At 33.8% G+C, this 64940-nt stretch overlaps 6 protein-coding genes across 9 annotated transcripts; 4 read left to right on the top strand and 2 right to left on the bottom strand.

Annotated features, from left to right (window-relative positions):
- Positions 1-17321: 17321 nt before the first annotated feature.
- Positions 17322-23330, top strand: LOC109809549 (DEAD-box ATP-dependent RNA helicase 20). The gene is made up of 10 exons (XM_020372887.3): positions 17322-17482; positions 19195-19463; positions 19901-20080; positions 20201-20362; positions 20493-20647; positions 21004-21096; positions 21286-21371; positions 21452-21678; positions 22136-22369; positions 23017-23330. Exons 1-10 carry the CDS (start codon positions 17427-17429, stop codon positions 23073-23075), a joined length of 1521 nt encoding a protein of 506 aa, XP_020228476.1. The 5' UTR covers positions 17322-17426; the 3' UTR covers positions 23076-23330.
- A 1624-nt stretch (positions 23331-24954) lies between these two features.
- On the top strand, positions 24955-27596 carry LOC109808709 (WAS/WASL-interacting family protein). Its single transcript, XM_020371823.3, has 3 exons — positions 24955-25122; positions 25208-25378; positions 27003-27596. The coding sequence occupies exons 1-3, from the start codon at positions 25074-25076 to the stop codon at positions 27302-27304; spliced, it is 522 nt and encodes a 173-aa protein (XP_020227412.1). The 5' UTR covers positions 24955-25073; the 3' UTR covers positions 27305-27596.
- A 933-nt stretch (positions 27597-28529) lies between these two features.
- Positions 28530-34554, top strand: CYP90D1 (cytochrome P450, family 90, subfamily D, polypeptide 1). 2 transcript variants are annotated; one of them, XR_014433825.1, is made up of 8 exons: positions 28530-29900; positions 30131-30455; positions 31114-31263; positions 31349-31594; positions 32042-32131; positions 32225-32410; positions 32561-32768; positions 33944-34554. XR_014433825.1 is itself a non-coding variant. In XM_020372285.3 (8 exons), exons 1-8 carry the CDS (start codon positions 29686-29688, stop codon positions 34032-34034), a joined length of 1425 nt encoding a protein of 474 aa, XP_020227874.1. In that variant the 5' UTR covers positions 29204-29685; the 3' UTR covers positions 34035-34554. The 2 variants fall into 2 exon arrangements, 1 of the variants encoding a protein (XP_020227874.1); XM_020372285.3 differs by having other exon boundaries at positions 29204-29900; positions 32647-32768.
- A 3168-nt stretch (positions 34555-37722) lies between these two features.
- LOC109809710 (calcineurin B-like protein 10) lies at positions 37723-41342 on the bottom strand. Of its 2 annotated transcripts, XM_020373094.2 has the most exons (9): positions 41230-41342; positions 40968-41139; positions 40797-40879; positions 40573-40632; positions 39240-39348; positions 39082-39134; positions 38688-38768; positions 38489-38601; positions 37723-38256 (listed from the first exon to the last, which is right to left on the bottom strand). In XM_020373094.2, exons 1-9 carry the CDS (start codon positions 41263-41265, stop codon positions 38169-38171), a joined length of 795 nt encoding a protein of 264 aa, XP_020228683.1. In that variant the 5' UTR covers positions 41266-41342; the 3' UTR covers positions 37723-38168. The 2 variants fall into 2 exon arrangements, with proteins under 2 accessions (XP_020228683.1, XP_082930891.1); XM_083074765.1 differs by lacking the exon at positions 39082-39134 and having other exon boundaries at positions 39229-39348.
- A 2580-nt stretch (positions 41343-43922) lies between these two features.
- On the top strand, positions 43923-48059 carry LOC145957786 (uncharacterized). The gene has a single exon (XM_083074189.1). The coding sequence runs from the start codon at positions 43923-43925 to the stop codon at positions 48057-48059; it is 4137 nt and encodes a 1378-aa protein (XP_082930315.1).
- Positions 48060-56327: 8268 nt separating this feature from the next.
- On the bottom strand, positions 56328-60342 carry LOC109808838 (phospholipase D alpha 4). 2 transcript variants are annotated; one of them, XM_083074764.1, is made up of 4 exons: positions 60026-60342; positions 59283-59867; positions 57576-58773; positions 56328-56962 (listed from the first exon to the last, which is right to left on the bottom strand). In XM_083074764.1, exons 1-4 carry the CDS (start codon positions 60134-60136, stop codon positions 56553-56555), a joined length of 2304 nt encoding a protein of 767 aa, XP_082930890.1. In that variant the 5' UTR covers positions 60137-60342; the 3' UTR covers positions 56328-56552. The 2 variants fall into 2 exon arrangements, with proteins under 2 accessions (XP_082930890.1, XP_020227578.1); XM_020371989.3 differs by having other exon boundaries at positions 56328-56986; positions 60026-60339.
- Between the last annotated feature and the right edge of the window lie 4598 nt (positions 60343-64940).

Below are 64940 nucleotides of genomic sequence, written 5' to 3'. Positions count from 1 at the left end.
AATAAGTTTATTGGTCAATGTTACAAGACAAAAGTAGCTTATATTATCTCTATAGTGTTAATGTTGTGATCATAAATTTAATAACATTATTAGGATCATCACATTTAAAATATCATTCACTTTGATACTTGTTGAATTGTCATGGATTTATTCTTAAAAAAGGCGTGCCACAATGAGTTAAAGGAATATGATATTTATAAATTAATTTTTATCTTGATTTTTAAGTAATGAGACTTTTAGACATACAAAAAATATTATTGGTTAAAATATTTTTTTTTGGCCCTATAGTTTCTCTTACTTTATATTATAGTCCTAGTTTAAAATAACTTTTTTTGTTTCTATATTTATTTTTTCAATCATTTTTAATACTTATAGTTTAAGATAGATCTTTTAAGTCTTTATACTTGTAGATTTTTATCCATTTAGTCTCTATTGTTAATTTTTTTATATAACATTATCTCTTTTATATGAACTTAACAAAGATATTAATTCAATTTTGTGTATTGTGTGTTTTATGGTCAGTGTATTTTGTTAAAGTTACTCTAAATTAAGTTTCTTGACGCTCTATATCTCTTTCATACTCCTGCTCTTGTTGAGATGTCCTTTTTTTATCCTTACAAAATTAAATACCTCTACCACACTAACACAAAACACACGATGTTACAAAAAGAAAAGTAATTAACAAGGACTAATTTTAAAAAAATATATAAGTAAAGAGACTAAATATTTATCTAAAACTACATGAATTAAAGAGATTGAAAAGGACAAATATATGAACTAAAAAATTTTATTTTAGATTATAGGGACTAAAAGATAAAGTAAATGAAACTATATAAATTAAAAATGTATTTTAACCAATATTATACTACCTCCGACCCTAATTATAAGATCATTTAAACTAAATTACATCTTTCAAGAAAATTAGTTTATTTAGTCCGGAAGATTAAATTTGTAAATAAAAAAAACTACTTTTTAAAAATAATCCTTAACATCTCTTTAATAAAGCCTTTCCTCTTTTCACTTAATCATTTTTCACATAATTAATTAATGTTTGGAAGATAAAGATATTCATGTATCTATTTATCTTGTCCAACCCTAATAAGATATAGAAAATTTTCAGCTAATTAATTTTAAATATTTATTATCTTTTATCTTAAAAAATTGTTTATCAAATAAAAATATTTTAAAAAATATATAATCAATATAGCTGACAATCAAAAAATATGTCTTATAAAAAAGGGAAAAAATGGAAAAAGTTTTATATACAAATACGAAAGTAATTTGTAACGACCCGTCGTGGTCCCTACACTTAGTGGAATCGCACTAACATACTAGTGAACTAAAATAAAATATTAGACTGGATGACAGAATATAAATATATAAGAAGGGATAAGAATAATAAATATTCATACAAAATATCATACTATGCATAGACAGTCATCCAAAATAATACTATCCTAATGTCGGTCAAGCACCAACAGATAGTTACCCAAGATGGTAACTCTGACACTAGGAACAAAATTCCACTTCCCACAGCGGTCACCACAGCCAGCTCCAACCTAACCCTGATCTGCTCTCATACACGGTATGATCATCGCAGTCCATTCACATGGAAATAGAAGGGTAAGGTAGAGTTCAATAAACAACCATACAAGTATAGAATGATAATCTATACTACTCAATCATCCAATCATTATCACAACACAACCACACAATTCATCATAAAAGCTCAACTATCAACTCATTCATACAACTTATAAGCAACTTGAATACAACAACACATACAACTTTCAACTAATGCGTCGTCATGCATATGCAACTAGGAGATCTCTAACAACTGAGGTTGAGCAGTCTAGGTGGCATAAACCCTACCAAATCCAACGTTTGACCTATCTCAACCAAGTCAGGTATATGGCATCGTTAGGAACTCTGAAGAGAACCATGTATAGACAGTAATAGGCGATTGCTCAAGTGTGCCACTTAAACTCAGAGGTTCAGTATTACTATCAAGACAGAAGGGTTTGGGTATGGGCCTACCACAGCCTTGGCTTGCATCACCAATCCACATATGGAATTAGCACACCCACTCCCTCCAAGTACCACGCACCCTCCAGTACTTAGTCAAAGACTACATCTCTAACTATATACCTTACTTAAATTGGTCATTCAACCATGACATGGATCAACTACTTCCATGTCGCTCACACAATACTAAGGGATTCAACTTTAAAAATAACTTTCAACTTATCACCTTAGTACCATGTATCTCAACATAAGACATATATCTTCACCATATGTCCCCAGCTTTACAACTTTACAACAATAGACATCTTAACAACTTTACAACAATAGTCATCTTTACAAAAATAAGCAACATAATAACATCTTGAGTAAACAATTTAAACAACTATAGTCATCAAAATCTAAACTTCAATAACTTTAGAGCAACTTACAACTTTACAACAATAAACTACTCTAACTTATACGTACTTCATCAGTAACAACATATAAACAACTTAGATCAACACCTACTCAACTCATCTTTATCAAACAACTTAGCAACTTAACCAAATCATTCAGCATACTCATGCCCGACGTAGCCATCTTTCACCTTTAATGATATCCAACCCAAGAGCTCTAAGGTTTCTCCACGCCCAGCGCATCAACCCTACACTCGGTGCCCCCAATTCGGAGACTCAAAAGAGTCTCCACGCCTAGCACACCAACCTTACACTCGACGCAATGTCAGACAGAGACCTCCAAGGGTCTCCACACTCGACGCATCAACCCTGCGCCTAGCGCCACATCAACCCTGCGCCTAGCGCCACATCAATAAAACACCCAACAAGGCCACTATCTGATATTGCGCCCGGCGTGGTTCTCACATGCACAACGCAATTCATCCAGAGAGCTCCCATTACAAATCGTGCTCGGCGCGACTAGCCTCGCGCCCAGCGTTATTTAACAATGGTCATCCGACGCCAAGAATTGCGCTCGGTCGCAAGTTCAAACAGCAACTCCCGAAACTTTGAAAATTTCATCAAAACCTGAAAATCAAAAGATTTTCATCACATGCAATACAAGAAATGCAACATATAAACTCCATACAACTAAAAAATGAGCTCAAATTCAACATGCAACCAATCAATGCATTAAAATCGTCAAAATTCCATTTTTCCCAAAACCTCGAAAATGAGGAATCACCCAATTCAACCACTTCTTCATAAAATTCATGCATCAATGGAGTTTCTGAACTCACATACAATCAAACAACCTACATTATAGCTTCCCTCACCTGAAGATTTTCTCTGAACAACCAAGAATTTGAGAAGAAGAAGAATTTTCCTCCGAGCTCGACTCCCGAACTTCAATCCCTCAAAATCAAGCTTCCTAGCCTGAATTCCAAGAAATGAAAGGAGTTAGTGATCTAGAAAAGAAGAAGAATCAACCAGATAAATTTGGGAGAGAAAGAAGCTCACAGACCTAGAGTCATTCTCTCTAAAATCTCTCTCTAGCTTTCTTTGAAAATGAGATTGTGAGGCTCTATTATCAGAGAAAACCTTATATACTCTTCTCACTAGCACTCACTAAATCCTGTACCAACATACTACATTACATAATTCATAAAAATAATGTATTTGGAATGAGAGAATTTATTAAAGTGTTTAGTTAAGTTGTTTAATAGAAAAAATGAATTATTAATAAAATTAATAAATATCTTACATCAATAGCGTGGGAAAAAATCCTGCAGGAAAAATAAAAATTAAAAAATGGTTGGAGAATGGGCAAAACACTGTGGTAGCTAATATTTAAAATAATAAGTTGGTTTGGTTGGTTTTAGCATGAAAGCAAAGAATGAATGTGTGGCAAAGAAATTGTGAAATTTCTCACGAGTGGAGTAATTTAGAAACTACGTTTTTAGTAGGTTGTTGTCTCCATACCAGTACACTTCCAATAAACTTTCCATCAGGGGCCTCAGCGGGTCGGGTCGATTAAATAGATTATATACGATTGATTTTTTTTTTTTAATTCAACTTAATTTAATCAAATTACAATCAAGTAATATATTTAAATTTATGCATTTTCTTATAAAAAAATTGAATATTTCATAATTGATATAAATTATTTAATATTTTTTTTTTCCAAATATAATGTTATCAATTGATAAAATAATTAATGATACAAATTAAATTTTAAAATAAATTTGTTAATTTGTTATATTATTATTGATTAAAATAATTCATATTAATATAAAAATAAATTTAAAATAATATGTTATATTATTATAATGTTATTAAAAAAATAATATTTATTATTGAAAAAAAATAATATTTCCATAAGCTAAAGATTAAACTAACTTATTTTATATATATATATATAATTGTGTCGAATTGGGACACACACAGATTAAAAAAAAAAAACTCATTAACTGACTTAAACAATATCAGATTTTGATCATATTAAAGTAAATCTTATTCAAACACTAAAGAATGTGGTTCAAGCTTATTGAGTATGTTTAAATTCACATATTACTCATACTTACATACCTACTTTAAATTAAGAGTTATCGGAGAATGTGACCGTCCACATCACAAGGAGTTTCGTATACGGTTCAGTATTTTACACACGTAGGGGCACCAAACTATACCGAGTGTGTTCAGTGTGGTTTGAAAAAAAAAAATAATAATAATTTATAAAGAGTTAACCACCTAGTGTAAAGTTTTTTTATACCGACAATCAATTATATCTTTTAACTGTATCATGTTACTGTAAACACATTTATTTTTAACAATGATATAATATAATTAAAAAATATAATTAGTTGTCAGTATAATTTTTTTTTTACACTAGCGGTGTATAAGTAATTAACTCAATTATAAATAGTTTGAATTTGAAATCCTTGGGAGGGTCAAAATTGGGCATGAAGCCCTTACCTTAGCATTAAAAAAAAGTAGGAAACTTAGGAAGGGGCAGATTATAGAGCATTAATGATTGTCACGAATGAAGTCGCTTTCGTTTAGTTTATGTAGCTTACCATCCACGGAAAAGTTTAATATATGGTAGTTTGGCCTCATAAGTACTATTGTACTAAGCACTTGTATTATACGGCATTTATCCCTTTCACATGCCTCTTTTCAAAACACCACTTCTTCACCTATTATTACCTCATCCTTCTATTTTAACACAACTTTCTCATTGGGCATTACACATCACATACATACTATCCATCAAAACATTGATTAACTTATATCATATTATTTTGGTTTAATTAGTGGTATTAAATTTATATTTTAGATATGTGATTATGTTAAATATCTTTAAAATTAAAGTTCATTGTAGTTTTATTTGACTTAAATAAATTTGTTCCTCATAAACAATACTAATAATGTATAAAAAGAAATATACACAAAAGTGATATAGTGATATAATTAACACAAGTTTAGATATACTCGAACAAACTTCTCTAAAAATACTTATATAAAAATAAAATAGAAAAAAAATTATTAATTTTTTCTATATGTTAAAATTAACTTATATACAAGTAAATTTAGAGAACCTCTCTCATATTAGTTTTTTCTAAAATTTTATTTTTAATTTAAACATAAAATAATTTTAATTTATGAAGATTATCTTATTTTTTCTTAAACATTTTAAAGTAAAATTATCTAAAATATATAAGTAAATATCCTTGTAATGCTATCAACAAATTTATTGGTATGAATGGTATCGAACTTAAAAAAACATGATTAGTAAAGGAAATCCCACAAAAAATGATCTATTAAATTATTTAAGTATAGATTAATCATCAACAATGGCTTATATTATTAAGTATGGACGTATAAATATTAATAAGTGTGTGGGTTTGGTCTCCCATTGTGAGTGTGGTTTTTCTATAGGGTCCACCCTAATAGCGAGACGCTCCATTCAAATTCAAATAAGAAAAAGTCATAAAATTAGATCTTGGAAACTACTATATAATCAGGCACGTACACTAATTAATTGATTATCTATAAATTTAAAATATGTTCTAGTTGCATGGGATCGGTCATAACTACAATATTCATCACAATATGATCGCAGTCAAACTTTTGCTTCAAATTAAACCATTCAATTATGTACAAATATTCAGTTTTATACACGAAACAGGAAGGCAAAATTTATAGTTTTATAACTGTACAAAATTATTATACATTAGCAAACCATATAAAACATCTATGATGACCAATGAGAGGTGCATAAGTAGGATAATTTTTTTAAAGATTTTTTATAATTTATTAGAGAAACATTAAAATACAATGGGATAAGTAGTATCTAAAATGAATGAGATCCTTAAAATGTGGCAAATAAGTTAACTATAAATAAAGTAATTTTCCCTCACGGATTTGATCTTGAGTCCGCCAGTTATGCAACAAGAAAAAGTTGATACTGTCAGTCATACATCAGAATTCGCATGAAATGTATTAATTAATGCTAAACTCTCTCAAATTATGTCTTTGCTTCAATTTATATATTTCTAATTATGAAAACAAATGAGTATAGTTTTTTTCTTCTTCTTGTGATAAGCCTCTGTTTCTCACATGGGATCATGCACATGCATCAAAAGTCAAAGCAAGTTGGGAAAAAAAGTTTTATATTAGATGCTGTCTTCCACTAATCCTTATTCATCATCTTTTGTTGCTCCATCACTTTCATGCCATTGGTAGCTCTACAACCGTTAAATGATTCTCTCTTCATCTTTCAATTCTAACAACTTAACTTCATCTTCAACTTTTACCAAAATCTTTAAGTAAATTATACTAAAACACTTCTTACATATTATATTAATTCTTTTAATCATTTAAAAAAAATTGTATTGTATCTCCTTGTAAAATATGTTGTTATAAATATTACAAAAATCTAATTGAAAGCAAGAGAAAGTTGATATTAGGTTTGTGCATTTCATGGTAGTAAGCCAAAGAAATTATAAGTGCTAAGAGTAGTGTAGAGGTACCCTAGTCAATCCCCATCCACATAGTTGGAAATTAGCTGTGAATCAGTCATGTTCTAAACAAATGTGGACCCTAACTTAACCTTTTGCTTCCATATTTTTGTAACCAGCTAGCACTACCATTTTTTTATCTTGACCAAAATGACCATAATATACAAAGCCATCTACCTCATTTATCTTTCATCCCAATTATATAATTCATCACAAAAAAAGAGAAGAAAATCCATTTGTAAGCTTAATTAAATTAACATTAACATGTTAGTGCCAAGTCCATTGCTGGTAACCTAATTATTTGATGGCACATCCTATGCACGTTGCACATTAACTGATGGTGATCCAATTTTGTTAGTGACAATTCCTACAAAGCAGGTAAATGGGGTGTTTGCAATGTGGACATTTTTTTTTAATTTTTTTTAAGACTTACGTGTATATTCTATATTCAGTTTTTGCATTGTTGACTTTTGAAAATGATGAAGGAATATAAACATTATAATAGTTGTTACAATTAATTTAACCCCAAGCGTGTGGAGTTGATCCACGCTTAAGCAAGGTCAGGGGTTCGAATCCTGTCTTGTTTATGCAACCGCGTAAAATTGTTACAATTAATTTGTAAACAGCTGAGGTCCAAATTGTTTTCAAACTTTCAAATGGAGACGGTATTAGCTAGTGCGTAGGCTAGAATAGAAAAACATCAAGGGACAGAGAAAACACATGAAAAGGGATCCAACTTAAATGCGATCGAAATATTGAATATAAGAGGATTCAGAATCATTAATTCATTATTAATTTGAAGACTTCAAGAAAAATAGTTCTGCCTTGAAATAAATAACTCACATATTTGGATTAATAAAAAGAAATGGAACGTAAAAAAATAATAAAGTGGATTATTATTTGTTAAGATTGTAATTGTTTAAAATATAATGAAACCTGATAAAATGTATTGTATTCTATTTCATTAAGTATATTTTCTCTCTCTCCTAATTTAATTTAGAGACATTAAAATAGAAATAACTTATTATTTATTTTCTAACCATTTTGTTAATTAAAATAATAAAATCCTAAAATTATTATTTATTTTCTAACCATGAATGTGAAGTATTTATTTTAGGTGGAACTTACGCTCTAATACAAGATGGCATTCTTAATTTGGGTTGACATGAGTGGTTAAGTTCTTGAAGTAAACTTTTATTTTTCTTTGAGTATAGAAAAATCTTTTGGTAGTTACAGATTAATTGAATGATTGTAAATAGTAATGTTACACTTTTTCTTCAATTTTTATACTATTTCCTCTCATTCTTGCAAATAAATTTTGCAAAATTGAAATTTACGTTTATAAATTTCTCACTTATCAAAACTTAGCTTTATTAAACTTATAAAAATATTTCTTGCCTCTTATTTCTACCCCATCTTTCCATGCATTTGGTATGTTCCAAACACATTGTAAATGTGTTCAACTTCAAGTATATTGCATTTTGGCCTATCTAAAAATTTGCTAGATTTTGTTCATAATAATAAAATAAAGTGTGGAAGATAAACTTTTTTATTTCAATAGTACCTTCAAGGATAACTTGACACACTTTTTTGATTTTTTCTTTGATGGCCACACCGAACTAAAATTTATGGATATTATCTTAATAAACTTAAATGTATTTTTAATTTTTACAAAATCAGTAAGTTTTAATTTTAGTTTTTTTAAAAAAAATTATTTTTTATTTTTATAAAATTTATAACTATTATTTTTAGTTCTTGTTATTATATAATAATTTTTATTTATTTATTTATTTACTAAATTTTTTATAAGTCCTTAAAATAAATATTATTTATTTATTTAAAATAATCGTTAGGAATCAAATTATTTTATACTTAAGAGGGATGAAAATAAAAATAAAATTATTTTATAGTAACTAAATTCAAAATTTATTCATTTTACAAGAAATAAAAATATTTTACAAGGACTAAAATCAATATTTACAAATTTTAGAAGGATGAAAAATAAAGAAAATTTTTACAAGGACTAAAATTAAAATTTAGGTATTTTATAAAGACTAAAAATATATTTAAATCTATTAATATAGTATTAGGTCAATTCTAATAATCCTGGAATTAAGATAAGTATCATGTGAAAAAAAGTGAAAATTAAATTAATAATAAAATAAAAAATGTTATTTAAATATAAGAATAAGAAAGAAGTAGTTTTTTTTATTTAGATGGATATAAAAAATTAATAATATAGGTCTTATATATCAATCAATTATTATTATTATTTTTGAGAATTTTTAGTTAAGTGTGTATGTAACGATTCGTCATAATCATTACACTCAATGAAATCACTACTCCTAATAGTGAAAAACATACAACTAGAACATATAGTAATCCCAACTAATCTTATGTTTTACTGTCGATAAAGCACATCTGTACAAGCTACACACAGTTGCATCACCGTCAACAAAAAATCACGCCATTTTCCTCGAGCCTAGTCCTAAATCTTTTCTAATACAACGTAAGATCATCACAGTTCATATTAACTTGAGAACAAAAAGGGTAAGCTAAAATTCAAAACACATGTACATATAGAAAACAATCTTATAATATATAACATCGCACCACAACCATATATAAAAACTACAACACTTTAAGCAAGCATGTATCTCATCCAAGCCATGTCACATTAGACATCCAACAATGCATATGAACACACCATAACATACATCATATGCAAACACCTTAACAAATACGTCGTCATGCATTCACCTGCGAAAATCCCCTAACAACATGAGTTGTTTAAGTGATTTTTGTCCCATCAACCAACCCAATCGTTTTCCTGCCCGAAACATCAACTCGATCACACAACAAAATGGGATACCAATCCCTCCTCTAGTTTTTTTGGATCTCATCACTTACACTAAGAAAGTTTGATTTCACCGTTAGGAGTGATATAATTAGGTGTAGGCATACCACGACCTTAACATGCATAATTACCAAGTCACATGTAAAGTTAGCCCACTAACCACTCTCAAGGAACCACACAACCTTTCTAGATTCATGGTTAAGGGTTGTAGTCCTCAACCTCCTACATTACTCAACCATTAACTAAGGATTTAGAGGAGACTTAACACACCTCAAAAACCCACCCCAAGAGACACGTTTACTCAAGGAGGGTTTTTCAACAATGGCCTACTTGAGCACCACTCTAAGATACCCTATGTGAGATCTTTAGTTTTCAAAATAATTTTCCCTCCTCAAGTCCTAGGTTAGTCAACATGCTTTAATGTCACATTGTATTTTTAACATTTACACCTTACCATACATCTACTATATACATCAAATCCAATCAAGGCTTATAAAAATCATCATCAATCATGTATAACATACTAATGTTTAACACCTCAACCAAGAATAACATACTAATGCTTAACAATTCATCCAAGTATAACATATCAATGATCAATAATTCATTCAATAATAACATATCAATCATACATAACATATTAATGCTCATCACCATTTCAACTACAATATAGCATACTAATGCTTACTATCATTATCCTACATCATACAACATGCAATAGACACAAGTATTGTATTTATGTTCACCAAATTCACCCATCATATAACATGTATCAACATATGACTTATCAAAATACAATAACAACCTTCACATAAAACAATGCATAAGAAATTCTACTACTTCTATCATTTTTATTCTTATCTCATATGAAAGACAAAAAGATTTTCTACAATTCTCGCAAAGACTTCAAGTTCTAATTCCACTATCTACCATGTTGAAAATCACAAAAATTGCAACAATTTGCCTAAATACTAACAAATTGACCTTTAATCACTAAAAAGGTCATAAATGGAGTTATAAACCTCCTTTTTAGGTGATTATAAAGTCATTGGAAAGCTAAAATCCAAAGCTACAAAATTTATGAAGACCTTAAGACCAAATTTGATCATCTATCCCTGCTATTGTAGCGCTCAATCTAACACTAGATTTTTGCCAGCCTAGTTTTCCCTCATTGCTACAGTGCTCAACCATTGTTGCAGTGTTGGATCTTTGCCAAACCTTATTCTTCACTATTGTAGTGCTCATTTTGCCATTGTAGCGCTTGATCTCTATTTGAGCCTCTTATTTGGGGTATTTCCAATACTCTAGTGTTAAAACCAACTATCTAACGCTAAGTACAAAGATTTTTTATGCATATTAATGGTTTCTCCTTCCTTTCTCACCTACACTTCACAAATTTTCTTCCTAAACACCATCTACGACTCATTTTCATCACCAGATTCATACATGCAAACATGCAAACTTAGAGACTTCGTAAAGTACCACATGCAACCATCAAAGTATTAATATCACCTATTTTTGCTCCAACTCATTTATGAACACCCACAACCCCAACTTAACATGCAATCTAGTTAAACTCAACCAACTCACAAATTTTAGGAATTCAAACAACATCTAGCTTCATGAATCCACAAATAACCAAACAACTCATCTGAAAATTAAGAATCTAGCTTTCCTTACCTTAACTTCAAGCTTTCCAATGAAAAAGAAGGAGAAAAAGGGAACAAAGAACTATGAGAGCTTCGGTCACCTAAATGAAGGAAAGAGGGAGAGGGAAGAATAAACAACTCTAAGCTTTCTTGGAAGTAAAGGAAAGGAAGAAGAAAAGAGAAACCATTATGAGTTCTGAATCATCCAAGCTCTAAATCAACCCACAATTTTAAATTATAGGGAGAAGACTAAGACTTAATAGAAGCTACAAAAGGAGAAAAAGAAAAAGGTTTGAATAAAGAGAACTCCAATTCACAAAAAACCACCTTAACACATAAACAACCCAATAGAAGGCTCATCTCATCAAAATAGTTGTTACTGCTTAAACTAAACAATTATATTTAATTATGTGATTTTTACAATTCTTATAATTGGGTTTGTGGGTAAAATTGTTAAAAATTGTTTTTGTTTTTATTTATTTATTTATTTACTTTTATGGTTTCAAACATTCAAAACTAGCTTTAGAAATTAAATTATAAAAATTGTGTAAGATTAATAACCCAGTTAAATTTTTTCAGTATGAGAACCTAATTACAATTTTTAAAAAAAAATTCAAAGATCCATCGATATATATTATACAATAAAAACCAAACATTAAACAAATAGAAAGTAGACTATACTAGCCTTTCAACCTTTCATTTGTTTTCGGAATCTTTTACTTAAATACATTACGCACAAGTAATGATTGAAGTAGAAGGTGATTGTAACGTTGACAATTTTTTTCTCCAGATAATTGGAAAATAAATAATAAGGGGCTATTTTTACAACTTCTTTTTTAAAAAAAACACACAATGAACATATTGTTTATCTTCTAATTGATAAAAAAAATCTTGTAATAGTATTGGAAGGTGAACCGGACAAAGAATTTTATTAATTTATCCTGAAATAGAAAACGAGTCTTTCGTCTGTTTTTATAAATTTATACTGAAATTTACAAAATTAGAATTCTATTAATTGCCTTAGCTTTCAAACCAAGCGAAGAATATTTTTTCACAATCATATGTAATATTTAATTAATTTCGTTATGGCACATAGAAAGATAAGAAAAAGATGAGAATGAAGGTACCTGACTGTACTTATCAAAAATCAGAAAAGAGGACTAACACATCAGCAACATAAAAATATTGAGGACCACACCAAGATGAGATTAACAAATCAGCATGGTGTTTCATTTTCTTCTCTAAATTAAAAGATAATATCATATTAGCTCTTACATAAAAGAAAAATATTTTTCAAACTATAATCGATAATTATATTAGTTTAAAATATTAAAGTGATAATCTTAATTTATAAAAAGAATAATATGGAAAAAGGAAAGTAGCTTCTAAGAGGATGAGTTTGGCACACAAACAATGGGGCATTGCAGCACTTAATGTCAGCATCACTGGTTATTGGATCTGGTAGGGCCTAACGTATAATTAATCCAACACAACAGTGACACAAAAATGTGTGGGTATAAAAGTGCATGCGAAGAAGGACCAATTCCAATTCTTATCCATCATTAACTCAATTATTGATGCTTATTACAATTACGATCTAAAAACCATGTTTTCCATCGAGTGTTACTTTTTGTTTTTGCAAGTTTTTGTTAGAGACTATTAACTGTTGTACTTGACTTAATTAGATGGGCATTTTAAAATATGAAATGACGCAAGTGTTAATCATGGGGATTTATTATTAAGATACTTTAGGTAAGTTAAGTATTATTCTAAGTTTAGGAGATTGAGTTGTGCACGGCAATCAGATATTGTCAATAAACCCTAGACATTATGATCTTATAAATTAGAAGCATCAAAGACTCGTGGTGTCATAGTCATACACACTAAATTGATGCCAATTTTTATTAGCAAGGGAAGGGTCAACAATGATTTCCTTTTGTTAAAAAGTGCCTATCAAGATTTCTTAAAATTATGTGCATGCATTCATTTTGTATTGTTTTTTTAACCTTTTTTTTATTTTATTTTTATTTTTTAAATGTGGTGGAGCTTTGAACTTGTCTTCATTCATTTGATTCACATTAATTCAAAGAAAAGATCGACACAACCCCCTTCAATTAAAGAGAGGAGAGTAGTTGTGACAAGTTTAGTTAATGCGCAAAACTAATTAGATTTTGGATGTGTATTTAATTTAATTAATAACTTGAATTTTATATTTAATTTCGTTTCATAAAGAAGAGAAGGTTTACTTTTCGTCGTGTAGCACCCAATGGTATAATTTTATTTTTCTTAAAAAAAAAAATTCAATTGAGATTTGAGACTTGGGATGGGTTGAGTCTAATATGAGGGGCCTGAAAATGAAATGAATGCCAACTATTTATTGGTAATTAGCAATCTTTTCGAATATTGTGCCCAAAATTTTAAATTTGATTAAAATTGATAAATAAAATAAAATTAGAGAAAATAATACATTCATTCTTAATTAATAAAATTTTATTTTATTGCACAAGAATAAATTATTGGAATTAAGGTACACCATTTTATTAATATAGTAAATTTTAATGAGGATCAATTAAAATTATAGTCATTTTAAAATTAAACTTATCTTAAAGTATATTTTCAACTTGATGTGGTTTAGCAAGGCTCAAAATTTAATCAAATTTAAGTAACCCTGCTTGAAATGAATAAAAATTATAAATAAAAATAAAATAGTTAATATAAAAGAAGTTATATATGTGACTTAACAAAGAAGAAAATAACTCTTCAAAATGCTTGTGTTCAATAATAAAATTCAAATTAATAAAATAAAAGTGGATTAATTAATATTAGCTGTAAACTATACGACTAGAATCATCAATTTTGGTCGGTTATAATGAGCATCAAGGGTCCATACCTCATAATGTGATGTCTCAACAGTCACCCTCTTGTTTTCCCTATTTTTTTAAGCACATAGACATTTGCATCAATATTGACCAAAAAAGAAAAGGACATTTAGGACATTTGCATCAATCTCGTTAAAAAGAAAAAAGTTAAAAACAAAACTAAGAATGTGTTTCTATTCATATTGTTGTGATCATATATTTAATGGGTACATGTTACTTTTTTGAAAGGATGCATATGCCCTTTACTCCTTTAGCGTATCCTTATTATTATGCTTTAATTTTTAAATCATTGTACTAATCTCTGGTTATTAATCGATTAATTAATTAATTGAAGTTGAACTGTACCTAACTTATTTGTCACTTGTGGCAGAAAACATATATAGTAAAAGAATAATGATTTTTTTACTAACTATTTTCATCATTGAAACCTCTTTCTCTGGAGTTAGCAAACATAAGATGTACTTGGCTAGAATCTGCATGTCCACTTTTGGTTAAGGTTGTTTGAGACCAAAAAAATCATAAAGTGGTTAGAAGTTAGAGCCAGTTTGTTGTGGTGCATACACTTTTGGTTCAACAACCAGAAATAAGCTTTCCCTACAAGATTTGAAGCTCCAATGCTAAATTATTTGCTTAAAAATAACTCAAAGTTCACTGTTTGCTTATTCCCTGTCACTCCTTTAGTCTACTTGTTTAGAAGTTGAGATGGGGCCAGTTCCATGTTCTAAAGTTTTAAAATTCTGCATTATTTCGTTTAATGTCATTTCATATTCCCTCACAAGACAATGCCACTAAGGATCATGTGTCCGATGAACCAAACTAACCGAACATAAAAGATAATATTGGCTTAAACAGAATAGGAGCAAAGGGCTTTGTTGTTTATTGCAACAGATTTTATGCTTGTTTTGGTTGGAAAGAGAACCTCACCATGTATGTTACCTTTAGTTCATGGACCACAACACCAATTCCATATGCCACTAAACACTTTCTTCAACTTTATTTTATGAAAAAGGAAAATACCACGCACTTTGGGGTAGATACTAGATATATAGTTTTGGTTTCCTTGATCAGTTCTCTTTGCACAAAATGCATAACGTGGTTTAATTAAGCTAGTAACGGATTTAAACAAATACATGACTAAAAAAATCAATTCGATTGGAGGATGAGGACCAAAGATGCTCAATCTTATCTATACTTGGACAAGTCCCTTCACAAGGCAAACACTTTTGCTTTTATCCATTACAGTCAGCAACTATCATTAAGTATCAGAAACCTGTTTGTATTATTAAGTGATGTATGATAGGCCTATCAACCTATATGCATACAATTGTTTCATTTTATATTTATTTTTCTCACCAAAGTTTTGGTTTCTGATTATGTTACTCAGTGATGGAGGACAAAGATAGACTATTTTGCTAATCTGCTGCTAAATTATTGTTTCCTAAGATTACATCGATGACATGAAAGTTGCATAAACACAATCTAAAGACTGTTAATTCGTATCTTGAGGATAATAATTTGTAAATAAATAGAAATAGTTTTTTTTCTCACCATTGTAAGTAAGAACAAAACTCACCTATCGTAATTAAGGAATAAGTTTTTTTAACTTTTTCATGACAATTGACTGTAAACATGTTGTTCATAAAAAAAAATCAAATAATCACTAACCATATTTTATAAATTTCCCCAAAAATTGTAGTTGTAGAAATCCCATTCATGGAAAAGTAGTTGAAGATTTTCTGTACTAGACATCACTTCAGTCTATCCAAAATTCTTTGTATAGGAAGAAATAGACAGATTATCTGCCTATGATGGGAATGCCACTCTACTTTAAATTTTTTTCAGCCGAAAGGAATGTCACATATTTGGCATGGGAAGGCCCTATATTGTAACATATCCATATTCCAAAAGTTTTGCAAGTTGCATGACCATACCTGATCCAAATGAGTAGCCATGCAATGCAATGCAATTGCAACTTCACCTTATAGCATTCTGGGCCTCTTTTTGAGTCATTATTATCCATTTGCCTTTGCCTTATCCATTATGCTGCCATCAAAGTCTATTTTGTCACACAGTCTCTTCAAAGACCTTTGTGGATAAAATTTAAGAATCAAACGCATTATGCATATCATATCAAAAGAAATATAATTTATTATTATTGTGACCATGCAAGTGACTAGGCATGATATACTTCAATTTACAATTCATTATGGGGGTGGTAAGGAGAGAGGGGTTATATTATCGATAACATGTGTTTAAGCTACTATAATTCTAAGTACATGTTTGGTTTCTCGTTACATCTGTCTCCATCCACATTTTTCTGAAGCAAGTTTTGGTTACTTGTACATCAAATTGATCTGTTTGATGTGAATGTGGTTTAAAGACAGTTCAAAACATTGATTATGCCAGGTAAAAACAAGATAAGAAAAATGTAAATATAAAAAAGTTAATAATAAGTAGAAGTTATTTTCCATAAAAATGAATATTGAATAGTTTTATAATCAATCCACATAATTTTTTTCTTGGGTGAACTAAGTTATCCTTTAACTACAAGTCAAAATGACTAATCTCTTGAAATAGTGAAGTTCATTTAAGGGACTTTCAACAAATATTTTTCTATACACATAAATCTTCATATCAAACACTTCAACTCATAATTAAAGAATAAAATTATCTCTTAATCATAACGCATCTAATCGTATTGGTGACAAAACTTGTTTTATAAGCGGAATCACAACCTTTTTTTATGACTTCGTTTTGAATAATATGGCACATAATTACAAATGATTAGACATCATTAACTTTATGATCACATAATTGGACTACATTGCTCAACTCTTTCCAAATGAATGTTACAAATAGCTATCCACACACCCAATGTACATTAGTCCCACCCGTTCTGCATTGGCTTAGGTTGGGCCCAAATGGCCCAATAAAAATCGAAGTTGGGCCAGCAAAGAAAAGCCCAAAATTTGTTGGAGAGAAACTGCAAAGCGCTTCCTTGCTCTTTGTGGAGCTGCAGCAAGGAGAGGAAGAAAGTGAAGAGTGTGTTTGCGAAAAGCATCATGAGCCGCTACGATAGCCGCTCCGGCGACCCCGCTTCCTACCGCGACCGGAGAAGGTAACCGCCGCTTCCACTTTATTCTCAACCCTAATTTTCTTTTCTGTTTTAATTCAATTTGCTTCGTCGTTATTCATAATCTTTTTTTTACACTGTCTAGTTTTGTTGCTTTTGCGCGCTCATTTGCTCAGATTCTTATAATTTCTCATTCTTAGCTTTAGTTGACGTTGACGATGACTTCAGCAATTGAATGTTCCCGTTTTCTTTTTTAAAATTTTTTATCTCCGAGTCAATCTTCTGTTTTAGTTTTACTAGAGTGTAGATTTTTAGGGTTTGTTAAAGAATGAAACGTTTGCAACTACGAGTTTAGTTCGCCTTAGGTCCAATTGTATCTTTACAACTGAATGATCCGGTGTCAATAAACCCAATCCATTGATCAATTGCTAGGTTAATTTCACTCACATTCATGGTTGTTTTGTTTTATTTATTTTATCTTTTGGGATTCGAGGCGAGGAGAGACTCATAGTAGGCCTAACCTTACAAGGGAGAGGGAGAGAGGGGAGGGATGGAGCTCATTTTGGGGGGTTGAAGTTGCACGCTCACAATTGATGTCCTGCAAGCCTAACTATTTGAGCTGACTTGAGGGGATGTGGTGTAATCTATTTTTGTCATCTAATGTGGTTGTCAACTTCCACAATGTGTAGCAACATATTTACAACTTTGTGAGCTTTCCCTGGAGGAGTATTAGGCTATCTAGAAAATACCTAGTAATATCACATTATTGTATTGTATGTTAAAATATTTCATGAGTCAATATTGCGCTTAGCAGAATAGCGGAGTGGAGCAACCTTAGGTTGCTATGGGGTTCAAATAGTGCAGTGGTTTTCAGTAGCAGTCATTGCAGCTGGAATACAGCCAAAATAACTGTTTTTTGATGTTGTAGGGGTGCTACCATTGCATAACATAAGCTTAAAAAACCCATTTTAACTCCTGAAATAATGTTGTTTAGGATTTTCTTTTTGGGTACAAATGTGATTTCAACCTCATTTTGTAATGCATTTTTTGCTTCTGAAACAATAGAATATGAGAGGCTTCTTCTTTGACCATTCCATCAAAAGTTACCCCCTGTTTAGGCCTCCGTTCCTTCATACTTAGCACTATTTTTATTTTCCATTTTTATTTATGTTCTATTCTTTCATCTTCCTTTAGACTTCCCGATTCACATTCTGCTAATTTTTAGTGTTATTTTTCTAGTAACTCCACCTTCATTTTCAAATTTTGATTTCATTTCTTTGTTCTTATTGCTCCTAGACTGATGGTGATTTGTGTGTAAACTATGACATGAATTTCTTTAATTTTGGGTCCTGTTTTGTTTGAGTATTCTATGTGTAGTATAAATTATTTAGCTTGTATTATAATATTTAAAATAGTGGCCATTCCGCCTTCTTCTATCTTGATATAGCATTTTCAAAGCTGGCTGCTGCTGCTGCAATCTGAGATTGATAAATTCACATTTCTTTACTTATTTAGTTATGATTATAAGTCTAGACTGTCAAGTATTAGTCTAATTAAGGGTATATTGCATTGTATTTTGTGATTCATTATTGCACATTACATTCTATTATTCAACCACAAATCAAAATTATATTCTATTATTAAGAATTTATCTTCTCTTTTCCTCTTTTAGCCAAATCCCTATAATTTTCAACAGTGATAATCTTATCTATATTTGATTAAAATGTTTTGCTGAATAACTGCTTTTGTTTTGTTAGTGATTCTGGGCTAGGTGGACCTACAGGTTTTGGGGGTTCTGTTCAACACTCTTCATCAAACAGGAAGGATTATGATGGTGGTGCGTCGCCAAGGAACCTCAGTTTGGATGGTTTACCTCATTTTGAGAAAAATTTCTACATTGAGTCTTCAGCAGTAAGGGCAATGACAGATGCTGAGGTTAATGAGTACCGGCAGCTGAGGGAAATAACTGTTGAAGGTCGAGATGTCCCTAAACCTGTCAAGACCTTTCATGATGCTGGTTTTCCAGGTATTTCTGTTCCTTTTTTTTCTTTTTCGTTTCTTCATTTTTGCTTTGCACCTTCTTCATCTTAAAGTACATGACTCACCTCTTTATGGCTTGAGTTTTTTTATTTTGCTTCGTTTTGCACAAAAGTGTATCAAGAGCTGGTAGTTTGGAGGGGTTATTAGTTGTGTGGGCAAGATTGTCAGGAAAAATAGTGTGCTAAAAGTATTTTCCTATTGATTGAGAAGTTGGTTGACGTATTTTATTCCAAAGACAGCATGTTATTTCATTTTCATTAGATTAAAGTGGTAAAAGCTTCCCTTTTGCAGAATATAAGGCAAAAGAAAGGAAAAGATCATTTTGTTTATAATTGATTGTCTTGCAAAATTTATTATCTGGTCATGGGAATGTGATCTTATGTTTCAAAAGATTACTGATTTTACAGCCTTGATTTGTTCCAGAATATGTAATGCAAGAAATTGCAAAAGCTGGCTTTACTGAACCTACACCCATTCAATCTCAAGGTTGGCCAATGGCATTGAAGGGACGTGATCTGATAGGAATTGCAGAAACAGGATCAGGGAAGACACTTGCTTACTTGTTGCCTGCCATTGTTCATGTTAATGCTCAGCCAATTCTAGGTAAGGAAATAAGGAAACAACTGATACGATTAGATTTCATATTGGATGTAAGGGTGCCTTTTTTTTTTTTCCGTCTTTGCTACCTTTGTTTTGCTGTCCATTCATTTATAATATTTTCAGATCATGGAGATGGACCAATTGTGTTAATTTTGGCTCCAACTCGTGAACTTGCTGTGCAAATACAACAAGAGGCTACTAAATTTGGTGCGTCATCTAGGATTAAGAGTACATGCATCTATGGTGGGGTTCCAAAGGGACCTCAGGTGCGTGATCTCCAGAAAGGTATGTGTTGAAGCATTCAAAGCCTGGCTTTGGTTAAATAACTTATGGACTGATTGATGCCCCTTTGTACAGTTTTTCTTTTCACTTTTCATAATCACTTTTATTTTGATTTTGTTAATTTTGTGATTAGGTGTTGAAATTGTAATTGCCACTCCTGGGAGGTTAATTGATATGCTCGAGTCAAATCATACTAACTTGCAGAGGGTCACATACCTTGTGTTGGATGAAGCTGATAGGATGTTGGATATGGGGTTTGATCCTCAGCTTCGGAAGATTGTCTCTCAGGTTAACTTTATTTTATATGGTCAATATTTTGAAATAGTAAAATTTCAATGAATGGAGTAATATTTTGAAATAGTATTTTTTTGTCATATTGCTCTTCTTGATGCTTCATTCTCTATTATGAGTAATGTTCTAGCTATGTTGCTTTATTTATTTTATTTTTTTACATTTTTTTATTTTGATTTTCAATCCCATTAACAATGACATTTTCCTTTTTTGTACCGTAATTATTGTACTAGCTTCACCTACTAATTAATCCAAATTGATTTAGACTTAGAAAAGACATTGCTGAAGCTGCAGACTATAATTTCTTTATTCTTCTGGCCATCTGATCACTTTTTGGTTTTTGTTTTACTTAGATTCGTCCGGACCGTCAGACTTTGTATTGGAGTGCTACCTGGCCAAAGGAGGTTGAACAATTGGCAAGAAAGTTTCTTTATAACCCATACAAAGTAAGATATTTCCTTGTTGGGATATGTAATTGTATTTATTTCCTTTTAAAGTTCATTCCTCTATGTTGAAATGGTTCAGAGATAAATTATCTTTTGAGAAAAATGTGTGATTTTGTTTATGTATAGCAGCATTGTATTTTTTGAGAACTTTATTTGTAATTGAAATAAGAATTTCTGCAATCACTGCAGGTAATTATAGGTTCTTCAGATTTAAAAGCTAACCATGCAATACGGCAATATGTTGACATTGTTTCGGAAAAGCAGAAATATGATAAGTAAGATGTTTTCTACCTTATTTTCATTCTTGTTGGATTTTTCACATAGGGCCACCTAATATAATCTTCCTATCTGTCAGACTGGTGAAGTTGCTAGAGGACATCATGGATGGCAGTCGAATACTGATATTTATGGATACCAAAAAAGGATGTGATCAGATCACTCGGCAGCTCCGCATGGATGGCTGGCCTGCACTCTCAATTCACGGAGATAAAAGTCAAGCAGAAAGGGATTGGGTGCTCTCAGAATTTAAATCGGGCAAAAGTCCTATTATGACCGCAACAGATGTTGCAGCTCGTGGATTAGGTGCAAAAACCTTTTCTTTACTTAATTATTTGGCATATATTCTTATTCACTGAATTGAAAATGTAGTGTTGTAGTTATAGTTATGGAAATATTCAGTGCTTATATATATTTTTTGAAATATTAATATTAAGTTATTGTTATCCTGATTGCCTTCAATCCTGTATATTAAGTAACTTTTTACTAAATATTTTTATCTACTTTTTTCTGGCCTTTGATTACTAGTTAGATTTTTGCATGAATTATTTGCCCTTTTTAACTTGAAAGTGCCCAACTGCTGCTAGAGGTGGATCTCTTCATTATTAAGTCTTAGCTTTTTTGTTGTAACAAAAGACCAAAGTTTTTTTTTTTGACCGATGACTTCCACTCTACTTTGTCACTTATTAAAGATTAAAGATTAAAGATAACCAGTAGCTTTGCATATGTATCTTAATCCTTTCTACTATTTGATTACTGTCAGATGTGAAGGATGTGAAGTATGTGATAAATTATGACTTCCCGGGGTCACTTGAGGACTATGTTCATCGCATTGGCCGGACTGGGAGAGCTGGTGCAAAAGGAACTGCATACACATTCTTCACAGCTGCTAATGCCAGATTTGCAAAGGAACTTATAGCCATACTTGAGGAAGCTGGACAGAAAGTTAGTCCTGAACTAGCAGCAATGGGACGTGGTGCACCACCTCCACCTTCGGGTTAGTTAACCTGACCCAAGTATAATATGCACTTACAATATACATATAATGTTTTGGTTCCCTAGCTCTTCTTTGATTGTAGATGTAGTTGTGAAGGGTGTACTTGATTGCTAGGGGCTTACGCGTATAATCTGATACACTCACCTAGCAGAATCAATGGACAATACCAAAAGAATAACATTCACATATCATTGTGTTTGATTAGTTTTGCGAGGGGTTTGCTTTGTTACTGTATTGGTGTATTTGATTCCTATGGATGGCAGTCTACTTTTGAACTCATTTTGGATGGAGTTACTTTTCTAGCATCTTTGTGGTGTTCTGCTATTGGTCTTTTCAGGGGCGGTCTTTGATAGATCTTCAGAGATTGGCACGCTTATCCTCTACTTTTTTATTTTTTATTTTTTTATCTGTCATCTTTCTTGATGAATTCTGTATAAAAATAAAAAAATTCTAACTTCAAAAATTGATTAATCTTTCATGTAGAACTATGACCACTGGTCAACGTTTTTATCTTGTCATTTTATTGTCCGTGGAATCTGGGGCTTTAGTCAAAATTGCAACATACTGCAATTATACTAGTTTGCCATGTTTGTTGCACCCTTTTGGTTTTCTGAAATTCTCCTTTATTCTTGTGAACAATGAATTAGGTCCCCGAGGTTTCCAAGACCGTGGGAGGGGTTATGGCAGTTCTCGTCCATGGAGCTAATTGATGAATAAACTTGATTGACGGTGGAAATCCCGATAATCATGCCCTTTATGTTACTACTGACGTTTTATATAGTCTCGCTAATTACTGTAAACTTGTAAGAGTAGTAATAGTAATTCCGTATTGTTCTAAAATTTATTTTGTTCAAATGTCCATAGATCATGTACGATCAGACAAGTGTTCATAAGTTATATAGTTCATACCACAACAATTCATTTTGCAGAAAACAAGAGTAGTGTATATTATTTGAGTTAATCACTTATATACTGTTAGTTTAAAGTTCTTTTACACTGGCAACCAATTATATCTTTTAATAGTGTCATGTCATTTGCTTATTTAATCAAATAAAAATAAAAAAATAATTTAAAAGATATGATTGACTACCAGTGTAAAAGTGTATAAATGATTATCTCATATTATTTTGCATTATTGTTATTTTTTCTTATTATTGTTATACTTGGTTTAGAGGTTTTACACATGGAATATTTATTTATTTATTCTTTATTTTGCATTGTCATTGGTACTCGGAAATTGAAGACTTTTTTTTTAAAGATATGAAAAATTTCAAAGATAGTCGTAATAATAATTAAATTTTGATTTTCATACTTTTAACTATCTCATTCCTTCCTCACCTAATCACTAGATTAACCTTAGTAATTGGAAATTGAAGACTTTATTTGAGAAAATATTTTTTTGTTTTTTACTTCAATTTTTAAAATTATCTTATTTTCTATTTGTAAATAGTTATATGAGAAATAGTAAATAAATAAATAAATAATTATCTAAAATCATTTTAAAAAATACAAAAAAAAATGCTTTATACTTAAAAATAAAATATTCTCTTTATGTATAAATTAGAATACATGATTTGGAACATAATGAAGATTTTACTCTTCATTTTTTAAATTAGACATTTATAATGTTATTTTTCCTTTTTAAAATGTGCATTTCACATGTCGTGTAATTAATTAATCATGATATTTGTTTTAATCACTCCAAATTAACCTTTTTATTATATTTTTAATTTTTAATCATTATATATATATATATATATATATATATTTTTTTTTTTTATATTGATATTTTCTTTTATTTTTATCTATAAATTTGATAGTTAAAAATAATTTTAAAACCAAATGAATACTTAACAGCAAAATGAGAAAGCATAATATGTCAGGTAGGATGCAAATGTTATGTATGTAGATATTTTTATTTATAATTTATAATTTCACTCATATTAATACTTATATATATATATATATATATATATATATATATATATATATATATATGTAATTATTAAGTTGTGTAAGTTTAGTTTCATAGTCTATATTTAAAGAGTTATATATTACTACTAGTTATTTAATAATTTATAGATAAAATATTTTACATTTTAATTATGTTTATTATATATTTAACTGTTTTATTAATATTCTTATATTTTATTTTTTTTAAAATAAATACTAAAATTATAATAAAAAAATCCAATCTTTAAATTGAATTGGATCATATTTAAATCTTAAACTAAAACCTATTGAATGGTAAATTAAAAAAAATCAAAATAATTGAACAAGATTGTTTTCTTCTTCTCGACTCAACTAATTTTAGAAAAAAAAAACTTTAATTATCTTTTTGGTATATATAATTTCATAAACTTTATATTTTAGTCTTTATAATAAAAAATATTTTATTTTCATTTTTGTATATATATATATATATTTAAAAATTTCGATAGTTGTATAAATTTAGTTTTTTGGTTTTTTTTTTAAGAAATAGACTACTAAAACTATAAAGGATAAAATAGTATATATAAAGAATAAAATGAAATATTTTTAATTGAAAAGAAAAGAAAAAGTAATTAAACCAAAAATAAAAGAGAAAAGAGAGACTGGTTGAATTGCTTATGCAGTAATGCATGGGAAGCAAGGTGATCTAGCAGAGTTGTAAGTAAGGCGAAGGGTGAAGAGTGAAGAGTGAAGAGTGAGAGACAAGAAAATAATGAGTGAAGAAGGTCTTCCAAAGCTATACACCAACAAGCCCCGAAAAGGTTTGTTTTTTGCTAAGAAAATTTGTGCAAAATCAAATCAAACCAAACTCTTATTTTGATTTAAGGTTTATGTCTTTCGTAACAGCGCAACTCAAGCATGTTCGAGGGCAACAGAAATCCAACGGCTTCTCCTCGCCGACGGCGACGGGCACCCACGGCCCAGCCGCTGCTCCGCCGCCGCCGCCAAAGGAGCCCTTTGTTCGGCGCTACAAATTCCTTTGGCCTATGCTTTTGGCTGTGAATCTCGGTGTCGGAGGTGACTTTTCTTCACCCCCAATGACCAAAAATCGTGTTTTTTTTTTTTTTTTGTTTTTTTTTTTGTTTTTTTTTTGTTTTTTGGTGATCATGCAGGAATTTATGAAATGGGGTTTGTTTAGATTGAAGATGCCTTTTACCATGAATAATAACCATGGGTTGTTACTTATTATTGATCATGGGGTGAGGGAAAAACATTTTTTTTTTGGGGTTTGATATTTCATGGGTTGGAATATTTGATTTCATTTGTGGGCAAATGAGGAAGGCTAAATTGACACCTTGAGTTAGGTATCATTTGGTTTGGCCTATCAATGTTTATTTTGCTCCTCTTATTTGCAAAATACTCCCTCAAAATTAATGTGCTGATATTGGTTGAGGTAGGTTAGTTGATACTAAATTAAGCTGTATTTCACCTTGACATGTTTGTTCATGAGTATGGTGAGTGACAAGATAATAACTTGATGAGGGTGGTGGTTTCTTGGGGATGATGGATTTAATGATCCTCAGGCTCTGCGGTACAATATCTGCTTCTACATATGAGGGTTTGAAGCCAATGAGATCATAAGTTAAAAAGCATTGGAGGTGGCCATGACTAATGAAAGGAAAAAAAAAATAAAAAAGAAGAAGAAGAAAGCACATGATTAGAAAGGAAAGCTTTGACTTTTTGTCTAAGGATGGTTCTTTTTATGAAAGGCCAAAAAAGAGGCTACCCTATGCCTTTATTGCTACGATGCATGCTTGGTTGTTATTTTCTTAATATATGATAGTTGAGGTTGTTAGAAGCATCATTTCTGAGATCAGTGTGCTAGTTTCCTATCATTGTGATTTTTAGGTTGCATTTAGAACTGAAGGTTTGTGGTTTTGACAATTATTATCATTCTTTTTATATTGATTCATTGAATCAAGGTTTGACAAACAAAAATAATCAAGCTGATACCTTAATCATTTTTGGGACTGTATAATTGGACTACAGCATGCTGTAATCATTTTAATTCCATAAATTATCGATACATCATCCTATGTACAATTTTGCAAAAGATCAATAACTTTATACTTTTTAAATTTCACTAAAATAATGTGTTCAAACAAACTACAGTATTTGCCACTAATCTTATGGAAGATGATTGACTGGCGTGTGCCTGTTTGTAATACAGGATTTCACTATATATTGTGCAAGCACTTGATTATCCTTTACATGATTTAGTTAATAAGATAGAGCAGAAAGGGTATAATAATCAAAGACATGCAAAATACACAATATATTGAAAAATTAGGCTGTATTTCACTTTGACATGTTTGTTCATGAGTTTGGTAAGTGAGAAGATCATAACTTGATGGAGGGTGGTGATTTAGTTAGTAGTAATTTAGCCAAAGTAAGCTTCTCAATGAAGGATTCACATAACTGTACAATATATTGAAAACTTATTGTAATACACTGAATACATTTAACATGAGTCATTTAATATATTTTGAACAAGTGACTACTCTGCTCTGCTAGCATGTCATTTTTCAGTCTACTAGATATCGCTTGTGTTTGATCACAACTTAATGAATTTCTGTTGTAAGAACATATTTATTAGTTCTTGTTGCTAGATATTGGACTGATGATTGTCTGAACTCTGTAGCTTATCTGTTTATGAGGACGAATAAGAAAGATACTGGTGAGGAGGAGCAAGATGCAAGTCCCGTCTCAACTAAAGATGCTACTGCTCCTGTTGTTGAGACATCTGTGCCCTCACCACCTATTACAAATCCCGTGATCAAACGAGAATCAATTCCAGAAAACCAACAACGTGAACTCTTGAAGTGGATATTGGAAGAGAAGAGGAAGGTCAAGGCAAAAGATGCAGAGGAGAAACAAAAAATTGATGAAGAGAAAGCTCTGCTTAAAAAGCTTATTCGGTCAAAATCCATCCCAAGTGTCTAAAGATGTTCTGCTTATATTTATCAGCAGGGGAGAAAAAAAAAAGTTCTTGAATTGATTCATCCAATGCTTTTCTTTTCTGTTTACTTGGTTTGTTGATGAACTTTAGATGATACATTTGTTGAGATTTGAGAGTTCAGCATCACTGACATCCTAAATTGTCATTTGCAAAATTTGGGATGTGATTCACTGGTTCTTTTTTGTTCTGACAATGGTCAAGTTGATGGCACTTGATGTATAATTCCCATGTTCAATATATTTACTACTTTTTGTGAATAAAGCCAGATTTGAGTTAGAGCCTCAGCACATGGCTAGTGAGCATCTCTGCTTAGGTAATTTAAAGCACTAAGATGAGGGTAAGAATTAAATAATGCAAACGCAATGAATTTTTATTGATCAGATTATTTCAAATTAGTTCATGGAAGACACCGTTTCAATTAGAATCTCGAATCTACATAAATAGAAAGGTTGGGAAGTTTTCTGAATAATATTCTTATGGTTAAGTTACTCTATAGTTTCATGAGTAAAACATTGAACTGATGGACCTTTATCTATCATCAACTTATCTCCCTTTGATCTTATTGGTTATTTTCTAATATCCAAGCCAAGCATATTCTCCATGGTTTTTTGGGGAGCAGAATTGCATATTCATCATGTTGAGGTTTGAGAAGAGTGCCTAGAGATTCACATGGCCCTAGTGTAAGCGTGCACAAATCCCCAAAAGGATGTGGACATGAATGGCACTATGCAGACTGGCAGGGTTCCCACAATATGCATGCAAGTAAACCTCCATAAGGAAGCTAACCACTAAAATACTATAACTTATTTTCTCAACTGCTAGTTTTTATTTTCTTTTCTTTCCTTCTTTCTCTTTTGAGAAAAAAATTGCTTTTCTTGTAGTTGATGGTCAAGCTCCTCAAACTCCAAGAGAATATACAATATATATGAATTTCTTTCTGGGATTTTCACTGATTTTGTTTGATAGTTAAATAAAATTCAGCACAGCGCCGAATAATCTCTGTTGCCAAAATGATATTAAAGTATGAACGTTGAATTGGTTGCCTGAATCTGATAGGTTGTTCCCCTTTAAACTAAGACACAAAAGCTAACTCATGAATTGGGTTTAGCCTTATAAAAACTATATAACTAGAACTCGTCCATTCTGATAGTAATATAAAAATAAAAAATAAAACAATTGTTGACTATAGTCAAAGAGAAATTTATAAAAGCTTAATCAAAGTTGGGCAGGCATGATATGAAATAATCTACTTGGAGAAGAGGAGGTTTATCTTTAAATACCATTATATTCATGCAAATATGGCACTCCTATTCTTGCTTGGGCCATTAAAGTAATGTATTACCACTGCTACTGTACAATAATACATTATATTATTGCAATGTTAAAAAAAATATTTGATTAATGAAAATCACATCAAATAGATGTATATTAATCCTTAATTGTCAATTTTGGAATAACATAAATCATGTACATAAATAAAAAACTAATACATAATAAAGACATCCTAATGAGAGGATGATAAGAGTAATTTTATATAGTAAAGAGAAAGAAAAGGGTATGTGGCCTCTAGCATATAATATGAGAAAGGAAGGAAATGATGATAACGTGAGAGGTTGGAGAAGACCAAAATAGATTGAACAAAATGTTGATGAGAGAGAGTAGTTTTGTGGCGGGGTGATGATGATGGATGAATGTGGTTGGACTTATTGAGTTTCACATGAAGGCACGAGGTCATCCAACTGCTACTGCCAAAGGAAAAGGAAGGCCATAATCCAATGTGCTACACCAACAATCATGCCCTTCTGTGGGGACTTCTTTCATTCTATAATGTGAAACAAAATCATAAACTAAGCAAAACCAGACATTCATTATCAGTTAATATTTCACGATCTAAACATATAATAAAAACCTTATTCTCTCACTTTACTACATTTTACATTTCTTTTTGAGACTTAATTTGATATATTATCATAGATAGTGTGCATTTCTTGGAATTTGGGATATAGATAATAAGCTACTGATCTGAGACCGACATTCCCAACCCGATATTGGAGCCCCATTGCAAAACTGTTGACCCAGTTAAGTCCCAAGGACTAAGGTAGAACTAAAATTCTTTGTGCCTTGAGAATAAAATAATTCCATACTATGCTTTTCTTAATGTATGCATAAATATTTATATTCTCTCTAACGCTAAAAGTTAGCTAAGACTTCACAAAACCTCTCTCCTTCTCCCTCTTCTTGCACGCGTAAACACACATGCACACTGAAATCTTTCATAAAGAAAAACGTGGTTATGGCTGTGGCCACCATATGATTACGCATATTTAAGCCAAAGCTAGAAGTATTATAGACAGTGTGTGAGAAAATGATGGACAATATTTGGATTGTGTTTGTGTCAGTATTTCTCTTGTGCACTGTGATACTCTACAGAAACAGGCTTAGCCTTATGCTCAAATCAAAACATCGAAATCAACTTCCATTAGGCACTCTTGGATGGCCTCTTATCGGTGAAACCATTGAGTTTGTTTCTTGTGCTTACTCTGATCGCCCTGAGAGCTTCATGGACAAGCGACGCAGCATGTAAGTTCACATCACCAATAAATTTCCATGCACCACTGATTTAAGCATGCACTTTATTTCAGCTTCATTACAAGTTAGCTTCAGGTTTTTCCATGCCATCACATACGAAAGTTGGACTTCAAAAGGAAAACCATCTTGGTTGATAAAAGTCTTACCATGTGTTGGTTTTATGTTGTATCTAGAAATTTTTGTTGTTTTCAACAAGGATTATGATGTGTTGCTACTTGCAGGTATGGCAAGGTGTTTAAGTCACACATATTTGGAAGCCCCACAATTGTTTCCACGGATGCTGATGTGAATAAGTTTATACTGCAAAGTGATGCAAAGGTTTTTGTTCCTTCTTATCCCAAGTCTCTTACTGAGTTGATGGGGGAGTCTTCTATTTTGCTCATCAATGGAAGCCTTCAGAGGAGAATACATGGTCTCATTGGAGCTTTCTTCAAGTCTCAACAGCTAAAGGCTCAGATCACCAGGGATATGCAAAAGTATGTCCAAGAATCAATGGCAAGTTGGAGAGAGGACAGCCCCGTGTACATACAAGATGAAACAAAAAAGGTTAGTTCTGTTTCCTTCTCTTCTCTCTGACTCTGAAGGGTGCGTGAGTGTTTGTAAATGTGTTCGATCACCAGGTCTATGTGTATGGAAGAATAACCATTAGAAGAAGTCGAACTGAACTCCTTAATGGATCTCTATATCTCTAGAGATTAATCTCTCACTTTCACTTTGGATTCACCCCCCAAAAAAAATTGTTTATGCTTATCTTTGTCTGCCTCTATCTCCCACGTGGTGTAGAAGTCAGAATCTAGCTCCAAAGTTAGCTCACGGTGGCTTCTTGAGAATAGTTCCATCAAACAGACACAAGATAAAACAAAAGATGCTGCTTCTCTTAAATCTATATTTGGCTGCTTCTTCTATGCTCATGTTGTTTATATGAAAGCATCCACTCCTCCAAAGTTGTATGACAAAATCACCGCACTTTCTCCTAACGTTTATGCATGAGTTACTGAAGTAATAATTGGTGATTGAGTTATCTTTCGGACAGTTTTGCTCCTACTTAAGTTTCAAGATGATATAATTGTAAAGTGAAAATCCTAGTTATCTTTACGGGGTTCGTAATCATTTTTGTAGTAATCATGCTACATTGAAATTGAGATTATCAATAATAATTTACTCTTTTCAAAGATACCAACAATTGCTCCTTTTTTGTCCCCAGATTGCTTTTCATGTACTAGTCAAAGCATTGATTAGTTTGGATCCAGGAGAAGAAATGGAGCTTCTAAAGAAACATTTTCAGGAATTTATCTCTGGCCTCATGGCTTTACCAATAAATCTACCAGGAACTAAACTTTATCAATCTTTGCAGGCAAGTCCATTAATATATATTGATTTCTTTTACCATACATGTCATGATGGACCTGGCAATAATGACTTTCACTTTTTGGTTTTAGGCAAAAAAGAAAATGGTGAAATTAGTGCGGAGAATTATCCAAGCTAAAAGAAATAGTGGCATCTGCAAAGTTCCAAAAGATGTGGTGGATGTGCTTCTTAATGATGCAAGTGAAAAACTGACAGATGATTTAATAGCAGATAATATTATTGATATGATGATTCCAGGGGAAGACTCAGTGCCAGTTCTTATGACTCTAGCTACAAAATATCTATCAGAATGTCCTGCTGCTTTGCAACAGTTGACGGTATTCTAAATTTCCTCTTCGCAAATTATAATGGAATTCACCTTATCACAGATAATAAGCATCGTTGAATTCTTAATAATCTCATTTTGTTTTAGTAGTTTAGCACAGGATTCCTAATGGCCTAGTCTAAAAGTAGAAAAACATTTTGTTGTTACCATTATGTTTCTTTTCCACCATGTATTAAAGATTTTGTATTTTTCTTAGGCACAATTGGGTAGTACTGATAGTGTTATGTCCTTTCTACACTAGCTATATGACTGAACCCTCAAGAGTGGCCAACATCACACTCTTGGCAGATACGTATGGATTTTGCCCTTCCATTTACTAAAGCTCTTGAATAATCTCTGGTTGTGGCATATCATATGAGATTGCAACATGTGCCTTTAATAAAGTCTTTGAACTAATTTCCTGATTAGCTTTTGCCAAACTACTTTTGGTGATTCTCAGGAGGAAAATTTGAAGCTTAAGAAACTTCAAGATCAGGTTGGGGAGCCCTTGTGTTGGAGCGATTACTTATCATTGCCATTTACTCAAACAGTAAGACCGCCATGGCTGTTGGCTCCTCATCAAAGACAAGTAAAAATAATCCATAATTTTTAGTTAACTTAATTGTGTGCTCTACTTGTGCAGGTCATCAATGAAACTTTGAGAATGGGAAATATTATAATTGGAGTTATGAGAAAGGCCTTAAAAGATGTTGAAATAAAAGGGCACTTAATACCTCAAGGGTGGTGTGTGTTTACAAATTTTAGATCAGTTCATCTAGATGACAAAAACTATGAATGTCCATATCAATTCAATCCATGGAGGTGGCAAGTAAGAGACATCACCTACTCCTAAGTTATTTGAAAGTTTCTTTATGTTTTATTTGTATGAGTCTTTTTGGATATAATTTAGAAGCATTTTTTAATGTATCTCTTACCGAAAATAAAAAGTTTTTTTTTTTTTTTTTTTTTTTTCACTCAGAAAGCTCTAAAAAAAGTTTCTAAGCTTGTATCCAAACAGATTTTATGCTGTTTATTTAGCTTAAGTGATGGATTGGTGAACTTTAGGACAAAGACATGAGCAGTTGCAATTTCACTCCCTTTGGAGGGGGACAAAGGCTGTGCCCTGGCCTTGACTTGGCCAGGCTGGAAGCTTCCATCTTCCTACACCATTTTGTCACTCAATTCAGGTAATCATTCTTCACTTCTTTTCTAATGAGTGAACACAGTGAATCATTATTATATGTCATCATGCACAAATTTTTGACCTCTCCTTGTGACATGGGAGCAAAGGCAAAATCATAACAGCAGACACGAAAATTTCTGCCATTCTGCGGATCAAGTGGCTTTGCATGGACCTTTTTTTTACTTTACATTTTTCACTCATGATTTTCTCTTTTGAAACTAAAACTGGTTGCTGAAAATTACATATTCCACATATTAATATCCGGGTGGGTCAAAGGCATAAAATGTCTCTTTCTTGCATATGGACAAAGGAGGAATCCAAGTTGTAAAGTTTACGACTTTACGGGGCCAGAAAGCCTTACATGCTGTTAGAATTCCTAAAAGCCATTTCATACTAATCTTTGGTGTATAATAATAATTAATGTGTCATTAAACTACTTCTAAATCAATCCTAACTGTGAGGAAAGCCATGATACTTCTTGAATGTATCCTAATTCTTAGTACAGTACCAGGCTTAAGAATTTTAATCATAATCATGCTGCAATTTCACACTAGCTTTAATGACACGTGAATCAGATATGAGTTGACTGGTGACAATGGTTCAACATCGTACCTACAAAGACAGAAAGAATGTTATTTCATTAGAGAAGTACATTCAACTACTGTCTCTTGGCACTGTTTAAATGGGAAGCAAAAATACCTGCCATTGAGAACCATTTTTTTTTTATTTTTATATGTAGCATTTATTTTATATTATCCTTAGGACTATAGGTTTTGACTTCTAATTGTACATGCTTCTATGAAGATATGTATGGCCTAAAAAAATGAAAAATACCACAATAACGAGCTATGCTGGTCAAATCATGTTAGGGTGACAAAAGCCTTTGATGATATCAGTTAGTCAAGCAGCCTAAAGATAGAGTTTTTGCTAGCTAGGCCTGCAAAACGTGCAACCCAATAGTGCATTGTATGCTTTGCTTTTCTAACACCTTTGAATACTTCATTCTGCCTAGCTTGTTTCAAATTTAATTAAGAGATATAAGTTTAAAAGCTCTTAAGAGAGTTTTTCAACAAAAAATAAAGTTTTTTTAATAGAGAAACTTTAAAAAATGTAAAAAGGTAAAAATTTGATGCATGCAATTATAATGAGACATCTTGAAATTTAATGTTGTACATGCAGATGGCATGCTGAAGAAGATAGAATAGTGAACTTCCCTACAGTAAGAATGAAAAGGAGGATGCCTGTGATGGTAAGGAGAGTGGAATCTTGAGGTTCATTCCTTGGCCAAAAAGTGTGGAGCCACTTCAACATGAGGGTACAGAACAACCAGTGTATGAAAAATACAAAATGTAAGAAGAAACAATTGAGGGGTAGGGGACCAGAAAGATTGGCTAATGTGGACACACGTGTGGTTAGCTTCATTAGCTATTTTTTTTGTCCCCTTGCATTAGTCTTTCCACATGAAGACAATGGAGAGTTTCATCTTTTGAGGGACCCTTAAATTAGGTAGTATTTACTTTTCACCAATTCTTCTTTCCCATTTTACCTAGTGTGGTAGGAAAATAAAGGTTGATTGTAAGGGGTAGCAAGCACTTTTATCTTGTTTTTGAATCAGAGTTCCTTTTGTTTATTTTTGCCTTTCACTTCACCACCTTTTTTTGTTCTTTTTCCTTTTTCTCCTTTCTTTGGAAGAAGAGCAGGGGAGGGAGTATAGAATTGAATAAGTGGACACCTACGACAATTGTTTGAGTTTAAGGGTCCCATAAATTATAATGATATTCTTAGGACAACTTGTCAAGGTCCATTTTAAATATGCATTTATTCATACTTTATATAGGGATGATTGAAGAGGGAAAGAAAAGTGAGTAATGTACACAAGATCCACCACCCTTTAGTTTGATCAATGATGTGAATCATCTAAACCAGAGAAGAAGAAAAAAAGGCGCTAAAATCATTTATGGATCCAAGATTCTTGATTCTCCATGAACTTCAAATTGTTTTTGTGCAAATCTATTTATAATATTTATAAATGAATAATATTGATATTGAATTTTAAAATATAATTTATTTAAGAAGATAAAACAAGGATCAAGACATGAGTATTTTTTACCTAGGTAGGAATTTAAGAAGTTAGAGAAAATTTGAGAAAGGATGGTAAAGTATACCTAGAAGAACATCATCACAAGTAAGATTAACACAAACTGTAGTTGAATACGTCAATGTTTTTTTTTGGTAAATAATCTAACTCATGGGCTTAATCATTTTGAATTTATTTTTGCTGCTATGACTGATAAATACATATTCCTAACCCTCCTTTTTGTTAAAAAAATTCGAGGAGATAAAAAGTAGCGTTCTAAATTCAGTGATGAAGATATGTCAAAAGCTTTAACAAAATGTCAAGAACATACCATCATATTTGTAAACAACCTATAAAAAAATTACACATAAAAGATACAAGTAACAACAAAACGTTTAAATAATCTGTCAGTATAAAACCATGAGTGAGAATTAAAGGCAAGACTTTTATGTGATGCGAAAGGTTAACAACCATCATTAACCAGTTTAGGCTTTTTATTTTGTATTTTTAGGAGTTTAAAAGCCTAAAATTAGTACTTATCTATTATGCATACCCCAATAAAAAATGTCAAAAGTACAAAGTACTTGAAATTTGAAATAATGTTATTTTACCCCTCGAATATATTGAAGCAACAATTTTTGAACACTTAACTCTTAACCTTCTGTTTGTTTTATATTAATTTCAATGGACGGGCATTAAAAGGTAAAAAGGTAACTATTCAATAAAGTGCGTCGAGACACAATTTTTTGACATTATATTGCTCTAAGGCTTTTGAAAAAATTCTCACCTAAACATGTTAGTAGCGTGTTTGATTTTGTTTTTTATTCGAAATTCCAGATTATGAATTTAACATATACAGGACATAAATTATCGTTCGAACCATCATTTAAATCTGCTACTTTGCAAAAAAAATAAAAAATGAATGCTTTAATTTATACTAAAATAGAAAACATTTTTAATTTTTTCTAAAGTTTGAAAAATATTTAAACATTCTTTTGTTTGGAAGGGGAGCTAATCTTTTGGCTTGGTGTGTATGAAAAAGTATAATTGATGGAAATTTTGTCCTTTTTCTCTGTCAGGGTGGGAATAATTTCCAAGGGAACAAATCTAAAAATAGAAAAGAAAATAGGATGGTAAATATCTGTGCATTTATTTCGTGATTTTTATTTCCTGTTTTTACTTTATAATCACAAATTTATCATTTTGTTTTCAATTTGATCCTATTTTTAAAGATTTGTACAAAAATTATTGAAAATAGATTTTATTTGTTTTCTCTGTTTCACGTATAAATATTTAAAGAGAGATTAAAAATAAGTTGATAATTAAATAATTAAAAAGTAAAAATTGAAAATAAAAATAGAAAACAAACCACAAGTCCACAAGTAAACGATCCGAATTAAATAAAAATAATTGAGTGGCATAAAAAGAAAAACCCAAAAGTAATCTGAAAACTAACCTAATTGGATGTAGTAATATGAAAAACTGACCTAATTGAAGGTAGTTTGAATATATTTAAGTTGTACTTGAATTTTTTTTCGAAAGTATCTTAATTCATGCCACAATATAAAACATTTGTTACTTTTGTTTCTAGTTATAGGTGTTTTATGTCTTCTACATCTTATTAATTTTCACTTTTCTCCACTTCTTCATTTTTCACTATCTTTATTGAAATTTTTTATCCATTTTTTATGACAAACCAAAGTTTGAAGTCGGTGGATTGTATGAATATTCGTATACACTCCTTTCGCCCAGTGTAATTTATGCAATCAAAATATGGTGGCCTCAAAATAGGTTGTCCTTCAGTGACAATTTTCATATTACTACCTTCAATTAGGTCGATTTTCAGATTACTACCTTCAATTAGGTCAGTTTTAGATTACTACATATTAATTTATTATTTTTTATTTTAAATACCTGACTAATTTTTTTTCTTTAATTTAGTACCTAACGTTGGTCCCCCTCTGTGAAGTGATGATGTGCAGACGGACTGTCACATCATCACCCAACAGTGTCTGCCACATCATCACCATGCCCACATGGTAGTCCCTTAGATAACGTGGCAAACACTGTTGGATGATGACGTGGCAATCCGTTTGTCATATCATCACTTAACGGAGCAAGACTAACGTCAAGTACTAAATTGCAAAAAAAAAGTGTCAGGTAATTAAAACAAATTTATTTTTAAAAAGTAATAATCTGAAAATCGACTTAATTAAAGGTAATTTGAACATATTTAAACCTAAATTTAAATAAATGAGTATATAAGTAATTTAGATTTAAGAAGAATAAAGTATTTTAAAATAAAGTTTTAATTTGAAAGTGTAAGATGGTGTTTAAAATGACAAAATAAAAAAGAAATAAATTAGAATTTAGTAAAGATGAGATTTGAGGAATGAAAATAGAAACCTCAATATAAAGGAAACATTTAATATTACCAAAATAAGAAAATTTTAAAAAAGAATAATAATAATTAGAATATAAATTTTTTAAATACCATTTATTTATCAAAAACAAACTTCTAAATTTTATAAATCAGTATATATTTTTTTTCCAATGGACATGATACGGTCTATGCAGCATGTAAAAGTTTATAACTAAAGATTAATTTACACTTACAAAACAAGTCACTCACGAAACATAACTTCTACCGACTAAACATTATTTTTAATACAGAGACTACTATATCTATCCCTGTATCTCAAGAGAGGCCTTATAATCATTAGACCAAAGGCTTCGTTTAACAAATCAGTTTATTTATAAATATAGAAATACTATAATGATACCATTAATATTATCATTAATTTTTTACATAAATATTATTATTCCGTAGTAGTATTAAATTTTTATTTTAATGCATTAAGATTATATACATGTTAACATATTTAAAGATCAAACTCATTCACATAAATTCCACTTATTTACCACATCAGCACATTAATCACATCATTAATGGCATTAATAAAGAGTCCAAAACTTAACTTTAATGTTGATGTAGGGGCTAAAACTATATTTTTTCGTAGTAACTAAAACTTAAAATTGTGTAAATATAGTTAAACCCTTTTAGTTATGATAATAAACACATTTCATTTTAAATATTTCAAATGATTTTTATCGTACAAATAAATTTTGTACACTGCACCAAAACGAGCTGTACAGTCGCTGATCAAACCAAACCATAATTTGATTCAATTTGAATCAGATTTTTACCGCACTTCGGTGGTTTGATTCACTTCCATGAATTCTCTCGTTGGAATGAACACGGGATTTGGGAGAGTGGATTCTACTTCTCAGAACAACAGCTGGTGCAACAGAACAAGCTTCCACTCCTCAATGTTTATGACTGCCATTAATATGCCAGTGGGAATCATCAACTTGGGTGCTGAAAATGAAACTGGTAAAAAGTGTGGTGATGTCCCTGACCAGTGACCAAACAAAAATGGAAACCATAAAAATTCAGTCCCAACCAATGCACTGCAAACCATCAGATTGAAATATACTCATTGGTGATGCTTATTAGTTGGATTTTTTGTTGTTGTCTAAATTACATGTATCTTCCACCGGAGTCAATCCAGTTTGAGTTGGGTAGGTTATTATATTGAGTTTAAATTTGATCGATGATTAAATGATAATATAAAGAAATTAATTACTTTAGGTGAGGTAGAGTCATGTGCTTCAAGAGTGTTGGGTGTCGAATAACAAATGCCTTCCATTCTTCTTTGCTTATTTTATCATCCTTGTCAGTATCAGCATCTTGAAATGTCTGATAATTTTTATGAAAGAAAAAGGTTACTTAAAGGCTCCAAACGAAAATCAACACAGGGAAAAAGTGTTCTTGCAAACAATTACCTTATCAATAATGGTATCAAGGGCTTCATCTTCCAGATCCATGCCACATTCAGATAGAATGGCAACAACCATTTGCCTAACCTGGAAAAAGTCGGAGGTTAACAAAACAGTTCCAGATGTTGGTAAACTGAAAACAATAGGGGAAAACAAGTTAAATAAAATAGCAGACCTCCTCATGGTTATTTTGAATTTTACAATTATTCAATGGACATAAGATTGCCATAGACTTCATAAACAGAATTACAGAAACCACCACCATCACTTTTCTTTGTTAAACTTGTCAAATCAAATTGATATTGTGGTAAGGGAATTCTAGTGCAACATTATTCTATGATGACAATAAATATATTCAAGTAATAACATCTTCATAACCTGGACATGCCCAGATACTCACTTCTTCTCGCTCAATATATCCAGTCTGTCTCAAGTCATACAATCTAAAAGCAACTACAAGAAAACCAATAAAAGAATATTGATAATTTTTACGCATACTAATATAAATAAAATAGATAATATAAAAATACAAGTGAAAAACTCTTACTGAAGTCTTACAATCAATTTTCTTTTCCAGAGGAGTATAAGGATGAAAGATACTGAGAGCATGCACAAACTCCTCAAATTCTATTACGCCATTCTTTTTTTCATCGAAGACATCAAACACCTAAAAAAATTTACAAACAATAAAATGGACTCAATTATACAATTCAAGAAGGAAAAACAGCAGTAAACAACAGAACTTTCTGCAAAACAAGTGTATACAGCATTTTATTTCTTCTAAAGGACAGGGAAATAGGGAGAATATGCATAGAACAATGTCTCCAGAAACCATTGGGCATTGGCTATGCTATATAAGGTCAACAATGTAAAATTAGATATTTAAACAACAGAAATACTGTCAATACGTACAATAAATCTTTCAACTTCTCTATTAAAAAAACATGTATGCACCTTTGATCTTTCATAATAATATATATGACAAACAAAGCTAGAAAAGAATATCAACTTATCATAACAATTTGAGACCTTAGTCAATGTGGCAACAATCATTTACAAAAGGACAAAAGGACTGACCGGTATAAGACTTCCAAGGAATGATACAAAAAAGCACTAGAGTTCATTGATCACACTTCACATAACATATCAGAGTATTAGACTAGTAAAAGCATCCTTAGGTCTAAAACAGCCTGTAATGTTCCACAGGGGATTCTGAAGGAAATTTAGAAGGAAAATGCCAAGTAGCTCTGAAATTTAAATTATAAGCAGAAACTTGTATTGAGGCAGTGGCATCCTATTTGCAAAAAAAATAAAATAAAGCATCATGCATCAATTAACCATTTTACTGAAACAAATCCATATTTGGAGCTCTAAGTCCGACATAGAAACCATATTCTAAACTTAATAGAACCCAAGACAAAATCGGACATAGCAAATATCTGGCTGAAGTGGTGGAACTTGATAAAGAAGTCTTGGAGGCAGGTTTGGATTTGGTGATAGGTTACGTAATTTTTGTTCACCAGTTACAATGGATGAAAACTCTTAAACTGATAACGACAGAATTGAGTCGTGTGAACAAAAACAAAAAAGCAGTATGAAGTAGGAAAATACTGCCACCCTGATTTACCCAGATGCCACAGGAAATCAAAGGGTGTGAACTAATTTGGTCCCTAGAAAGATGCTTCCCTTGCAAATCAAAATTACCTTCCTTACAATAACACATTGTTTGTTTGGAGGGGAAGAGAGAGAGGAGGGCTCTTGACAATAGACAATAGACAATAGACAATAGACAATAGACAATAGTCCCTTGTTTTAGTTGTTTGGATCATAGGTTCACAAATGAAATGAAGAAAATAGAAAGCAAAAAAGAGTAGTGAAAATGGTTATATACCCTGTCAAGGAAAAGATTCTCGCCAGTTGTGGTCTTCAACATTGCCAATGTGAGCTCTTCCTTCGCAAGAGAAACAAACAAGAGTTAAAAGGACACAATCTCAACAATTCCAAATCCCAATCTCAAAATAAAGACTAAAAAAAGAATGCACAAACTTAAAAATCAAAAGACACATTGATCCCCAAATCCCAATCTAAGCAGTTAACTAACTTAAGCCAAACTACCTTGTGGATGAGGCCATCATCAATGATTGAACTACTCAACTTCTTGAACAAGTCATGCAACGCCTCAATTTCATTAACAGAAACTGCGACATACAAATGAGGAACTCAAATAGCACTATAAAATTAAAAACAAAAGGGTGAAAAATGAAATGGAACAGAAAAAAAACGAACATGGAGATTGATTGGCGAGGGTGAGAACGTGGTGGAAGGAAAAAGAGGGATTGTTGTTATTGGGAGAATGAAGATCGAAGCAACCAGCTAAGGTGAAGAAAACAGCTTCCACGATTCCAATAAGCGGAATGAAGACCGCGCATAGCGCCTCTCCGAACGTCAAACTCGATCTCTGAGACCAATCAATCATACTTCACAATTCACTTTTCACCATAACCAAACACAAAAGGAAATCGCAGTTTAGAAAAAAAGAGTGTATTACCAGAGCCAGAGATAAACGCGCCACTGAGAACTCCATTTCATCATCCAAAACTTTTCCGCACAGATATAATTATCCTTATCCTACGTTAATACAACATATATCTTTTAAAAAAAAACCTATAATATTTTAATCTTAGTTATTTATAACAAATATAAAAATTAATATATACACTTTATTAGAATTTATTTTAATTCTCAGTTGAATTAATTATATCTTTTTTAAAACATATTTATTTAATTAATGATTTTTTTACACAAGATAATAAATGCTCGAGGATGAAAATGATCTCTTTTAGGAAGAAGAAAAATAGAAATATATATTTTATAAATATTAATTAATTAAGTGAAAAATATTAATAGAAAGATAAAAGATTAATTTTAAAAAAGTGATTTAAATTATTAATAAATATAATTTTTTTAACAAAATTAGCTAATTTTTTAAAGGTATAATTTATTTTAAAAAAAAAGTCTCATAATTAGACAAAGGTTATAATAACTAGAATGTATAATTTGAAAAATATAAGGTTCTCACTTTCCTTAGTTTCCCGATTAAATATTCTTAATATTTTTCCCTTCTTTAATTTAGAGGTACAACAATTAAACAAAAAAGTTCTCTCAACCATTTTAAGCTATCATCGTCTTATTTTTATCTATATGTTTAATCATTTTAATTATATATTTATTTCAATTTATCACTTTTTTTTTATTTTAAATTTAAATTTTAATATTTAAAAATTTATCAATAATTAAAAATAGTCTTATGTCACAATTTAAATGATTTATTTTAAATAAGAAATAATTTGTTTATACATATTATATTTGTTTATTAAAAATTTGAATCATATAAAAATAAACCACTAGGGTTAAGGTTTAGAGTTGCGTGGGAAGGGATTAGGATAGTTAAAAGCATGAAAACCTAAATTCAATCTTCATTGCGACCATCTTTGTAATCTTTCCTATCTTTAAAAAAAAAATCATATAAAAATAAAAATTTATGTTATGTAATAAATATTAGTTGTAATATTTTGCTCATATATGAAATCTTTAACTAATTGTCAGATTGGACCAAAATTTATTTCCATTTTAGACATGAATTCGTGATAAAGACATCAGTTGATGCGAAAGAATTATATATTTTTAGCAGAAGGTAATAAAAAAAATAAAAAATAAAATAAAAAAATAAATAAGAATGCGAAGGCTCGTGGTCAGGGCCAAGGCTTGTAAGTTGTAACCCACCACGGGCTGAAAATGAATGTGATTAAACTAAGAATTACGGGAATAATTATTAATTATTAATGATATCAGTGACTAGTTTTTATCCACGTGGATTAACTATATCAACGGAATTAGATTAAATTATAAATACATATCAATATCTTAAGAAAAAAATTAAAGTATAATTTTTAAAGTAGAGAAAAAAAAATTAGTATAATTTAAACATGAATGGTTGATGCAAATGTCAAATAAGCATCACATTATTTATTTAAAGGTCCATGATTGATCCACGATCCATTAATTAATCTCGTACCTAACAAGTTCGATTCTTTAAGGTTAATGCTTTCCTAGTCAGCTTCAACATTGGCTGCCAGCCTGCCACACGCAAAAACAAAGTGAAAGCAGAAAATAATTTTTTAAAATGATTTTAAATTCTTATGCAACATCTTCTTAATACTAATTTGTTAAATAAACAAAGCATGAAATAATTATTATATATTTTTGTTAAATATTCTTATGTAATACGACGAAAACATTACAAGAAAATAAAATGCTATTAATCTATTATTAAAATAATAGTATTTTATTCAGATTATTTTTCTTTAGAAAAATAATGATTTATTAATTGTAAAATAATTATTTATTTACTTTATTAATCTTTAGAATTTTTCTAAAATGAATTATTAATTGTCAAAAAATAAATAAACCAAACATGTGCTAAGTTTTAAATTTGCTGAATTGGGTATAATTTATATAGGCTACAAACTATACGAATTTAGAATAAATTATTCAACAATTCAATTTAGTATTTAAGATTTGTACCGGGAGGACCCTATCGGTCATGTTGACCAACACGTGCCGTTCCGTCAGACACCCATGCGAACTGGACCATACCCAAGGTTGACGTTAGCATCGGCCCAGCTGAAGGCCGATGCAAACGGCATGATGCATCCCCGCATCCTACGTATCGGCTCGGCCAAATGCCGATCCTATAGGATTACCAAGTAAACGTTTACCGACCCGGTCAACAGTCGAAGACATGCAACCTCCCAAGCATTAGCCTGTCGGCTCGGCAATGTGCCGATATGTTAAGCGGATTATAGTACAAATCATAGTTAACAAGGACAAGCGCCTAATTAAGACATGATTAGCTGATTAGCATCGTATTACCTAATTTGGTAAAGATTAGAATAGGCCCACCACGTTCAGGCCCATGTCAGGTATTATAAATAGGTCACACGCAACGAGGTACGTCACTGTTCATTAATTATCCTAGAATATCGTGCTTGTCCTGACTTGAGCGTCGGAGTACCTTTTGTAGGTACCTCCCCCCTCTGACGAATCCGTTTGAAGTATCCGTTCGGCCCTTCTTACCAAGAAGACTACGAGTGTATCCTTGAGCAGGTACATTTTGGCGCCCACCGTGGGGCCGAACCGATAGCATTGCAGAAGCACCGAAAGTTTATGAGTAAAAGAATCATGGTAAAGACAAGGAATACTAATTTTGAAGGGCAACAGTCCGAAGAAGAGCACCAGTCCGGGGCCGAGACGGTTGAGGAGACAAACTTGACCGATATGGTACGCCAGATGAAAGAGGAAATGATCGCCATGAAACAACAGCGAGAGAGAGATGCCGCCGAGATGGAAGCATTGAAAGAAGAGAATGCTGCTCTAAAAAACCAATACCGAGACCCCACATGGAAACCATCTGAGACGACTCACACTCAAGGATCGTTCCACTCGCACGGTCATCACACCTCTTTTCCTCATACCTCTGTCGCGCCCCCAAGCATCCATGCTTCGATCGGAAGACCGACACAGCCAATACCGGCCGGGGCACACCGACATCTATTTACGCCGAACATCATGCAATCGACACTTCTAGACCACTGGAAGTCCCTGCCCCTTGACAAATACGATGGTACAACCGATCCCGATGAACACGTAGATGTGTTCTTGACTCAAGTTACGCTGAGCACAACTGATGATGCCGCCCTGTGCCAAATTTTCCCAACATCGTTAAAAGGACGAGCTCTGAGTTGGTTCACTCGGCTTCCGGCCAACTCGATTGATTCGTTCAGTACGTTGGCATCCCAATTCACAATTCAATTTGCTACCAGTCGACCTCACCAATTGACCTCGTTGGCACTAATAAGCATTCGTCAGGAGAAGAAGGAATCCCTTCGGACATTCATGAGCCGATTCAACAAAGCGGCACTCGAAATTCGAGACTTAAACCCTGCTGTAGCTCTACACCACCTTACTACTGCCTTGAAGCCAGGGCCTTTTGCCAACAACATTTGTAAGAAACCCCCTACAGACATGGATGATTTGCGTAGGCGAGCCGACAAGTACATGCAGATGGAGGAACTGGCCGAGTTCCGGAACCAAGCCCGAGTAGAAGTGTCAGCAAAACCCGACAAGCTGACCAAGCCGAGTTTTCGGAGTCGACCGAAAGAGTTGGTTCCCCGCGAGAAGCCTCCTCGGGGACCAAGGTACTCACAATACACGCCCCTCAATACTAGCTGGTCAGCAGTATTAGAACAAGCACTGGCCTCGGATATACTGGTAATCCCAAAACGAGCATCAACCCCTCGTCGGGCCGATACGACCAAGTCATGCAGATATCATCGCAACCGTGGGCATTCAACTGACGATTGTTTGCCCTTGAAGGATAAGATTGAAGATTTAGTCAAGCAGGGACAGCTGCAAGGTTTCGTTGAACGTCCAAACCGATCGAGATACGAAGACCGGTCACGGAGACGCGACCAACTCGAACAAAGGACAGAAACATGTTCTCGCAGAGAACGTAGTCGGTCTAGAGATAGAAGAGAGGATGAGCCTTCGACACAGCCTCGGCGAGTCATCAATACCATTGCCGGGGGATTCGCTGGAGGTGGCTCGTCTTCATCTGCACAAAGAAGACACCTGCGAGCTATCCGGCATGTACATGCCATCGAATCCGCTCGTCGCCGCCTACCCACTATAACTTTCACAGAGGCTGATTTTAAAGGCATCGATCCGGACCAGGATGATCCTATGGTAATCAGCGTTGAAATTCACAATTGTATTGTACGCAAGACGCTGGTCGACCAAGGAAGTTCGGCCGACATCTTCTACTGGAATACGTTCAAGCAGCTGGGCATCCCGGAGTCCGAGCTAGTTCCGTATGATGAACCCTTGGTCGGGTTCTCCGGCGAACGGGTCAATACCAAGGGATACATCAAGTTGTTGACTCGGTTCGTATTTGAAGGCGCCGAATACCGAGATGTTTCAGTTAAATATGTGGTGGTACACGCCAGCACATCTTACAACATTCTCCTTGGACGACCATCCCTGAATCGGCTCAGAGCAGTCGTATCTACCCCTCATTTGGCCATGAAATTTCTGGCCGAGTCAGGACGAGTCGTCACGGTTCATGCCGACCAAAAGATGGCACGGGAGTGTTACTTCGCTAGTTTGCGACTGCCAAGGATAAAAGACGAGGTACCTAGGAAGCCGAGTGGGGTTCACTCGGTGTCCCAGCAATCGACTGTGGACCTCGATTCCCGGATCGATCAGGAGGAAAGAGTCGAGCCTGTTGATGACAAGCAACCGATTCAAGTAGGGGTGTTGGAGTCACAAGTCACTTATATAGGAGCCAACTTGTCCGAGCGGGAACAATTGGCTGTCAGCCAAGTGATCCTCAAAAATAGTTACCTATTTGCTTGGCATCCCTCCGACATGCCCGGCATTGATCCTAGTTTCCTCTGTCACAAGTTGTCCATAAGCAAAGAAGCAAGACCGATCGCTCAACGGCGTCGAAAGGCTGGGGAGGACAGGAAGGCGGCAATAGAGGCCGAGGTGAGTAAGTTGCTAGAAGCCAAGTTCATCCGGGAGGTACACTACACAACTTGGCTAGCTAATGTAGTCATGGTCAAGAAACCGAATGGGAAATGGCACATGTGTACTGACTACACTAATTTGAACAAAGCCTGTCCGAAGGATGCCTATCCGCTACCAAACATTGATCGGCTCGTCGATGGGGCATCTGGCCACAAATTCCTGTCATTCCTTGACGCATACTCCGGATATAACCAAATCCGAATGGACCCTCAAGACGAAGAGAAAACGGCGTTCATCACCGAAACGACCAATTACTGTTATCGAGTTATGCCCTTCGGCCTGAAAAATGCCGGAGCCACCTACCAACGGCTGATGAACAAAATTTTTAGCGACCACATTGGCCGATGTATGGAGGTGTATGTTGATGACATGGTAGTAAAGTCAAGTAGCGTATCTGTACACGCACAAGACTTAACCGATGTGTTTCACGCGCTTCGGCACCACCAAATGAGACTCAACCCCGACAAGTGTGTGTTCGGGGTCTCAGGCGGCAAGTTTTTAGGGTTTATGTTGTCCAGTCGCGACATTGAAGCAAATCCTGACAAGTGCCAAGCCATTTTAAGCATGAAAAGTCCAAGTACCCTGAAAGAAGTTCAGAAGTTGGCAGGCCGGCTCACTTCGCTCTCCCGCTTTCTTCCTTGCCTAGCTGAGATAGCTAGACCCAAGATCCTCTTGCTCAAGAAGACCGAGCAGTTCCAATGGACCCAGGAGTGTGAAACATCATTCCAACATTTCAAGGAGCGCCTTAGTACACCCCCAGTCCTTTCCAAACCAGTTGCCAACCTTGACATGATCGTATACTTAGCAGTCTCTGACAGCTCAATTAGCGCTGCGCTAATACAAGAAAACCGAGAAGGGCAACAACTAGTGTATTTCATCAGTCGGACTCTGCAGGAGGCCGAACGACGATACCAGTTAATTGAAAAGGTAGCCTTAGGACTCATCTACACTGCTCGTCGACTCAGACAATACTTTCATAGCCACAAGATAGTTGTTCGAACCGATTGCCCAGTGTCAAAAGTATTAAGAAAACCAGAGATTGTCGGCCGAATGATGGCATGGTCGGTTGAGCTGTCAGAGTTCGATTTGTCTTTTGAGCCGAGAGGTCCCATCAAGTCGCAGCACTTGGCCGATTTTGTTAACGAGCTTACCCCTTCGGGATGTTTTGAAGACGAGCCGTGGACCATGCATGTCGATGGGTCTTCCAACGCCCAAGGCAGCGGAGCAGGAGTAATACTGGCTAGTCCCTCAGGCGTCACAATCGAGCAGTCCCTTCGGTTCGGTTTTCGTGCCTCGAATAACCAAGCGGAATACGAGGCCCTACTAGCTGGGATGCGGTTGGCAACCGAGATGGGTGTGAAGCGAGTCATATGCTGGACCGACTCAAGGATAGTGGCCGAACAGGTCAATGATAATTTCCAAGTTAAAGATGCGAACCTATTACAATACTATCATCTATTCCAAAGATTGAAGGATGAATTTAGCGAGGTTCAGGTTCGGCATGTTTTGCGCAACAACAATGAACGAGCTGATCAGTTAGCTCGGCTCGCCAGCAGCCGGAAGCCGGGACAGCTGCACACCACTATTCATCTTGAAGTTCCCTCCCCAAGCGTAACAACCGAGTGCATGGCAATAGATGAATCACCCTCATGGACCACACCCATTCGGAACTATATCACTAACGGCGAAGTACCGGCCGACCCGTTGGAAGCTAAGAAGTTACGAACATAGGCGGCTCGGTACTCCATGATAGCCGAGGACCTCTACAGACGGGGGTTCTCCACCCCGCTGCTCAAATGCATAGATAGTCACCAAGCAGATTACGTGATGAGGGAAGTCCATGAGGGTATTTGTGGCTCTCATTCCGGGGGACGAACCTTAGCAGCTAAAGTCTTGCGGGCCGGTTATTATTGGCCGACTCTGAAGGGGGACTGCGCCGACTTTATCAAGAAATGTGTTCAGTGCCAAAAATACGGGAACCTCATTCATGCCTCGGCCGCTGAACTGCATAGCATCAGCTCTCCATGGCCGTTTACTTTATGGGGCATTGATGTATTCGGCCCATTTCCGGTGGCGAAGGGACAAGTTAAGTTTCTCCTCGTGGCTGTCGATTACTTCACAAAGTGGATAGAGGCCGAGCCGCTTGCCTGCATCTCCGCCGCTAATGTCCAGAAATTTGTCTGGAAGAACATGGTTACCCGTTTCGGCATCCCATATGCCATCATCTCAGATAACGACCTATAATTCACGGACAAAAAGTTCAACTCTTTTCTTGAAAACCTTGGCATCCGACATAGGTTTACATCAGTTGAGCACCCCCAGTCGAACGGCCAGGCCGAAGTGGCCAATAAGGTTATCCTCACCGAATTAAAGAAACGGCTCGGCTCGGCAAAAGGGGCATGGGCAGAAGAGTTGCCAGAGGTCCTTTGGGCGTATCGATGTACACCACAATCAGCAACAAAAGAGACACCCTTTCGCCTGACATACGGCACGGACGCCATGATCCCGGTTGAAGTCGGAGAGCCATCATTCCGAAGACAACACTTCCATGAGGAGTCTAACAATGCTTCGCTCTGAGCCGAGCTTGATGTCTTTGATGAAGCACGGGAAAAAGCACAGATTGTGACCGAGGCATGTAAACAACGCATGACACGCCGTTTCAATTCAAGTGTTAAGCCGAGAACATTTCACGAAGGCAATCTTGTATGGAGAGCAACCGGGTCAGCCAGACGCAACTCTTCAGAAGGGAAGCTATCAGCCAACTGGGATGGCCCTTTCCGGATATGGCATGTCTTCAACAATGGAGCGTACAAGTTAGAAGAACTGTCCGGCAAGGTCGTTCCTCGGACATGGAATTCTACTCATTTGAAGACATATTACAGTTGAATCAACCTCGTGTATTTACATTTCAACTATGTGTACTGATGCACTCTTTTCCTTGAACCGGTCTTTTCTCCTCTTAAAAAATTGTGAAAAGAGGTTTTGGCCGGCAAGGTTTTTAATGAGGCATCCAATCAATAACAACACAATTCAATTATCTTTGACTTGCTTTACATTTTTACCATTAAAGTTCTTACAAGTCTTCCCTCCCGAGACGTCTCTCGGCCAAGGATGTGGCTTCTATTAAATTTACAAGTCTTCCCTCCCGAGATGTCTCTCGGCCAAGGATGTGGCTTCCATTAAATTTACAAGTCTTCCCTCCCGAGATGTCTCTCGGCCAAGGATGTGGCTTCTATTAAATTTACAAGTCTTCCCTCCCGAGATGTCTCTCGGCCAAGGATGTGGCTTCTATTAAATTTACAAGTCTTCCCTCCCGAGAGGTCTCTCGGCCAAGGATGTGGCTTCTATTAAATTTACAAGTCTTCCCTCCCGAGACGTCTCTCGACCAAGGATGTGTCTTCTATTAAATTTACAAGTCTTCCCTCCCGAGAGATGTCTCTCGGCCAAGGATGTGGCTTCTATTAAATTTACAAGTCTTCCCTCCCGAGACGTCTCTCGGCCAAGGACGTGGCTTATTAAAATGTCTTCCCTCCCGAGATGCCTCTCGGCCAAGGACGTCACTACTATTAAAGTTCAAACTTGTTACAAAATTTTAATACGCGGGGCAAAGCAAGTACAACTAAGCAATAGTCAAAAACCCAAATTCATTACGGCACTAACGGCCGGGAAAAACACCAAAGGACACTATCGACGCACTTATACAAAAAGCAAAAAAATTAAAAGAGCACTATCGGCTCGCCAAACATGAAGAAATTTCAAGATTGCACCTCGGCCTCCCCCTGCACTGGGCCGTCCTTAGGCGCACCCTCCTCATATGCCGTTTCCTCCCCAATTGGCTCAGTTGGCCGAGCCGGGGCTTCTTCATCGGCTGGTTGGTCGGCTGGAATAGAAGCCAGGTCCACCAACTTCCCTTGGAAAAAATCCTTGGTCATATCCAAATGGAAGTCGGGAGGAAAGTCCCCGAAATAGCTGGCTTGCCGAGCCGCCTGAGCAAAGCCCGCCTGATGCTGGGTAAGGACTTTGTTACGTGCCTTCTCTTGGTAAGCTCTGAAGGCCACTTTCTCGGCATCTAGCTCCTTACCCAGAGCAGCAACCTTCTCGGTCTCACTCTTCAGGGCAAATTCGAGACGCTGAACCTTCAAAGCAAGGTCATCGGCGGTTCGGCCTCGGCGATCCAATTCGGCCTGATATTTGCTGCTGGCCGTTTGAGCGTCAGTTAGCGCCGCTAGCGTCTCTTGGAGAGACTTTTCTTGTTCAGCAAGTTGCCGACGCAGTCCATCGGCCTCGCCGTTCGGCTCCATGACGATGCTTTGTGCCATGGCCACGACACGCACTTGGAACTCACAGAAAAAGCTCCACTTCTGAGCTGCAGTCATACGGCTCAGCATCCCTTGACCTACCTCGGAAGTCAAGTCTTGACTCAGGAAATCCTGAGCATTGACATTGCCAGCCAAAAAATTTGGCGCAGCCAAGCCTTCTGGAACAGGGGGACTAACCACTCGGCGCTGCTTAGCCCGACGGCTCTCCTCCTTGGCCCTTGTGTCAGGCCTTCTTTTTTCAGGATGGGGCCGAGTTGGTTTCCTTTGCTTTGTCGGCCCCGCCCCACCGCCTTGGACAGTTGGCGGATTCCCTTGCCCGGCAGCCGGGGCATTGATTCCAGTGGTCGTAGCCACTTGTTTGCGAATTATCGTGCGGATGTCCAAGTCGTCCTCTCCGTGGTCCGCCATTATGCCTCCACATCATTAGTCAAAATCAATGATAACACAAGAATTTAAACAAGTAAGAAAGGTACTATACCAATTAGCTCCTCGACTACGTCGGCCGATTCAAACAATCGAACTAGAGGACGACAAGGTAGAGGCCGAGGCAGCTTCTCTAAAAATTTTAGACTCAAATTCTCCCCCGGGGACATACGCGATTTAGAAACCGTGTCATATTTTCTCGGCTTCCGAGTCCAGTACAAGGGAAAAAGTGAATTCCCTTTGGCATCAAAGAAATATTTATTACCCGTCTCTGGCCGAATCATCACCTTCATAAACCCCACTTTAAATTTTTTGTAGGAAGTAGTGAACGGCTGAAGCAGGCAATCATGGTGCCGAATCAATGACAACCACTTCGCCTTCTTGGTAGGCCGAGACGAATAAAAGTGCAGGAATAGATGCGGGGTAGGAGAGAGGCCGAGAGCCAAGCACAGATGCCTAAACCCTTGCATTGCCGCCCAAGTGTTTGGATGAAGTTGACTCGGCGCCACGTTCAGGAGCCGAAGTATACCCATAAAATAGTTGTCAAAAGGGAGGGATATCTTCAAATCCCGGAACATATAATCATACACGTAAAAGAATGGATATTTGGACGACCCTTGGCCCAAATATACAAAATCCGGGTTCGGCGCCCCATCACCTCGGCACGGCTGGAAGAAGATCGCGGAGGGCTCTTCATCTTCAGGAAAGTTTAAGAATCTCGTGGCCGATACGAAGTTAACAAGAGACTTATTATCAGTGTATGGGGAATACACGCTACCAACCTCGCCGTGCACCCACGAATATCCAGGGGTCGATATGGGAGCAAAACTCCTTGATGATCCGCCACCCATACTCGGATGATCATCTGAAGCTACAGCTGACGAAGAATCACCACTCTGCGACCGTTCAGACCCAGAAACGGATCCCGTATTATCACCATTTGAAGCCGAGGCCGAGGCAACATCTCGGTCCGGCGTCGCCCTCAACCTAGATTCCCCTTCGTCCCCAGAGGAGTCAACATGAACAACACCTAGATTAGCCATTACGTACCTGAGTTTTGAACTTGACTTATCGCTGTGGAGTGCTCAAATGCAGACGATCTCGGCTTAGAGTAACTGATAAGTGTCTTTGGGACCACCCCCCATACACCTATTTATAGGAGTTTGTCGTAAGTATCTGAAGAGACGCCCTCCTGTGCACCGTTGGATCATTTCGATCCGACGGTCTGCGATGCGCAACCCCTCTCATGCGTCATTAATACCTAACGGTTATAACCTTTGGTATTATCACAGCGGCTACAATTGTTTCCCACCGTAACTCCTCGCATGCGCCCGGTGCCCAACGGTTACAACCCTTCGTTTCCCACCAATGATTGTAACCCTTGGCCTTCCCTCCAAAACAGCAGCCAAAGTACACTATTTCCCTTCACATTTATCCTTTACGTTGCTTCACTCCTCAAGGCTGGGGGGCTTGTGTACCGGGAGGATCCTATCGGTCACGTTGACCAACACGTGCCGTTCCGTCAGACACCCATGCGAACTGGACCATACCCAAGGTTGACGTTAGCATCGGCCCAGCTGAAGGCCGATGCAAACGACATGATGCATCCCCGCATCCTACGTATCGGCTCGGCCAAATGCCGATCCGATAGGATTACCAAGTAAACGTTTATCGACCCGGTCAACAGTCGAAGACATGCAACCTCCCAAGCATTAGCCTGTCGGCTCGGCAATGTGCCGATAGGTTAAGCGGATTATAGTACAAATCATAGTTAACAAGGACAAGCGCCTAATTAAGACATGATTAGCTGATTAGCATCGTATTACCTAATTTGGTAAAGATTAGAATGGGCCCACCACGTTCAGGCCCATGTCAAGTATTATAAATAGGTCACACGCAACGAGGTACGTCACTGTTCATTAATTATCCTAGAATATCGTGCTTGTCCTGACTTGAGCGTCGGAGTACCTTTTGCAGGTACCTCCCCCCTCTGACGAATCCGTTTGAAGTATCCGTTCGGCCCTTCTTACCAAGAAGACTACGCGTGTATCCTTGAGCAGGTACAAGATTCTTTAAATAAGTTTTTTTTAAAAGTACTTTCAGGAGAAAAAAGTGTAACAAGTCATTATCTTACACTTGACAGAATTAATGAGAACCAACAAATAATAATTAATTGTTTAGGATTAATATAATCTCTATACTTGAACATATGCACCATAAAAATATATATAAGTATAATTCAATTGAGGAGAATAAAATAACTGTATAAGTATATATATATATATATATATATATATACACACGTATAGTAATCTAACATTGTAAAATAAAATTCTAAGTTGTTGGTCAAACAATAACTACTAAAACTATCATAAAAGACATAGAAGCTTCTAGCTTAACCTTATTTTATTTTCATATAAATATGATTATCGCAGTCCAATCACAAAGAAAATACAAGGGTATGTTAATATACAAAAAGGAAAAAAAACATAATATGAGTATAGAAGTAGAAGTATCTATACTTCCCACGACATGTAAATTGTACACATATTACCTCATGAGCTACAACATATCAATACAACAAACATCTCAACATGATTTTTAACAACCTTACAAAAGTAAGCAACTTACAACATATGATACTTCATATTTCACCACATCAATGTCACTCAACATACAACTTCACATAGCATATGAACACACCAAAACAACACATCATATGCAACATGCTTTAATTATATATGTCGTCACACATTCACTTATAAAGATCGCTCACAATAAGGATGAGCCATCTAAATGGTTTGACCCTACTGAACTAACTGATCTTTTTACGCCTATTAGATTAACAACCAATTGGGAAACCAATCCCTATAACATAATTTTTTGAATGTCGTCACTTAAACTAAAAAAGTTTAGTACCACATTCAGGTATAACATAACTTCAGTATGGGTCTGCCACAACATTGACATGCATTAACCAAGTCAATGTGGACTTAACTTGCTAACTATCCTTGCGATACTGCACTCCTCTCTAGTAACCAGTTAAGGGTTTAACCATCAACTTCGTATCCTACTCAACATTGACTAAGGATCCAGAGAAGACTCAACAACTCATTCTAAGAGATAATGCTTACTCAAGGAGGATTTTTCAACAACTAGGCTCATCAAGTATCGCACTAATATCTTTACAATGAGATATCCAACTTTCAAAAACACCATTTCCTCTAGTTTTATGTCAATCAACAATCATGCCTAATTCTTAATTAGCATCAACACCTCAACAATTCAACAATATCCAACATATCATGCCTAAATGTCTAAAGTATTCTCAACATCACACATCAACAATACAACAAAATATTCATATATATATATATATATATATATATATATATATATATATATATATATATATATATATATATATATATATAATCCCAAATCAATATACATATAACTAACAACACCCATAAACGTACAAAATGCAATATATTCATTTAACCTATTCATGTTCGCCATTTAATCAAGCAAACAACAATTTTTCATAATGCATTCCACACCCGATGCCATACACGTTACACCTATTGTCATTAAGTCAAGGAGCTTTTTGCCTTGCCCACACCCAACCCCATTTCAGGCAAAGAGTCTCTACTTGATTCATGTTCGACGCCACTTCATTAGCACTTGACATCAATTTAGGCAAAGACAATTCTCTCTCTTTATGCTCAACGCCATTCAACTTAATGTCTGGTAGGACCAGGTCAAAGGTATAATACTCTCTTCTCACGCTTGACATCACTAATCCTATGCTTGACGTAAGTAAGATAAAAGGCCCTTGATTTGATCCAAGTCCGGTGCCTTGAAGGCGCATTCAACGTGATGATGAATTCTACGTTTGACGATTCATGAAACTGACTCAAACCACCCAAAAATTAGAAAATACCAAACATGCATTACAACATTCCATATATATACATCACTAGCAACTCATTTCCAACAAGAAATAACACATGCAATCACCATTACTCAAGATTATCAAGTTCTTCTCTTGAAAATCGAAGACAACCAAGTTCAACTATCACCATTCAAAATCATGCTATTCAACAACATAATTGACACTATTTAGCATCCATATCATGAAATCAACCGACAAGCAACTAAACAATCCAACAAGAACCAATAATCTAGCTTCCCTTACCTCGTATCCGAAGAGAACGAAGGAGAAGGAAAGAGAAATGGTTTCGAGCTCTAAGCTAGCACTAGGAAGCTCCACATGACCCAACCTTAATTCTTAACTTTTTGGCTTTGAATCAACAACCAACAACAATCCCTACGCACTTGGGAAGCCTAGGAAGAAAAAGGAAGATCTTCAAAATCTCAAAGTTCCTCTCTCTAATTTATCTATCTAAGAATCTTGAAAATGAACTAATGAAATTCAATTCTCAAAAGAAACTTTATATATTTCCCTGTCATAGTCGAATTAGATTTCTATCCAAAGAAACTCTCTAAACATTAAAAACTCCTCGGGGTTTTTTTTAATTCTTAGAATCTTAATAATATACCTTAAGATACCACAACACACATAAGTATTGGTAAAATACAATGATAAAGAAAAACGTACAATGTTACAAAAAATAAGAAAAAAAAATCAAAATAAACATCTCCATAAACTAAAACTAGTTTATGTATGAATTAAAAATAAGATTTTGAGAAAATTAATAGATATTACATTAATAAATAAAATAATATTATTAAATGATTAAATTTTATTAAATGTTTGTATAAAAAAAATATACGGACAATATACACAAATTAAATTTATATAAATAAATTGTTTATTTTAGCCACCAAAACTTTTTATTTTGATACCTTTTTTTTTTCAAAAATCTTGATGTAAAAATATTTTAACTTTAGGTGATATATATATATATATATATATATATATATATATATATATATATATATATATTATAAGTAGGAGATATAATTTTCTCCCATTCAGTCGGAATCAACTCCAATATCAAATTCGTTCATGCTTCGTGTTTTTGAAAGATTAATAATTAATTTGACATTTGTCAATTTTCAATGTTATATGTTTAATCACTTTTGTCGAATTTTGAATGATCGAAATCATAAATCTCAAATTCCATTACCAAAATCAAATTAATGAAAAACACCTAGTTCAGTTCCGAAATAAGTTTTGTTAAATTCTTTGTCTATACATCAAATATCGTTGACACCAAATAAGACTTAAAACTAACATATAAAAAAAAATGTATCTATTATCAGTTTAATTTAAAACACATTATGATTTGAACTCACTAAAATTTAATAACATGTATGAATCATTACCTGTATATTTCACAAACAAACTGACCTATGAGAAGTATTTTTGGCTCATGTACAGGGCTTTTATTTTCTCAGTGCCATATTTATTAGAACACTAGTGTGATTTGGTGGTCATAACTCAACCATATATATCTTAAGTGGTAAAAATAGGGGGCAACATTTTGGACCTCTTTCCTTTGACTAGAGAATTTGTATCAGGAAAATGAACTCCATCAGTGAGGTCCTTCACATACCCTTCTTGTGTTACTCTCACAGGGTAACTTACAAGGTGCACACCTTCCATGTCCACAATTTCTTCACTGCTGTACATTCCCCACATTTCATCTCCTATTGACCGCATTCTCTCCACACACTCCAATCTTTCTGGCTCTAAGAACAGTTCATCAACACTCACTGTGTGCTCATACCATAGAGACATTCTGTATGCTTGAATTTCATCAAGGTTCATTTGTGTATCAGCTTCATCTTGAGACTGGTAGCATCCTATGGCAATCTCAGTGTCCCTTTGCCCGTCCATGGATCTTTGGTTTACATTAGCTGATCCTATCAAAATGTATAGGTCGTCCACTAGTTACACATGCAATGAAACAAAATTTGTTAACTTCAACCACAATTCAACAATTGCACCATTAAAGTACTTTGAATTAGGAGTTTATCCTTTTACATATAGAATAAAATACTATGCAAACAACATTCCAAATAAGCACTTCTGCAAATATGACATGGTTAAATAGTATAACATGCTGACAATGGTGTAGATGACTTCAAAAAGTTGAGACTTACCAACTCAATTTTTAAACCTTGTCACAACATATTTAAGGGTCTATTTGAATAAATTTCTCCATAAACACTTTTAGGAGGAAAAAAATACAAAGAAAAGATGAAATAAGCTTTTCATGAGCTAAAATTAACTTATGCAGGAGTTAATATGTACTAATTGCATATTAGTTTATCTAAAAATATATTTTTAACTTATATCAAGTTAAATTTAGTTTATGGAGAAGTTTACTTTATTTTTCTTCCCTTAATTATAGAGAAATTTATCCAAACAAACTGTAAAATTCCTCTAGTCAAAGATATCGGACCCTTTCAAGAACAAGAAAAGATCAAAAAGTGAAATAGAACATAATAACTAAAGAATAATGCTGCAATATACCTATCATGAACTTGGAGTGAACATAAACCATGAATCTCCGATTTTTTTGGGCATTCCAGTATTGAGTTTCAGGTTGGGGAGAATCTGGTGGAAGATACTCCCCTTGACCCTTCTGTTCCCTATTTGCAAGACAGAAAAAATTCAGGTAGTCTCTAGGGTGTCCTGGTTCTCCACTTTCTTGTATTGCTTCTCCAATCAACCTATACATCATTGCCATTGTTTCTCTAGTCCAATGCAGTATATCTTGAACAGGTTCACTTTCAGGCTCTCCTTCTGGCCACATTGGTATCACTATGTACACAGAAAATCTCTCCTTTGCTTTGATCTTACTCACCACCTTGAGTGCAATTTCAATTGGAATTAGATTAGTGCAGCCACAGTGCCTATCTTTCTTCCACCAATGGCACCCCCCAATGAAGTATTGGTTTTCAATGTATATAAACCTTTCAGCACGCCTAATTGCTTCAACATAAGCTTCATGGATGCTCCTCTCCACAGTTGACTTTGTGGACAAGTCACCAACTGAGACATGATCAATTGACCTGTATACTTGAACTTTCCAATTCCTCTCTGTAAGAGTGCTTGAGCTTGTCCTAGGCATAAGATTTACCAGGGTGCTAGAAGGGACTAGAAAAGATGGATCACACTGCTTCGTCCATCTTTGCTCAAAATTTGTTAACACATCCCAAGCAGCCTCACCAGTAACACAAGCATGAGCATCATGCCAAGGTGCCCTTGGCCCTCCTTTGTTGAGGCTAGCTCCTTCAATGCTTGGTTGGTAGAAGTCATAACAATGTGATTCCCTTATGAGTGTTTGAAACAATGAATGTTGCTCTGTGTCATATCTGCCATCACAAACATCTAAGCCTCCTACAAAGCTCATGAGTTCTCTGTTGTCACCAACAGACTTGGGTGCATTTGTGTCCACTGTTATAGTCTTCTGATGGTGAGAAAAGAGTGTGGGGAACATATGGTGTAATCTGGGACACTTTCTGCATATTACTTTTGTGTGGTTGAAATAAGCAAAAGCTTCCTCATCTTGGTTGTTTATTTCACCTTTGTTCTTAACAAAGGGCAAAGATGTTTCATCATCCCAAAGCATAACCCTCACAGCCACACCTTCCTCTGCCTTCGTCTTCAATAGTTCACCTAACTTTATCCCTCTGGCATGTGGGATTTCTGTGTGAGGATCTCTAACCTGTCATGTAGCATATTAGCTTCTAAAAAAATTGTATATCACTGTGAAAGGGGAGTGGATCCTCTCATTACATGATGTCGTATTCAAATTGTGTGTCTCTCTCCTCATAAATATTAAATAAGCCTTACCTATCAGCTAGACACAAAACTTAAACATGACTTGATCAATTTAAAATAAATTAGTAAATAAAAAGTTTAAGTGAGTTACGTTATGTATGCTCGCCAAGGGTAGAGCAAAACTCATGACCCAAATAACATTTATAATAGATTTATGACAAACTATTACAAATAACTGAAATAAGTTTAGGTACTAACAAATTACCTAATAATAAAGTTCTCATATTAGCAGCGGGATTTGAACTCGCGTCCTTGTGGGACATGAGTCCTATCCATACTAACTGAATTAACCTTTGTTGAAAGAATTATTTTAAGGTCTTGTTAAAAAATTTATCACTAGAGGATCCATTCCTATATAAAAGGAAATTAAGTATGAAATGACATTGAATTTACCAGAACCATCATGGGATTGAAGGACCACCCTGCAATATAAACTAGATACTTGGCACCCTCAATGGCTTTATAGATATCCTCCCATAGCTTTTTGGGAGCTCCACATAGATCAAAGGGAGGTTGGAAAGCAGAAGAATGGTGAGCATCATGATAAAGTTTGACCTGACAATTGGACCTTAGTGGAAATGTAGCATCCCTCAGCCCTTGAAATTCCCAGTCATTGTTCACCATCTTTGCCCAACTTGGTTCCAATTCTGCTGGCTTGAACAATAACTGAAACTTCAACTGAAGTTTTGGGTTTGGTTTTCCATTGTCCATGAGGAGAGGGAAGAATCCATTGATCAAGCCTCCTTTCTTCAGTAGCTGCTGAGCCTGGATATGGAACTTCCCCAATATAGAAGAACATGATGTTTTCAGTGTAATAGTTATGCATGAATCAGCTGGATGAGCACATTGAATCTGAAAGGTTTGGTTCCACACACGGTTGCTTTCTTGGCTAGTTTTTGCAAACTTCTGGTTATCTATCTTGATAGTCACATATGCAGGCTTTCCATTTGTACATATGAACCTAAAACAAGAAAAACACTGAAAAAAAAAAAAAAAAAAATTAATACATGGCATGACTTCATGAAAACAATGAAGAACTTCATTGTAGTGCTAGTAGCTTTATGCACACACTCAATACTTGTGTGCACATAATTGACATAACATGTGTGCATGTGTGTGTTGATTATGGAACTTACATGGAAGCGAAACAAAGGTGAGTATGGTGAGGCATTGAAGATGGTAGCTTCAATTGTTCCATGGAGGAGTTTAGGAGTTTCCTCTATAACTTTTAAGGCTAAAGTATTCATGAGGAAGAAATGGGGGAGATAGATAACTATTGAGTTTGGTTTAACATATGAAGGATTTCGTGCCAATTTACAATAACCAATTATTATGTGACATTTATATAGGTGAGTGAGTTTGCTGTTGCAGATGAAGAAGCAAAGGGAACCTTGGAATGCAATTGAAAGTGTAAAAAGTGGTGTAACTTGGCATTTATGCAGACACAATCCAAGCTTCAAGTATTTGCCATCACAAGTTTTAGCTTGAAGCTAAGTTTCTTGAACCCAAATCTCAATTTACCGTAATCAGTAAGTACAAGTCAAAATACAGGTCTTGTACACTCTTAGTACATTGAATACATCATATACTTGTCATTCAACCGATATATAATTTTTTAGGAGGATAATTATTTTATAATTATGGCCAAAATTATTTTTAGGAAAAAAAAAAATAACGTGTCCTTATGTCATATGACCCTGCTTTGGCATATCTCTAGCACAGACCAAAGAAATTGAGTTGGCTGTATATTACTCATTGTCTGTGGGTTGTTAGAAACATAACATGCGTCAGTTTAGCATACCTAACGGATAAGTTCGTTAAGTATTGAAAACTAGTTGGAAGTTAGGGCCTAAAAGTTCATAAGTCAGTTTGATCGAATTAGAAGTGTGTGATAAAAATTCTTCAAAAAAAAAAGTGTGTAATAAATTAGGGTTTCAATAACTTTTTAGTAGGATTTAACTTGTTTTCATTTTTGTTATTTTAAAATGTTTTTTTTCTTGTTTTAGGTTCCTATGACATTGTTTTGTTTTACTTTAGTCTTTGATGTTACTATTTTAATTTCTATAAAATTATAAACAATCAATATAGGTTTCTCTTATCTTGAAAGATTTTTATTTAGTCAGTTATTTAGAAAAGATTAGGTTTGTTTAATTCAATTTCTTTTAGTCATGCATCACATAACAGAGGCAATGACTAAAATGAAAGCAAAGGATTTTACATGAACCAAAGCTATAATTTTTTAAAAATAAAACAAGAACAACACTATATTATTGAACTATCTGTTGAATGTAAAATGGCAAGTTCGAACTATAGTTATATAAAATATTTAGATGAAAAATTTCAGTGTCCATAATAATTCTACTGATTCGAATAAAATTATTTTTTGAAAAAGATATGTGTGGTCTCTTACTAAAAGTAATGTAAAATGTCAAACTCAAAATTTGATAATCATATATTTTCATATAATTATAAATTTTATTTTAATTTATTTCAAATTATTTATTTTCTTCGAAATTAGGTTAACAAATTTTTAATTTTATTCTTATTTGTAATAGTTTTAATTGCAAACTAGAATGTCATTTATCCATTCCAGATCGGCTATTCTAGAAAATGTGGGGGTGTACAGATTGCATTCCGGACTGGCCAATCCAAAATAGGGTTTTTTTTTTTTTAATTGGGGATCCAGATTAGGACTACACATTTCAAATTGGTGAATTCAAAATGAACAAAAAAAATAAAATAAAAAATAAAAAGGTGTATGTATATGGAGAGAAGGAGGGACAAAGAAAAAGAAAATGGTATATTTGGAAACTTCATAAAATGATGGGTGCAAGGAGAAATTCCTAAAAATAGTTTATCTCAAGCATAGTTTTAAAAACCGGACCGGTCATCGAACCGGTTAAGGTACTGGGTCAGTGGGTCAAAGGTTGAACCGGTGGGTCACTAGTTGAACCGCATGACTTGATTTTTATTTATTTTTATTAAAAAGTATTCATATTAAATATATTTTATACTTATAAATTTTAATAAATTCATATCTTATTTTAAATTTCAATTTTTCTATCTTATTTAAAATTTTTATTTTTATTTTGTAAAAAAATACATAAAAAAATTACATGTTAAACGGTATATTAATACAAATTAAAAATATAAATAATATGTACATATATAATATGCTTGCAATTAATATCAAAAAATAATATATGTAATATTTACATAGATATTGCATTATTAAATATATAATTTAAAATTAATAATATACTATAAAAGTTATTTAAGTTGTATATATTGCAAACAAATATATTAGAACAAGTAGTCATTGTTATATTTAATAAGACTCCTTGCTTTTTCATTAAGAGATTCAATTTTCATTATTATTTTTGTGATTTATGATCCCTTAAAAAAATGTAAAAAAAAAAAAAAAAAAAGTGGTTGAACCGGTTTGACCCACCGGTTCACCGGTTGAACCGGAAATTTGACCGGTTCAATCCGGTTTGAAACGGGTCGACTGCATAATCGATCCAACTTCAGATTCGGACCGACTGGACCACCGGTTCCCGGTCCAACCGGTCCGACCGGCCGGGTCGGTCCGAGTTTTAAAACACTGATCTCAAGTCCAATTTCCATAAATGTTACTCGATAAAGAATTAAGCTAATTTGTTTTGTCCTAATAAACCAATTAGATTAAGTTGAACCATTAATTTTTAGACCGAAACTTATAGGTTTTTTTTGTCTACTATTTTTATTTTTATTTTTTTATGTAAAATTTAAATAAAGTAAGACAATTTGACTTGACTCATAAACTAACATAATGGTCTAAACAATCAATTTGACTCGGTCCAAATTATTAGAAGAAGATTTTGATCCAATTCTAAAATGTAAGAATATCTTTAATAATTATCATACCTTTCTTAATTGATATAAAAATTGTCCTTTTTTCTTCAACTTACATCCATATTTTGAAACTTGACTATTCATTGAATTAACTATATATATATATATATATATATATAAAAGGAGGGATCTGTTTATTCCAAAAGTAAGTTTACTTAAACTTACTCTATTCGATAATTCATATTTTACATCAAATTTTCACAATTTAAATTAATGAAATATAGTATCAAATAGTCTTCAAAGTTTTTAAAAGTTTGTAGACTTAATGTATGTATCAAGAACTTTAAACTTAACGATTGAATCGTTAAAATTTGATGTAGAACATTAATTATCGAATTGGGTAAGTTTAAGTAGGTTTTACTTCAAAAGTAAACGAATCCATCATATATATATATATGGAGCGTATCAGGTGAGACGGTATTTTATTGTGAGAGATGAGAGGGTTAAATATAATCCTTAAATTAATTTAATGAATTAGATTAAAACTTCTTAAAAACCTGTCACGTGCCCCTCCTCCTTCCCTTGTGTCCAGGTTTTCCCAAACCTTAGTCACATTGATTCACCATCTCAAAGCCCCAACCATCTTCCACCATCGAACAAAAAGCTCCTACCTGTCACAGAAAGATGATTCACATCGTCATTCAACCACGACTTGCCACCATCACGGAAACTGCCCATTGTCGTTCAGTCACGACTCACCATCGTTGCAAATAGAAGATGGAGTTTTGCTCCACTTGTAGAAGCATGTTGTAGTGTGAACTGCCAAGTATGGTTCACCCTTCTAGATTTAAAATGTTATTTATATATATATATATATATATATATATATATATATCTTTATTTATCCTTTCGGATAGTAAAAAGTAGATAGCGAACTCCCAGGAAGAATATTGAAACTTATGACTATATATGTATGTCATTTCCTAGCTAGCCTTTAATTTGAGAAAGTATTCCCAACAAGCTCATATATATGAACAATATAACTAATTACGTACTCTACAATATGTGATGTCAAGTGATGTTTATCAAATAAATCTACTTTAAAACTACAAATGTGGATTGCATGAATTTAATGGATGGATTGTTGATATAATTCATAAAATTTTTCTAAAATTGTTGATTAGATCAATGTTATTAAATTTGATGGATAAAGCAATAGTTGAAAATTGAGCATCTTAATTTGTAGGCAGAAGCCAAATACAGATCTTGACTTCATTGCAAGAGTGACCTAGAGGCAGCTTTGGAGATGGAAAAATTAAAAGGAAGCTTAGAAAGTCAATTGCTTATATTTTTATTTATTTTTACTTATTCTTGTAAATATCCATGTAAATAGGCTTTAGCCACATATAAATTAAGCTTTTTATTAATATAACAGTTTTTGGGTTGTCATTCCCATTGTCATATCCTTTTCTTGTTCTGTTTCTGTCTGCCATATAATTTTGAACTAAATCATCACACAGATACTGTAATAATGGAAAAGGTCCTTAAATCCATATATGAATATAAAAAAGAAAATAGATCCCTTGAGAAAACTCACTTTCTATCTAAATGACAAAAACCAGAAAAATGAAATGTAACCACATTTGTCTAGATACAATTTGAACCAAATTCTAAATCATATTCTAAGTGAGAAACCAAACTGAGGAGATATTAGGCAAGTGATCTCCACCATATTATTTATGAGTCGAGCCTGTATATGAAAAGAAAACAAACATAAGAATTATGACAGTCAATCATATTTATGAAAATAAAACATGATCATAAGAATGGACAACAAGCATAATGTTCTGGACAGTAAAATATTATATTGGACAAAAAATTAGATTTCTTACCAAAATTAAGGAGATGATTTTAGAGGACAATTATGGCTATCATGATATGCATGTTGTCCACATGTTTTACAAAGCCTTGTCTTTTTTTTGTTTTTGTTCAACAACCTTCTCCTTACCACCTTTAATTCGTTTGTCGCTTCCTTTTGTATCTGAAAACTGTGGTGGAAAAATCTCCGCTTCTTTAGGAATATTGGATCTAGTAAAGGCTTGTAAATCATTTATTTTAGTTTGTTTAGAATCCCCTTCAAAATCAGCCAATTATTTTTCATTATCCATGTTTCCATTTATCACAACAAGCAATTTTTTTCTTTACTTTGTCCAGCTT

Source organism: Cajanus cajan, chromosome 5 (genome assembly GCF_000230855.2).
Source record: "Cajanus cajan strain Asha chromosome 5, NIPB_CcT2T_4, whole genome shotgun sequence".
In the NCBI taxonomy this organism is placed as follows: domain Eukaryota; kingdom Viridiplantae; phylum Streptophyta; class Magnoliopsida; order Fabales; family Fabaceae; genus Cajanus; species Cajanus cajan.
The sequence above is the reverse complement of the archived record's forward strand: the minus strand, read 5'-3'. Positions and strand labels throughout refer to the sequence as shown.

Excerpts from the sequence above, each read along its gene's own strand:
- LOC109809549 (XM_020372887.3), top strand. The coding sequence starts at position 17,427 with ATGAGCCGCTACGATAGCCGCTCCGGCGACCCCGCTTCCTACCGCGAC. Across the intron at positions 20,363-20,492 it reads GGTGCGTGATCTCCAGAAAG|GTGTTGAAATTGTAATTGCC; the intron begins GTATGTGTTGAA and ends TTTTGTGATTAG. Across the intron at positions 21,679-22,135 it reads TGTTGCAGCTCGTGGATTAG|ATGTGAAGGATGTGAAGTAT; the intron begins GTGCAAAAACCT and ends GATTACTGTCAG.
- LOC109808709 (XM_020371823.3), top strand. The coding sequence starts at position 25,074 with ATGAGTGAAGAAGGTCTTCCAAAGCTATACACCAACAAGCCCCGAAAA. Across the intron at positions 25,123-25,207 it reads CACCAACAAGCCCCGAAAAG|CGCAACTCAAGCATGTTCGA; the intron begins GTTTGTTTTTTG and ends CTTTCGTAACAG. Across the intron at positions 25,379-27,002 it reads TGTGAATCTCGGTGTCGGAG|CTTATCTGTTTATGAGGACG; the intron begins GTGACTTTTCTT and ends TGAACTCTGTAG.
- CYP90D1 (XM_020372285.3), top strand. The coding sequence starts at position 29,686 with ATGATGGACAATATTTGGATTGTGTTTGTGTCAGTATTTCTCTTGTGC. Across the intron at positions 29,901-30,130 it reads ATGGACAAGCGACGCAGCAT|GTATGGCAAGGTGTTTAAGT; the intron begins GTAAGTTCACAT and ends TGCTACTTGCAG. Across the intron at positions 32,132-32,224 it reads CATTGCCATTTACTCAAACA|GTCATCAATGAAACTTTGAG; the intron begins GTAAGACCGCCA and ends CTACTTGTGCAG.
- LOC109809710 (XM_020373094.2), bottom strand. The coding sequence starts at position 41,265 with ATGGAGTTCTCAGTGGCGCGTTTATCTCTGGCTCTG. Across the intron at positions 40,880-40,967 it reads CCTCGCCAATCAATCTCCAT|TTTCTGTTAATGAAATTGAG; the intron begins GTTCGTTTTTTT and ends TGTATGTCGCAG. Across the intron at positions 40,633-40,796 it reads ATGATGGCCTCATCCACAAG|GAAGAGCTCACATTGGCAAT; the intron begins GTAGTTTGGCTT and ends TCTCTTGCGAAG.
- LOC145957786 (XM_083074189.1), top strand. The coding sequence starts at position 43,923 with ATGGTAAAGACAAGGAATACTAATTTTGAAGGGCAACAGTCCGAAGAA.
- LOC109808838 (XM_020371989.3), bottom strand. The coding sequence starts at position 60,136 with ATGAATACTTTAGCCTTAAAAGTTATAGAGGAAACTCCTAAACTCCTC. Across the intron at positions 59,868-60,025 it reads CACCTTTGTTTCGCTTCCAT|TGTTTTTCTTGTTTTAGGTT; the intron begins GTAAGTTCCATA and ends TTTTTTTTTCAG. Across the intron at positions 58,774-59,282 it reads TCAATCCCATGATGGTTCTG|GTTAGAGATCCTCACACAGA; the intron begins GTAAATTCAATG and ends GCTACATGACAG.